The sequence below is a fragment of the Vanellus vanellus genome (assembly GCF_965231255.1).
Source record: "Vanellus vanellus genome assembly, contig: HAP1_SCAFFOLD_147, whole genome shotgun sequence".
NCBI classification, from domain to species: Eukaryota; Metazoa; Chordata; class Aves; order Charadriiformes; family Charadriidae; genus Vanellus; species Vanellus vanellus.
Genome location: NW_028126926.1, coordinates 317,864 through 388,135, shown reverse-complemented (window position 1 = coordinate 388,135; position 70,272 = coordinate 317,864). Strand labels below are relative to the sequence as shown.

The following is a 70,272-nucleotide window of genomic DNA, read 5'->3' as shown; positions in this document are numbered from 1 at the left end:
AAAGAAGCGTCACCAGCAGGTCGAGGGAGGGCATTCTGCCCCTCTGCTCTTCTTTGGTGAGATGCCACCTGGAGTGCTGCTCCAGCTCTGGAGCCCTCAGCACAGGAGAGACATGGACCTATTGGAGTGGGTCCAGAGGAGGCCACAAAGATGCTCCGAGGGCTGGAGCACCTCTGCTGTGAGGAAAGGTTGAGAGAGTTGGGGTTGTTCAGCCTGCAGAAGAGAAGGCTCTGGGGAGACCTTATTGTGGCCTTCCAGTACCTAAAGGGGGCCTACAGGAGAGCTGGGGACAGAGTTTTTAGCAGGGCCTGTTGCGATAGGACAGAGGGTGAGGGCTTTAAACTAAAAGGGGGGAAATTTACTCTCGATATAAAGAACCTTTTAACAGTGAGGATGGTGAGACATTGGCCCAGGTTGCCCAGAGAGACGGTAGATGCCCCATCCCTGGAAACATTCCAGGCCAGTTTGGCCGGGGCTTGGAGACATCTCATCCAGTTGAAGGTGTCCCTGCTCATGGCAGGGGGGTTGCACTAGATGGCCTTTAATGGTCCATTCCAACCCAGACCATTCCATGATTCTAAACAGAGCCCGTTTTTACTGGGAGGGGACCAAGTCTGTACTGGAAGGGTTTAATGAAATCCAGTTTGAAATGGCACAGTGCCCAGTTGTACTGGGAGGGGATGAGAGGATGCAGTTTATACTGGGTGCGTGCTCAGCCTGTACTTGGAGGGGTTAAAGAGGACTAGTTTGTAGTGGGAGGGGCCAAGTTTGTACTGGCAGGGGTTAAAGCAACCCACTTTGTACTGTGACAGAGCCCAGACTGTAGTGGGAAGGGGCCAGGGGCTCCAGTGTGGACTGGGAGGGTGGCCCAGTGTACCCTGGGAGGGTCTAAAGGCATAAAGTTTGTACTGGGACAGGGCCCAGTCTGTTTGTACTGAGACGAGGCCCAGACTCTGCTGGGATTGGCTCAGAGGATCCCGTTTCTACGTGGAGAGGGCCCAGACTGTACTGGGAGGAAACTGGGGGATCCAGTCTGTACTGAGATGAGGCCCAGTCTGTACAGGGCAGTGTTAAAGCAATCCATTTTGTACTGGTACACAGAGCAGTCTGCACTGGGAGCTGGGCTGGGATCCACTTTGGACTAGGAAGAGGCTCTTTCTCCGCTGGGAGGAATTAAAGGGATTCTCTTCATACTGGGACAAGGCCCCTTCTGTACTGGGAGGGAATCAGGGGATGCAGTTTGGACTGGGACAGGGCCCAGTCTGTCCTGGCATAAGTTAGAGGATCCAGATTGTATTGGAGGTGGCCAGTTGGTAGTGGGTGGGGACCGGGGAGTCCATTTTGAACTCGGCATTGACCCAGTCTGTACTGGGAGAGGTTAAAGGGATCCAGTTTCTATTTGGACGGAGCCCAGTCTTTACTGTCAGGTGTTTAAGGGATCCAGTTTATAAAGGGACAGAACCCAGTCTGTACTTGGAGGGGTTAAATGGAGTAATCTCTATTTGTTGACAGTCAGTTCTGTACTGGGAGGGGAGCACGGGATCCAGTTTGTACCAGGAGGGGACCCAGTCTGTACTGGGAGGGGGCCACAGCATCTAGTTTGTACTGCCACGGGGACCAGTCTGTAGTGGGAGGGGTTAAGGGATTTGGTGTGTACTGGGAAGGGCGCAGTGTATACCGGGAGGGTTTAAAGAGATAAAGTTTCTCATGGAATGGGGCCCAGGGGTTACAGGGAGGGGGCCATGGGATCCAGTTTGTACTGGCACCTGACCCAGTTTCTGTGTGGAGGGGATGAGGTGGTGGAGTTTGTACTGGGACAGGACCTAGTTTTTACTAAGAGGGGATCAAGTGATCCAGTTTGTACTAGGAGAGGGCCCCATCTGTACTGGCAGAGGTTGAGGGGATCCACTTCATAGTGGGTCAGGGCCCAGTCTCTGCTGGGAGGGGTTGAGGAGATCCACTTTCTAGTGGGACAGAGGCCATCCCTTTAGGGATGCAGTTTATACTGGGAGAAGGCTCAGTCTGTACTGGGAGGGGATTGGGGATCCAGTTTGTACAGGGATGGGGCCCAATATTCTTGGGATTGGTTCAAAGGGCCCCATTTTGGACTTGAAAGGGCCCAGTCTGTGCTGGGAGGTTGCCAGGAGATGCAGTTTGTACTTGGATGGTGCCCAGTCTGCATTCCGAGGGGATCAGGGGATCCAACTGCTACTGGGATGGGGCCCAGTCTATGCTGGGACACGTTAAAATAATCCACTTTGTACTGAGACAGGACCCAGTCTGTACTGGGAGGTGTTAAACACCAAGAAGGCAGATATCATGGTGGGAGTCTGTTATAGACCACCCAACCAGGATGAAGAGACAGATGAAATATTCTAGAAGCAGCTGGGACAAGTGTCACGATAGCCAGCCCTTGTCCTCGTGGGGGACTTCAACTTACTGGATGTCTGCTGGAAATGCAATAGAGTGGAGAGGAAACAACCCAGGAGGTTCCTGGAGTGTGTTGAGGGTAACTTCCTGACACAGGTGGGGAGGGAGCAGAGGAGGGAAGCACCCCGCTGGACCTGTTGTTTGCCAACAGAGAAGGGCTTGTGGGGGATGTGAGGATTGGAGCCCATCTTGGGCATAGTGATCATGAAATGACAGAATTTTCAATTCTTGGTGAAGTCATTAGGGGGGTCAACAGAACTGCCACCTGGGACTTCCGGAGGGTGGGCTTTAGCCTGTTTAGGGGTGTGGTTAACAGAGTCCCTTGGGAGGAAGTCCTGAAGGGCAAAGGAGTCCAGGAAGGCTGGACATTCATCAAGAAGGAACTTTTAAAGGCACGGGAGCAGGCTGTCACCATGTGCCGAAAGACGAGCCATCAGGGAAGAAGACCTGGCTGAACAGAGAGCTTTGGCTGGAACTGAGGGGAAAAAAGGGGTTTATGACAGTTGGAAGAAGTGGCAGGCAACTCAGTTGGACTGCAAGGATGTCATGAGGTTATGCAGGGAGAAAAGTAGAAGGGCTAAAACCCAACTAGAAATTAATCTGGCCATGCCATAAAAGACAATGAAAAATGTTTCATAAATACATCATCAACAAAAGGAGGGCTAAGAAGAATCTCCATCCTTTCCAAACATAGTGACCAGGGATGAGGAAAAGGCTGACGTACTTAATGCCTTCTTTGCCTCAGTCTTTAAGAGTAAGACCAGTTGCTCTCTGGGTACCCAGCCCCCTGAGCTGGAAGACAGGGTTGGGGAGCAGAACGAAGCCCCCACAATCCAAGGGGAAATGGTGAGGAACCTGCTACATCACTTAGAAATACACAAGTCTATGGCGCCGCATGAGATCCACCCAAGGGTACTGAGGGAACTGGCGGGAGTGCTCAGCAAGCCACTTTCCATCATCTATCAGCATTCCTGTCTAACTGGGGTGGTCCCAGTTGACTGGAAGATAACAAACGTGGTGCCCATCTACAAGAAGGACCAGAAGGAGGACCTGGGGAATTACAGGCCTATCAGTCCGACCTCGGTGCTGGGGCAGGTTATGGAGGAGATCATCCTGAGTTCCATCATGCAGTACATACAGGACAACCAGGCGATCAGACCCAGCCAGCATGAGTTTATGAAAGGCAAGACCTGCCTGAGAAACCTGACCTCCTTCTATGACAAGGTGACCATCTTAGTGGATGAGGAAAACGCTGTGGATGTTGTTTACCTGCACTTCATTAAAGCCTTTGACAAGTTTTCCCACGGCATTTTCCTGGAGAAACTGGCTGCTCATGGCTTGGACAGGTGTACACTCTGCTGGGTAAAACACTGGCTGGACGGCCGGGACCAAAGAGTGGTGCTGAATGGAGTTCAATGCATTTGGCGGCCGGTCACACGTGACGTTCCCCGGGGCTCAGTACTGGGACCGGTTCTCTTTAATATCTTTATCAACGATCTAGACAAGGGGGTGGAGTGCCCCCTCAGTAAGTTCGCAGATGACACCAATTAAGGTGGGAGTGTTGATCTGCCTGAGTGTCGGAAGGCTCTGCAGAGGGATCTGGACAAGCTGGATCCATGGGCTGAGGCAAATGGTATGGGGTTCAACAAGGCCAAGAGCCGGGTCCTGCCCTTGGGTCACAACAACCTCACGCAGCGCTACAGGCTTGGGGCAGAGTGGCTGGAAAGATGCCCAGCAGAAAAGGACCCGGGGATGTTGGTGGCTGAATATGAGCTGGCAGTGTGCCCAGGTGGCGAAGAAGGCCCACAGCATCCGGGCTTGTACCAGTAAAAGTGTGGTGAGCAGGACTAGGAAAGTGATCATCCCCCTGTACTCTGCACTGGTGAGGCCCCACCTCAAGTACTGTGTTCAGTTTTGGGCCCCTCATGACAAGAAGGACATTGAGGTGTTGGAGCGTGTCCAGAGAAAGGCAACGAAGCTGGTGAGAGGTCTGGAGGACAAGTCTTGTGGGGAGCAGCTGAGGGAACTGGGGTTGTTCAGACAGGAGAAGAGGAGGCTGAGGGGAGACTTTCTCGCTCTCTACAGTTCCCTGAAAGGACGTTGTAGCGAGGTGGGGGTTGGTCTCTTCTCCCAAGTAATGAGAGAGAGGACTTGAGGGAAATGGCCTCAAGTTTTTCCAGGGGAGATTTACATTGCGTATTAGGAAAAATTTCTTCAGCTAAAGGGCTTTCGAGCACTGGAACAGGCGGCCCAGGGAAGTGGTTGAGTCACTATCACTGGAGGTATTTAATGGATGTGCAGATGTGGCACATAGGGACATGGTTTAGTGGTGGACTCGGCAGTGTCAGGTTTACAGTTGGACTCTATGATCCTAAAGGTCTTTTGCAATTCTCAATGATTCTGTGATTCTTTTGGGACTCTGGATTTTGTTTTGTCCTTGCCCCTTTTTGGGAGGCCAGGAGGTGTCACAGAATTTTCTTACACTCAGCCTCGCTCACCCTCACACCCCACTGCCACCAGGAAGAGCCCTGAGTCACCAGTGAGGGGCAGGACCTGCCTTCCCAGGGCCTGGGGGTCAGGGGTTGGCCTTTCTGCTGCATCAAACCAAGCCAAGGGGTTCCTCAGCATTACAGCCACCTGCACAGTGCCTTTGCCTACCTGCAACCACAATCTCCAGTTATCTCCTCTAACGAGTCCCTGGGGAGGCTTTGGCAGTAAGGACCCTCAGTGGGGCCAATCAAGGCTTCAAGGTACTTTGCTTCTGACTTGGACTTCTGGAGCACTTTGTTCAATCTTCTCTCAGTGCCTGAGGCTCATGGACTCAGCACCAAATACACCGTGGGGCTCATTAAAAGACAGAAAGCCCTAACAAGGTGTTCATAGTTCTTGTAATTTTCTTCAAATCTTCAAGACTTGTACAGCCAATTAGAGAGGTTTCAGAGTGTAGTTAAGGAGGAGATTTCAAAGCGCACCTAAGAAAAATGTCTTTTTTATTTTAAAGGATATACTATATTACTCCTGATTATCACTTATGATTAGGATAGAAGCATTCCCTGATTGTTCTGGATACAGGGTGTCCCTTCAGGGGGTCTGGACAGGGAGGAGAAGCAGTCCCTGGAGGTCTGACACTGTAGGACAGCTTTGCTCCTCACCTCCCCACCCTCCCCATTTCTGACATTGGCCACCTGGGACTGGCACCCCTGGTCCTTGCATCAGACTTCTCCACTGAAGTCTGCAGCTGGATGTCACAGCCCCATTGCCCCATCTCCCACCTGCGCTCCTCAGAGCCCTGGCTGCACCCAGGCGCAGGAGAACTTTTCCTGTTTGTAAGAAAAGAAAAGTAAAGCATAATCAGATTTCCTAAACAATAACACACAGTCCGCAATCACACGCTCAGGACAAGCTACCTCTAATGAGGCTGCCTTTCTACAAGGGAGTTCTTATGAGAAAGAGTTTAGGAAGGTAGATAGACAAGACAGATATAAACACAATTAAGGAGTTGGCTGAGGAGACAATTAGATTGTTGAAAGACAGGCAAGCTTTGAACTCCTTGAAAGTCAAAGCAGCAGCACAGGTGAGAGGTATCTGAGTGAAGAAAGAGTAAGGGGAGGAGAAAACTGGCGAAGAATGGAAAGGGCCTTTGCCCAGAGAGTCTGCATCTGCAAAGATGACTTTAGAAATGAACATTGTCTCAGGAGAAGGGTAAGCATCCGAAAGATTAGAGAAAGTACACACAGTGTGTAACAGGGAGAAGAGTGGTAATGAGGTTACAGGGGAAGATCAATATTTCTTTGGAATATCCCTTTTGAAAGGTCATGGGATTGCAGAGGTCTCTGGTGAAAGAGGACAAGCAAGTGTAGCACCTGTCTTTGAAAGAGTCCAAATGTGCAACCCAGGGAGCCACTGGCTGTACAAGCTCACTTTGGTGAGGAGTGTTGTGCCATCAGAGTCCTCCGTGGTGACATTTCTGGGCACCAGCAGCAGAAGAATGTGTCCAAGAACCATCAGCATGGATTTCATAGAATAGAATCACAGAATCATAGAATTGTTGAGGTTGGAAGGGACCTTTAAGATCATCAAATCCAACCATTAACCTACCCTGGCAGAACCACTTCTAAACCATGTCCCCAAGTACCACATCTACCCTTTCTTTAAACACCTCCAGGCATGGCAAATCCACCACCTCCCTGGGCAGCCTATTCCAATGCTTGATAACCCTTTCAGTGAAAAAAAAAAAAAATCCTAATATCCAATCTAAACCTTGCTGGCATAACTTGAACCCATTTCCTCTTGTCCTATCACTTGTCACCAGGGAGAAGAGGTCAGCTCCCACCTCTCTACAAGCTCCTTTCAGGGAACTGTAGAGAGCAACAAGGTATCCCTTCAGCCTCCTCTTCTCCAGGCTAAACAACCCCAGGTCCCTCAGCCGCTCCTCATAAGGCTTGTCCTCCATACCCCTCACCAGCTTCATTGCCTTTCTCTTGACACGCTCCAACACCTCAATGTCCTTCTTGTAGTGAGGGGCCCAAAACTGAACACAGTACTCGAGGTGGGTCCTCACCAGTGCTGAGTACAGAGGGATGATCACTGCCCCAGTCCTGCTCACCACACTATTTCTGATACAAATCAGGATGTCATTGGCCTTCTTGGCCACCTGGGCACAATGCTGGCTCATATTCAGGCAGCTGTCAACTAACAGCCCCAGGTTCTTCTCCCCCAGGCAGCTTTCCAACCCCTCTGCCCCAAGCCTGTAGTGTCCATGGGGTTGTTGTGACCCAAGGGCAGGACCCGGCACTTGGCCTTGTTGAACCTGAAACCTTGTTGAACCTAAAGCCTTGTTGAACCTGTTCTTATGGAAATAAGCACAAATGAAGAGTTTCCTAAAACCAGAATTCAACAGACTACTGAAAGTCAAATTTTAACTGCCTGAAGCTCAAAGCAGCAGTGGGATTGTTGAGAGGTGTCTGAATGATGAAAGAGGAAGGGGAAGGGGAATGTAGAGAGAAATCGCAAGTGCTTCTGTGCACGTGCATTGCTGGAAAGGTGCCTTCAGACATGGCCACTTCGTTTAGGAGAGGTGGAAATACGTGAAAGATGAGGGAGATTAAATTCAGAGGCTGAGAGAGAGTCCTGACAATGCAAAGAGAGGGAAAGGTCAGTAGCTCTCGTCTTTCTGTCAATGGACATCCTGAAAACTCCTCATCTACATCTCATGGGAGAACACCAAATGTTTATTAAAATTATTCTCTTGTTTTAGCTTATGAGGTCGTGCTCATACACACGTCAAAATGTCTCAGGCTTCCAGGCAGCGCTCCGCTGTCTGACCATCAGTACCCAGTGGTACCTCCAGAGGACCCTGTGTCTCCGAAGCACATGCCTGGGCCTGGCCACTGTCCCAGAGGAGCTGCTGGAGACCAGACTCCCTGGGAAGCTGCAGCTGGAGCCTGGGCAGAGGGTCCCAGGCACCTACACTGGCACTGCGCTCCCGTGTCCCTGCCACTGCATCCCACCCCAATTTTATGATCACTTGCCTTTGCAAACAATGGCAGCACACAAAATTGCTGAGAAATCACTTATTAAAACAAGACAAAACAAAGCAAAGAGAATAACAACACCAAAAATGTTTGAAGTTTAGAGTTGCAAGAGGAAGTCAACCAAAGCACAAATACAGGCTGGGTGCAGAATGGATAGAGAGAAGCCCTGAGGAGAAGGACTTGGAGGTGTTGGTGGATGAGAAGCTCAACATGAGCCAGAAATGTGTGCCTGCAGCCCAGAAAGCCAAGCACATCCTGAGCTTCATTAAAAGCAGCATGGCCAGCAGGTCGAGGGAGGTGATTCTTCCCCTCTACTCTGCTCTTGTGAGACTCCACCTGGAGTACTGCATCCAGCTCTGGAGCCTCCAACAGAAAAAGGACATGGACCTGTTGGAGTGAGTCCAGAGGAGGCTCACAAAGATGATTAGAGGGCTGGAGCACCTCTCCTCTGAAGACAGGCTGAGAGAGTTGGGGTTGTTCAGCCTGTATAAGAAAAGGCTCCAAGGAGACCTTACTGTGGCCTTCCATTACCTAAAGGGGGCCTACAGGAGATCTGGGGAGGCACTGTTTTCAGGGAGTGTAGCGATAGGATGAGGGATAATGGTTTGAAACTGAAAGAGGGGAGACTGAGATTAGATATTAAGAACAAATTCATTACTCCAAGGGTGGTGAGACACTGGAACATGTTGCCCAGGGAAGTGGTGGATGCCCCATCCCTGGAGGTGTTCAAGGCCAGGCTGGATGGGGCTTTGAGCAAGCTGGTCTAGTGGGAGGTGTCCCTGCCTATGGCAGTAGGGTTGGAAGTAGATGGTTTTTAAATTCCCCTCCAACCTAAACCATTCTATGATTCCATGAAATATAGAGATGACATAAGCTCTCTGAGAGATCTCCTCCAGTGCTTGACTATCTTGATGGGGAGAAAGATTTTCTTCATGTTTTTCAGCTGATGCCCATTGGCCTTCCTCCTCCCATCATGCACAACAAGGAAGAGCCTGGCAGCCTTTTAATGCAAGAAGATACGGGGCAACTCATGAAAGAGGATGAAGAGATTTGTCAAGTGTTGGTGATGTTCCCCATTTGCAGGAGGGGAAACTGCATCAAGGATGTTTGATTGTCCCCCTTCCCTTTCTTGGCCAGAAAGCCAAGGAGGGATAACATAGCAGACAGAGGAATTGGTAATGAGCCTGTCCAAGGCAGGTGAGATGAACCTCACTGGGATAGTGGGGGTTGTTCCTGAAGTCAGTCACACAAATGTCAGGGCTGTGAGGTGTCCCCACCTCATTTGGCCTCATGCGCTCTTCGTACACACAGGGGTGTTTGGAGACACGAGTCCTTCCCTTCCACAGGCAGAGGCAGAGCACTGCAGCAGTCGTAGTGTCTCCCTGGCCTCCTGTTGCCAGTCCCAGAGGCTGGCCGGCACCTCAGCCCTGTGCTGTGTCCTCCTGCTCTTCACTCATCTGAGATGCCCCAAATCGTGAAGAATGAACAGGGGGACGTCAGTTCAAGGATGCACATTCCAGTGCTGCATTATGGGGGTTTCCCAGGGGACCTTACTCTCCAGGTGAAGTAACCTCAGGACACCGTCTGTCCCACAGTCCTTCATGGCACCCCTAAGAACAGCTGATGGCGTTTGTGCTCACTTGGGTTCATCTTACCACCCGCACGCAATGTGTATGCTTCTGTCTCCTCTGTACAACGCAAACATGGTCTTCACACCTCGTCTTTCAATGTCCCTCTGTGGAGGGAAGAACAACCTCTCTGAGCTGGGTGAGAGGGCAGTGCTGGAAACGGTGCTTGTTAGTGGCTGCCCTGTGACGATTGCCCCGGGGCAGCTTCCCTGGGGTGTCCCATCAACAAAGGCAGAGACATCACCCTGCTCTGCTGCTCCTGTGTGTCCCTCCCAGGAGCCCGGGCTGTGTGAGGACACTGCTGTGTGCCCCTACCCTGCATGCTCACACACTTTAGCTGTACATTGGTGTTTCTTCCTCCCCAGCGTTTCCAAGCCCAGCCGTCCCAGCCCCTTCCCAGCAATCCCCACTCCTCTACCTTCTCCCCAGCCGAGCAGAGCAGCCCGGTCTGGTTGGGCCTTGCAGCAAGGAGGAAACGGAGGTAAGTGGCAGTGTCTCTTCTGCTGTCATGTCCTGGAGATCCCATCCCAGGAAGCGTGCAGCCCCCGTTACCAGTGGCGCTCCCCAGGAAAGCACAGAGTCCTGGACCCGGTGCTCCTCCGGCAGCTTCTGCTGTCCCAGCCGCAGGGCAACCTGGCCCAAGCTGGCACTCACAGCCAAGTGTTTCTCTTTCCATGTCTCCCCTGCACACACACCGTTCCCTGCTCTTCTCCCAGGACATCCCACCTGCCCACAGAGCCTTTTCCCAAGGTCAGCACGTCTGTGCTGGCTCAGCCAGTCATTGCTGCGCCCTGTCCCCATGGTCCCCACAGCCCTCGAGCTGGTGATGCTGCTCTGCAGAGCAAGTGGGCTGTGGTGCCCAGGACAAATGGGCTGATTCTGCTGGGCTGTGCTGGTCAGGCTGGGAGGCAGACCCAGCTGATGGTGGTCACTGCCACTGAGCACCTCCCACACAAGCTCTTAGGTGGCCATGGAAGGTGCTCAGAGGTACCCTGCCTTACTCCAGTGCTGTGAGATGTGTTTGGGTTCTGCGCTGGATCCAGTCTGTGAAAGTTCACTGAGGGTAAAATGAATCACTTGCCAGACTCCTTTCCCTGGGCCAGCTGTCTCCCTCGCGGCTGCAGAGCTCTCATTTGCAGGCTCATACACAGATTTGGTGTGTTGTCTGTGGGTGACACCACAATGGACAGGCTCGTGCTCATTCGGCACCATTCGCTGCTGACTCCCTGGCACACGCTGTCCCTGCAGATCCCTTGTGCTCTTCTGGCAGCTCCCAAGTCCCTCCAGAAAAACGCTGCTCTGCCATCAGCCCTATGAACTGCTGCAGAGCCCCAGGCAGGTTCGTTGGAGACCATTCACTGTCTGCATGGGCCCTGGCCACCAACAAGCAACACATGAACCAGCCCTAAGTCCCTAGAAGGCCATCCTGGGACCACAATCTCATCGCACTGAGCCCAAAGAGAACAAACAAAGCAACAAGGCTCTTTAGAGTCTATTCCTTGGGCATGTTCTTGAGAGCAACTTTGGAAGAAGACCGAAGCTTTCAAGCACTGTGTTGAGGACATCCCCTGTCATAATGGAGATGCCGTTATAGAGGTCAGCTGTGTCACAGAAGTGCTCATGGCCTGTCCCTGCCTGCAGTCACAGGACTACCACACAGCAGGACTGTGACCCCTGAGGCTTACACCTACACAAGGGCTCCAAAGGAGAGCGTGGGAGTGGCAAGAGAGCAGCTCTGGCAAGACCGAGGCTGGTGCGCCCTGGCAGTGCTGCTGTGCTGGGACTCATTCCCCTCCACCTCTGCACACAGGCACTGCCCTGTGTCTTTACAGAGGTCTCAGAGGAAGGATCTAAGACAAACAAGTCGCTGCAGGGTCCTTTCTTTTGTTTGAATACACAGAGAGCACTGCACCTGATTTACACATTCTGTGGGTCAAATTCTACAGGTACACAATGAATTAGAAGTGGGAAGAATAATAAAATTTTGCTGAGCAAAACATTATAACAAGAAAAACAAAGAAACACACACACACAGCAAAAACCTGAGAAGACAGGCTGGGCCTGTAAAGAGTTACACTCTGAATGCTGTGCAGAAGAAAACAGGCACTCTGTTGCTTCTGAAAAACATCCAACCATCATTTTTCTCAGAGCATCCTTAAGGTCCTGGTTCCTCATGCTGTAGATGAGGTGTTCACTGCTGGAGGCACCACCGAGTACAGCACTGACACCACGAGGTCAAGGGATAGGGAGGTGAGATAGACAGGGGCTTCAGGTGGGTAAACGGTGATGTGCTGACAAACAGAGGCCATGAGGAGGTGAGGGAGGAACATGGGAAAGACTTTGTGCTGCCCCTGCTCCGCGGGGATCCTCAGCACAGCCCTGAAGACCTGCACATAGGACAGCAGAATAAAAAAAAACAAACACCAAATCCAAAAACAATACTAATCACAAGTACTGCATCTTCTCTGTGGTAGGTTTCTGAGCACAGGAGCTTGAGGATGTGGGGGATTGCACAGAAGAACTGGTGCAGGGCATTGCCCTGGCAGAGGGGCAGTGAAAATGTATTGGCCGTGTGCAGCACAGCATAGGGTAAAACACTGCCCCAGGCAGCTGCTGCCATGTGGACACAAGCTCTGCTGCCCAGGAGGGTCCCGTAGTGCAGGGGATGGCAGATGGCAATGTAGTGTTTGTAAGCCATGAAAGTGAGAAGAGAAAACTCTGCTGGAACACAGAAAATTAAAAAAAAAAACCCAAACAACCAAACACCTGAAGAGCACATCCTGAGTAAGAGATGGCCCTTGTGTCCCAGAGAGAATTGGCCATGGCTTTGGGGAGAGTGGAGATGCAGCCCAGGTCAAGAACAGAGAGGTTGAGGAGGAAGAAGTACATGGGGGCGTGGAGGAGGTGGTCGCAGGCAATGGCGGTGATCATGAGGCCATTTCCCAGGAGGGCAGCCAGGTAGATGCCCAGGAAGAGCCAGAAGGTCAAGAGCTGCAGCTCCCGAGTGTCTGCACATGCCAGGAGGAGGAACTGGGTATTGGAGCTGCTATTGAACAGCTACTCTGGGCATGGCACACTGCTGAAAGAGAAGACATTGACAAGATAAGGGAGACATCTTTGAGCCCATCCTGTGCTGTTTCCCAACAAATCCCCTGATAATGACTTCTTTTTCTTTGGCATACTTTCCTCCATTTCTGGGAGGACATGTGTTGAAGGACATGTGTCTGAACAACATGTGTTGGGCACAAGGACTGAAGGACAGCAGTAAAATGATGAGGCTTCTGGGTCAATACTTCCTTCAGTGAAAACCCTGACACAGTGTCCCAGCCTTCCTTTCCACAAAACCCTTCCAGAAGGGATGATGGCCACAGGGCCATGGTCTCATTGCAATTACAGAGACATGGTGGGATAGCTCGCAGGACTGGAATGCTGTCACGGACGGTTATGTACTGTTTCGGAAAGACAGGCCAGCGGGGTGAGGTGGTGGAGTTTCTTTCTACGGGACAGAGCAACTGGAATGTCTTGAGCTCTGCCTGCAGCTGGATGAAGAACATGTTGAGAGCTTATCGTTAAGAATTAAGGGACAGGGAAATGTGGGAGACACTGCTGTGGGTGTTTACTACAGACCACCAGATCAGGAAGAGGAAGTTGATGAGGCCTTCTACAGACAGCTGGAAATAGCCTCATGGTCACAGGCCCTGGTTCTCACGGGGGACCTCAGCCACCCCGATATTTGCTGGAGAAACAACACAGCCAGGCACACACAGTCCCGGAGGTTTCTGCAGAGCATTGATGAGAACTTTCTGACACAGTTGGTGGGGAAACCAACGAGGAGAGGTGCGCTGCTGGGCATTTTACTGACAAATAAAGGAGGACTAGTTGGGGATGTGAAGGCTGGGGGTAGCCTTGGCTGCAGTGACCATGAGATGGTGGAGTTCTGGATCCTGTGTGGAAGAAGCAGGGCAAAAAGTAGAATTCCAAGCCTGGATTTCAGGAGAGCTGACTTTGGCTTCTTCAAAGACATACTTGGAGGAATCCCATGGGCAAAGGCTTTGGCAGGAAGGGGGGTGCAGGAGAGCTGATTAATAGAAAAGCTCCACTTCCTCCAAGCTCAAGATCAGTGCATGCCTATGAGTAATAAATCAGGCAGAGGAGGCAGGAAATCTGCATGGACAAGCAAGGAACTTCTGGAAAAACTCAGGTGCGAGAGGGAAGTTTAGAGAATGTTGAAAAAGTGAGTGGCGACTTGGGAGGAGTATATAAACATTGCGAGAGTATGTAGGGATGCAACGAGGAAGGCTGAAGCGCACGTGGAAATAAACCTGGCAAGGGATGTCAAGGACAATAAGAAGGGCTTCTCCAAGTACATCAGTAGTAAAAGGCAGACCGGGGAAAATGTGGGCCTGCTACTGAATGAGGTGGGTGCCCTGGTGACGGAGGACGCAGAGAAGGTGCAGTTACTGAATGCCTTCTTTGCTTCAGGCTTTACTGCTAAGGCTGGCCCTCAGCAATCCCAGAGACTGGAGTGAAGAGAAAGAGTCTGGAAAAAGGAGGACATTCCCTTGGTTGAGGAGGATCAGGTTAGAGATCATTTAGGCAAACTTGACACCCACCGCCCTGATGGGATGAACCCAGGGGTGTTGAGGGACCTGGCAGATGTTATTGCAAAGGTGCTCTCCATCATCTTTGAATGGTCACGAGGGACAGGAGAGGTGCCTGAGGACTGGTGGAGAGCCAAAGTCATGCCTATCTTGAAAAAGGGCAGGAAGGAGGACCCAGGAAACAGCAGGCCGGTCAGCGAGACCTGGAAAGGCTGGAGAGCTGGGTGGAGAGGAACAAAATGAAATACAACAAGGGCAAATGTAGAGTCCTGCACCCTGGGAGGAAAAATGCCATGCACCAGTAAAGGTTGGGGGTTCACCTGCTGCAAAGCAGCTTTTCTAAGAGGGACCTGGGAGTCCTGGTGGACAATAAGTTGACCATAAGCCAGCAATGTGCCCTGTTGGCGAAGAAGGCCTATGGTCTCCTGGGGTGCATTACAAAAGAGTGTGGGCAGCAGGTGGAGGGAGGCCATCCTTCCCCTCTGCTATTCCCTGGTGAAGCCACATCTGGAGTACTGTGTCCAGTTCAAGAAACAGAGAGAACCACTGGAAAGAGTCCAGTAGAGCGCTACAAAGATGTTCAGGGGACTGGAGCACCTCTCTTATGAGAATCAGCTGAGACAGGTGGGTACGTATAGCCTGGAGAAGAGAAGGCTGAGAGGGGATCTCCTCAATGCTTATCAGTTTCTAAAGGACGGGTGTCAAGAAGATGGGGCCAGACTGTGCTGCCCAGTGACAGGACAAGGGGAAACGGGCACAAACTGGAACACAGGAAATTCCCTCTGAACACAAGGAAAACCGTCTTTACTTTGAGGGCACCAAAGATCTGGAAGAGGCTGTCCAGAGAGGCTGTGGAGTCTCCTTCTGTGGAGATATTCAAAAGCCGCCTGGCTGCATTGCTGTCCAGCCTGCTGTAGGGGACCCTGCTTTCGCAGGGGGGTTGCACTAGACAATCTCCAAGGGTTCCTTCCAACCCCTACCATTCTGTGATCCTGTGATCCTGTGATTCTGTGATCTTCTATGTTTTCTGTTGGCCAAAGGGATTCCCCACCAGTGCCCACCGATGCTGCCCTGTCTCTCAAAAGTGCTCCATTAGAGCTTGCAGTTCCCTGCACGTGTCCTGAACCACCTCTGGCACCTCAAATGCCACCAGGTGTTTGCATTGGAAAAGCTCCCTCCTGGCCTCTGTCTCCATTGCTCACAGGGCAGCTCAGAGAAGGAGCTCACACTGATTTAGGGCAGCTGAGCTGAGGCAAGAGGAATCCTCCCTCCGGTGGGTCTGTGGGGTGCACTGGAGAAGCTGAATGTCCCTCCGGCCTCAGGAACACTGCTGAGAGCAGAGATGCCTCATTGACTTGGCTCAATCCCTGCCCTGCACTGGTGGGAATGATCCCCGGCCCATCACTGCCTCCGTGCCCTGCCTGGCAATGGGGCAGGAATGGGGGTTTCCAGAGGGGAACATGGACACCTCCTGTAGATCCGCACACCCTGGCAAACAATTCCACCTGCAGGAATCAGTCCATTCAGGGTTCAGAAAGAGAAAGTTAGTGATGACTTCATTGTGCTTCAAACTCTGCTCCCCAGGAGAGACCCCGCTGCCTTGGAGGAGCTGTCAGCCCTGGAGGCGCAGGGACACCTCGAGGGATTGGGGCAGTGCGGGGAGGAGGCAGAGAAAGGCCCAGCGGGTCCTCTGCTGCTGAGCTGGGCCGGGCTGCTGGGACGGAGGGAGGTCCTGGCAAGCGGGCAGCGCTGCAGAGAGACAGCTCTGCCCAGGAGCAGCTCCTCTGCACAGCGCAGCAGGGCTGAGGGCACTGCCTGCAGGCAGCGAGGGCAGAGCAGGGAGGCAGAGAGAGGTTGAAGGCAGTCTGGAGAGGGAGGATGCTGAGGGCGAATGGGGGGAGAACTCTTCCCAAAGCAGAGCAGCTGCAGTAGCTGGAGAGATCTCCAACAGCTGGCACCTCCCACAGCCCGTGGGATCTTTCAGGAGGACGCTCACAGCTTCTCTGCTGTGGAAGAAGAGGACATTCTCTAGATTGGGGCTTCCCTGCTTCACCATCAGAGGCACAGGGCATGACGGCTGCCTTCTCCCAGGAATGGTTGAAGGGCTGTGAAGGTGGGTGTGCAGGCAGGGGTGTGCAGGGCTTTCCTTGCCAGCAGGGTCCCTGCACCCCGGGGGCTGTGTGCCAGAGCAGGGACTCTGCCGCCTGCCAGGGTCAGCTCTCCACCTGCCCGGGGAGCTCCCGACGGCGCTGTGGGGAGAAGCTGTGGGTGGGAGTAGCAACCCCTGGTGGGGAGGGGTCATTCTGTTTTTTAGAGGAACATGTGTGTGTCAGGACTGTTTACACCTCCAGATCACCTCTGGGCATTCCTGAGGGCACATTTCATGTTTGATTTCCCTGAACAGTAGAGGGTCTGTCTTTTGATGTTTTCCATCTTGGTTGGCTGGGTGGGCAGTGGCAGATGTACAATGGGACATTAAAACAAAGGTCAAAGGAGGGATCCCTGTAGAGATAAGGAGCTTTCCTGAGTCTGTGTCTTCGGTTCCAAGCTCTGGGGGCTACAGACAGCACCAGCATCCCCTTTCCAGTCCAACCAGGGTCTCTGGCACCTGCTCTTTAGCCCCTGCACACACGCAGAGGCTGCAGGGCAGAGCTGGGCACACGGGGGCTGCCATGGGGTCTGTGAGCACTGGCAGGGAAGAGACGTGGGGGCAGGGAAAGAGCTGCTGGCAGGGAGAGCTCCAGGCAGTGGAGATGGGCAGGGAAGGAGGGAGCTGCTCCTGGAAGCCCTGCTGCAGGGGAGATAGGGGCACCTCCAGCCACCCCTGCAGTGCAGATGTCTTCCCTGAGCCACCCAGCACAGCCCTCAGCCCTCACGGCCATGGGCTCTGGGGTGGGAGTCAGCTCTGTGCCCGGCAGAGCAGCAGGAGAGGCGAAGGGCATCCCTCCTGCCACGTGCCCCATTGCTGCTGCCCAGCGGTGGGGCTGAGGGCACCTGCCCTGCATGATCAGTGTCTGGGTGGTGGCGTGCCCAGCAGGGTGAGGGTAATGCTGCCCTGAGTGCCCGGCTGCCTCTCCCCGTGCCTCTCCCAGCCAGACCCTCACGGCATTTCTCCGGGTTTCTCCAGGTGTCTCCTTTAAAGTTATCTTTTTATTGCTGTCAGCCTCCCTGGGATGGGAATTTCAGCTGCAGAGTCCCACACTGATCTTGTTCATCCACTCCTGCCGGTGTGTCCATGGGAACCAGTGTCAAAGTTTTCTTCTGACTTGTGGGGCTGTGGGCAATGCAGGTTGTGCGGGTGGGGAAGGAGTCCATTTTCTCTCACTGAGATCCCATAAATTGGGTATGTCCTTTGGGTGTCCGGAAGCTGTGAGCTGCCCTCCAGGATGCCAACCTGTCCCATAGCACCTTTGTGTTATCGGAAAGCCCCACAGAGAAACAGAGACTCTGTGACTGAGGAAATGCTGTTGGGTGGGTGAAATGAGCCGTGGGTGTCCTTGGCTAGAGGTGGGCTGCTGAGACCTTGAGAAAGGGTGAGACATTTCATGGTCTGAGATGGATCCTTCTGCTCTCAGCACTGTCTGGTTTCATAATACAAGAGAGTAATCCCCCTCCATCTCATGACGGTGGAAGATGGAGGGACAAACCATCTCCCTTGACTCTGCTCTCTGCCCCAGGCAATCCTCATGTCTCACAGCACTCACTCTGTTCCCCTGGAGGGCAGCAGAAGTGCTGAGATGTTGAAAAGCCCATCTGCATTAGGTGTGGGTTCCTCAGCCAAAGCAGAACACCAGGACTGGCTCCTGCCACCACCCTCCCTATGAACTCCCTGCTGCAGAGCAGGGCTGACCCCTCGGCAGCCACTGGGCAGCGCCCTGCTCCTCACGGCCCAGACAGCCAACGCCAACCAGAGCTCCAGCCATGGACGTGAGGAAGGTCTCCAGGAAAATGAAAAGGGACTGTATGCAACAGAGACAGAGCCTACGGGAAATGGCTTTCATTTTTCTTACAGAAGTCTCCATTGACTTACTCTGTTTCCCTCCTTGGACAGGTCCCCCTGCCCAGAGGCAGCAAATGTCCAACAGCAGCTCCATCACCCATTTCCTCCTCATGGAGTTTGCAGACACACGTGAGCTGCAGCTCTTGACCTTCGGGCTCTTCCTGGGCATCTACCTGGCTGCCCTCCTGGGAAACGGCCTCATCGTCACCACCATCGCCTGCAACCACCGCCTCCACACCCCCATGTACTTCTTCCTCCTCAACCTCTCCCTCATAGACCTGGGCTGCATCTCCACCACTCTCCCCAAAGCCATGGCCAATTCCCTCTGGAACACCCAGGATATCTCTTACTCTGGCTGTGCTGTCCAGCTCTTTTTTGTACTCTTTTTTATGTCAACAGAGTGTTCTCTCCTCACAGTCATGGCCTATGACCGCTATGTTGCCATCTGCCATCCCCTGCACTACGGGACCCTCCTGGGCAGCAGAGCTTGTGTCCGCATGGCAGCAGCTGCCTGGGGCAGTGGGTTCCTCAATTCTCTCCTGCACACGGCCAATACATTTTCACTGCCCCTCTGCCAGGGCAATGCCCTGCACCAGTTCTTCTGTGAAGTCCCCCACATCCTCAAGCTCGCCTGCACACACTCCTACCTCAGGGAAGTTGGGCTTCTTGTAGTTAGTGCCTGTTTAGCCTTTGGGTGTTTTGTTTTCATTGTGGTGTCCTATGTGCAGATCTTGAGGGCGGTGCTGAGGATCCCCTCTGAGCAGGGACGGCACAAAGCCTTTTCCACGTGCCTCCCTCACCTGGCCGTGGTCTCCCTCTTTATCAGCACTGGAACGTTTGCCCACCTGAAGCCCCCCTCCATCTCCTCCCCATCTCTGGACCTGGTGGTGGCAGTGTTGTACTCAGTGGTGCCTCCAGCAGTGAACCCCCTCATCTACAGCATGAGGAACCAGGAGCTCAAGGATGCCCTATGGAAATTGGCCCAATGGACACTGTTTCACCGACAATAACCTGCCGCCCCTTCCATGCACATTGTCCAAGGCTTATCTTAGGCTGTGAGTCTGCTTTTTTCTCTCGTGATAATCCTGCTTATAGATAATTTTCTGAGTTTACGCTGCTTGTCTTGAGGCTTCATCCTACTGTGTCTGACCCTTGCACAACAGTGTGTCAGGTGTGGCCTGACAGATAACAGCTCTTCAATAAAAGGGCATCTCCCAAGTGCAGTGCCTGAAGGATGGACTGTTCCTCCAAAGTTCCTTCCAAGTACATGTTCAGTGATTTGGTCTTTTAATTAGTCTCCTCTCCGTACGTTCTCAACATTTTTGGAGCTAAGCTGATGGTACTATTGGGTTCCACTGCACCAAATATTCTGGATTTAAAAGCGCTCTTCTTGGTGCACAATGGAAGGGGAGACTCCCATTACCTCCTCAGTCTTCTTCATGTATGACAGGACTGATGGCATATACCAGACGTTCTGGAAATGTATTTTTGAGGGGGAGGAGAGGCAGGATTAGGGACTCGACACGTGCCCTTGCGCTGGAACAGATGGAGACTCTGAAGGTGAAACACCCTCAAAGGTCAAGTCCACTAATATAAAGCACTGAATCAATGTGTCCACGCACAAGGACGCTGCAGTGCCGAGGGAGTCAGCAGGGACTCATCAGGCACAGGATGGGGAGAGTGGGGAGACACAGGAGGTGCCTGAGGGAACCCCAGGGCCAGGACTGCTGTGCTGTCCTGGGGCGTGGGGCTGACTGGGGAGAGAAGGGGGCAAATTCAGTCAGGGCTGGGGATGAGGCACAATATGAATTCCAGAGAGGCAGAGAGTGACCAGCCTCTTTTTTCTCATTCCCTCGGCACCAGCATGAGCCCCGGGGCTGATGGGCAGGCTGACCTCCTTGTCTGCCTCCCTTGGGAGGAGCTGGGGCTGTGCGGTGAGTGCCCAGAGCTCTGCATCAGCCTGTGGCAGGCAGTGCTGTGGGGCCAGTCCAGACTGGGCTGCTGGGCTGTGTTGTCCTGGGGAGAGGGAAGGGGAGGTGGGCAGAGCTGGGGAGGGGCTGGGGAGGGCTGGGAAGTGCCTGGGAGAGGACAACGGCAGTGTTAGAGACCTTTCCAAGGAAGACTGAGGCAAAGAAGTCGTTGAGTACCTCAGCCTTCTCCATGTCCCGGGTGACCAGGTCTCCCAGTTCCTTCCCGAGTGGGCCCACATGTTCCCTAGTCTTCCTTTTGTCACCCACATACCTATAGAAGGCTTTCTTGTTGCCCCTCATGCCCCTGGCCAGATTCACCTCTACCTGGGCTTTAGCTTTTCTAACCTGATCCCTGGCTGCCCATACAATTCCTCCCAGGCTACCTGTCCTTGCTTCCACCCTCTGTAGGCTTCCTTTGTTTATTTGAGATTGACCAGGAGCTGCTTGGTCATCAACGCAGGCCTCCTGGCGTCTTTGTCTGACTTCCTCTTTGCTGGGATGTATCGCTCCTGAGCTTGGCAGAGGTAGCCCTTGGAGATTAGCCAACTCTCTTGGGCCTCTCTTCCTTCCAGGGATTTGTCCCAATGTAGTCCACCAAGCAGATCCCTGAAGAGGCCAAAGTCTGATCTCCTGAAATCCAGAGTTTACTGTGTGCCCTCCTGGCCATCTTAAAGATCTCAGAATCTGCCACCTCAAGGTCACTGCAGCCAAGGCTGCCCTGGACCATGACATTCCCCACCAGACCCTCTTTGTTGGTCAGGACAACGTCCAGCATGGCACCTCTTCTCATTGGCTCCTCTGTCACTTGGAGAAGGATGCGTTCCAGGAACCTCCTGGATTGCCTATGCGCTGCTGTGCTTTCCTTGCAACAGCTATCAGGGTGGCTGAAGTTCCCTCTGAGGACCAGGGCTTGTGAACATGAGCCTACTCCAATCTGTCTATAGAGGATCTTATCCACTCGGTCTTCCTCGTCAGGGGCCTGTAGCAGAACCCCCCTGTGACATCACCTCTCTGTGCTCTCCCTTAAATCTTGACCTATAAGCTCTCGGTCAGCTCCTTATCCATCCCCAGGCAGAGCTGCATGCACTCCAGCTGGTCCTTGACATAGAGGGTGACACCCCTTCCTCGTCTCCGCTGCCCTTCCTTCCTCAAGAGCCTGTGCCCATCCATTCCAACACTCCAGTCATAGGAGCCATCCCACAATGTCTCCGCAATGCCGATTAGATCATAGTCTTGCAGGCTAGGAAGCTCCATCTAAACATGAGGAGGAACTTGTTTACTTTGAGGGTGTCAGAGCACTGGCACAGGCTGCCCAGAGAGGTGGTGGAATCTCTGACTCTGGAGACATTCCAAACCCAGCTGGATGCCGTCCTGTCCAACTGCTGTAGGTGCCCTTGCTCGGGCAGGGGTTTGGACTAGATGATCTCCAGAGGTCCTTTCCAAACCTAATGCTCTGTGATTCTGTGACCTGTTGGAGCATGTGCATAGGAGGGCCACAAAGATGATCAAGGGCTGGAGAACCTCTCCTGTGAAGACAGACTGAGGGAGTTGGGGTTGTTCAGCCTGGAGAAGGAAGGCTCTGTGGGGACCTTATAGCAGTCTGTCAGTACCTAAACGGGGCCTAGAGGAAAGCTGGAGAGGGACTCTTTATCAGGGAGTGCAGCGATAGGACAAGGAGTAATCATTTTACACTGAAAGTGCGTAGATTTAGATGAGGTCTTAGGAAGAAATTCTTCACTCTGAGATGGTGAGACACTGGAAGAGGCTGCCCAGAGAGGTTGTTGAGGCCCCATCCCTGGAAGTGTTCAAGGCCAGGTTAGACAGGGCTTTGAGCAACCTGATCTAGAATGAGGTGCCCTTGCCCAGGACAGGGGCGGTGGAACTAGTTGATCTTCAAGTCCCTTCCTACTCTGACCATTCCATGAGTCTGTGATTCTCCCCTTAAAGGGATCCCTCCTTCCACTCACAGCTTCTCCCCACAGCAGCGTGGGGAGCTCTGTGGGCAGGCTGAGTGGGGATCCTGGCAGGGGGCAAAGTCCCTGCCCTGGCACACAGGGGGCTCCCTGGAGTGCGCGGACCCTGTTGTAAAGGACAGCCCAGGGCAGCCCTAGCTGCACCCGCAGCTTCCCACCCCTGAAGCCATCCCCAGGAGAAGGCAGCCATCATGACCTTTCCCTCTGACGGTGCAGCAGGGAAGCCCTGCTCTGCAGCACGTCCTCCTTCTCCACCCCAGAGAAGCCAAGACAGACACCGTGACAGCTCCTCTCAGCCATGGCATGTGCCAGCTCTGGAAGACCTGTCCAGGATACTCAGACTACTTTCTTGTCTTATTGGGCAGGACATGCAGACAATGGCAGGCAGGGACCTTCTTTACTCCTGGTGGGGGATAGAGCTCAGCTGAGTCAATGGAGGCATCTCATCCTGTGTTTCTATTGCTAGCACTGGAAGGGGACTCAGCTCCCTCCCATGCCTGTCACAAACCCACAAGCGGTGGCACTCCTCTTGCCTCACTTCAGGCGGGCGTTAAATAGGCACCTGCATGTGAGCTCCTTGTCTCAGCTGCCATGGTAATGAATGAAGATGTAGGGTAGGAGCTGGCTGTTCAGATGAAACACCTGGTGACATTTGAGGTGCCAGAGGTTGTCCAAGGACAATGGAAGAGAACTGCACCTGTCCCTATTTACTGTTTCCTTTGCAGCCTATGTGCCATCTACCCAAATGGTGTCCTGTACCACAGGGAGAGCTCACTTTGTCTCTTTTCCGTCAGCTGCGTTGACTAGATCTCCATTGACTACGATGATGGTTTTCATCCCCACGTTGACTAATGAGATTCCAGGCAGTTCCTCTCTTTGGTGTCCCAACAGAAGCCTGTAGTTTTGTGAGATGCCAAGGCTCTCACACATCGCTACATGTGGCCGGCAGGTACTGCACAGGAAAGCCATCCCCGTTCTGAGCGAGTGTGGGAGAGACACTCCAGACGGCCCTGCAGACAGGTTCGGTGCCTTTGTGCCAGCCACGGATTGCCCCCACCACAGCGTGGCAAGGTCTGTCCCTTCTCCATTCAGTAGACATAGGGCAGTGCAGGAACACGAGGCACATCACGAATGGGCCTACGCTCTCAGAATGGTGGGCTTTCTCTCTCCCCCACTTGACTCATCCCCTTGAAGACACAGTCAAGGAACAGACCAACAATTTTCACAGTGGGCTGCTCAGCAGCACCTTGTTGTTCATGGAGATGGCATTCACGTCCACTTGAAGGCCTTCTGGAGCAACAGAGACAGCATTGACAGCACCCCTGTATCTTGCCAGGGCTGCACTTCCCAGCCCTGTTTCTCTCTGTCCTTGGGGACGGCAGGCTTTGCTCACTCTCTTGACATCCAATCATTTCAACTTTGGGTTTCCATCCCCTTTGGCATGGCTCTTCTCTGAGGCAAAGCCTTTGCAAATAGGGGGTCTGGAACGCTTGGTCCAAGGTTTCTCTCAGTCAGAGCTTGGCCTGGTGCTAAACCTGAGGTGCTACAGCCCTTACAGGCACTGATGCCCTCAGCCAGGACGAGCTGGAGCCTCTGGTTTTTGACACCGATGGAGTAACTGCCAAGGTGTGGTAGAAGTCACAGAGTTTGGGGTGCTGCAATGGATGGGTTCATAGTTTTCAGTACAGACAGGCTGGAAGGATCGGGGGTGGGGTTTCCCTCAAAGTGAACAAGTTGCTTGGATGTATGGAGCTCCTTCATGGGGCAAGTGACAAATTGGGTGAGCCCTTGTGAGTGGAGGTCAGAGGAAGTGCCAGTAACAGTGCTTTTGTGGTGGGAGATAAGGAAGCCACAGTCAGGGTGGGGCAGTTGGCATAGTCTTTTCTAAGCACCCCAAAGAAGTCTCTGGGTGTAGAAGAAGCCTGGTCCTCCACGGGGACTTTAATGACCTGGCATTTTCTGGAAGGGCAACACCGCAGGATGCAAACAGTCCAGGCAGTTTTGGGACAGCTTCTGAGCACAGCTGCCAGATAGGCCAACAAGGGTCATCCAAACCCAGATCTGATACTTGCAAGCAAGAGCTGCTCAGGGATGTGAAGACGGTCTGTTGTGACCCAGAAATGGTGCGGCATGATCTCCTGAGGAGAGGGAGAAAAGGGAATAGAAGACTGTAGATGCCGGTCGTCAGTGGAGCAGATTTTGGCTTACTTTGGGGAGAGGTAGCCAGCATCCCATGGTCAGCAGCACTGGTGGGCAGGAAAGCTAAGTATACCTGGTCTTCAAGGACAGCATCCTCCAAACACAGCAAGCTTGTCTATCAAAATTTGCTTGAAACATGGAAGAGAATTCAAGAACTCAACATTATTTCAGGAACACTTGAAGAAGAAATAAAGATAATGTCTGGTCACAGCTTATCTCAGTAAGACTAGGTGGAGACAGATGTATACTTCACACCCTCTTTGCCTCATGTTTCAGAAACAAGTTCTTCTCAGCCACTGTGCCTCAAGGCAAGACTCCAGAGGTAAACAGTCAGAGGGAGACAAAGTGTCCTCAGCTGTCTGGTCTCTGTCCAGGACATATGCAAAAAAATATGACAATTTACAGAACAGTATCAAAGTTCTGAAAATGAAGACTTCTGACACACTTATTACACCGAGGTCTTTTCTGCATGTTTCAACTTCTGCCTCACTTCGTCATTCAGGGGCTGATGCCCACACAGAGGTGCCCACTGCCTCCCAGATTCCCAGGCATAGCTGAAGACCCAATGTGGGACTGGGAAGTGTGACCCCGGGCTGATCGAGCAGTTGTGGAGCTGCGGCTGGTGGACAGGCAGGGTAGGGCAAAGCATCTGAGTGGAGACAACTGATTTCTCTCCCTCCGGGAGAAAATGAAGCCTGGACAATTGCACCCAAGCTGTCCAGCACTGGAGGAGGATGGGCAAGGAGTGGGTGTGGATGCTTCAGTCTGCCTGAAGATGTAACCAAGACTCCTTGGGGTTAGTGCACCTTTGGCCATTCCAAAGAGAGCATGCCGTTCACTTTGTCTCTTTGCTTCCCTCTGTGAATGGAGGGAGCTCGTGACTTCAGCGTGTGCCTCGCTGTGAGCGCATATGAACCAAGAGACTCTGGGGCAGGGAGTGCTTTGGGGGTTCTCGGGATCCGTGCTTGGCACAGAAATGTGTTTGCCTTTGGTCTAAGGCTGTCCTCTGTGGAGAGTGGACTTCAGAGGAGGAAAGGTGGACTTAATGTACAACAGAGTATTTTATTTTCTATTGAACCATGCCTTCCTTTGGTCTCGTTTTTTTTGCTACAAAGAAAATTCTGTGTCTGGGTGCAGTTTATTCCCTAAGTGAAACAGGTGGAAACTGTTTCCAAAGGGCTGAAACCTGCAACTCCAGAGTGTAGCAGAGAAAGCTGAGATTTGAGGAAAGGTGCTGTAAGTCCCAGGTGGCTGATGAGAGAAAGGCGGGGTTGGAGGTGGGGACAAAGGCTGCCCATAGAGTGTCTGACATACAGGGTCTTGACTGCCCTACTCAGTCAGACTCCGTTTGGAGAGGTCCAGTTTCAGTGTCATTTGGAAATTGCTGATATCAATGAAGACAGACACATGAATGAAGCAGACAAATAAAGAAACAGAAAGAAAAATAAATCCTTTCTTCTTGTTATTTACTATTGAAACCTTTCCTCTTCTGAAATCCCTTTAATTAACTACAGCAGAATTGTATAATAAAATTATGCCCAGAGCCATTGCTCGTTATGTCATTTTGCATGTTAATGAGCCCTCTGGTGCCCAGTTCCTGAACTGCAGGTACTGAGAGTGGATTGAAGTGGTCTCTAGAGCAGTGCAAGTCAGCCTCCAAGGTTCTAAGGGCGTCAGCGGTCCCCACTGAGGGCCATCCCTGACTGTCCCTGAAGCAGAAAGCCAGAGGCACTGCTTCCAGTTGGAAATGAAATGTGAAAGTGTCTGTGAAAGCCCTTGATGTGTCTCAACAAGCAGGATATTCAAGTGCTGACCCCCACACTCTGGCAATGGGCATTTTTTCCTTCAAGGGATGCTCAGGGCTCTTCCTGGGAGCAGTGAGATGAGGGGGTGTGTGTAGGAAACCTCTGGGGCTGTCTGGAGGGTGGGGGAGGAGGCAGCGAAGCAGTGTGTCTGTGAGGAACTGGAGTGCTCTCAGGGGTTCCAGTGGAAGAGTCCGCAGCCATAGTGGAAAGGACAAGGATTTCAGTTCTGTTGGGGGAGGGGGGGCATCGTGACCACAGGCTGTCCTACACTTTCCTCTGCCTGTGCCCGTTTCTCTGCAGATTTCAACCACCACCCCTGCTTCCCCACCTCACTCCCACCCCGTGCTGGCCCAAGCTTTACTCCTGACTCTCTGTCTTCACTATTTCTTCAAACACAAAGCTGTGTTTTTCTGAGCTTTTGCCAATGAGTTCCCCATAACCTGTGCAGCTTCTTCCAAAGCCCTCCTAATGCTCCTCTCTCTCCAGAGATGCAGCCACAAGAGGGAACCCCACCCCTGAGCCTTCCAGCCTGTCTGTACTGAGAACTATGTGCCCATCCATTGCAGCACCACAAACTGTTTCATTTCTTCTACTGCACCTTTGCAGTGACTCCATCGCTGTCAATGGCAGAGGGCAGGGGCTGTGTGGCTGGGTAGCAGCTCCACAGGAAAGGCTCTGGTGGTCTTTGGGTTTCATTTGGTACAACAGGAGCCATCAGTAAAGACAGCCAACAGCATCCTTTGCTTCTTTTGTCATTCCCTGAAATCACAAGTGCTTCTCTTTTATTCTCCTTATACCCTCCCAAAAGAACAGCCCACCTGTGCTGGTTTGAGGTGAAACAGAACCCCTCTTCTGTTCAGCAACTTTACTTTGCAGCTGAGCCACTTTGAACTAACTGAACTCTCTGAAATTAACCTCATATTGTGGTGACACTGTTCAGAGCGATAAAACCTGATAAGTTGTAATGTATGCCGAGGAATGGTATGCAGAATTCTCTTTCTCATACTTATTGGTATAACCCCCAAGGCCAGCTGACTTGGTTCTTTGCCCCATTGGAGGGTCAGAAGCAGAAGAGCATAGAGGGGTGGCACCTGTGGGAAGGAGCGGACAGGACAGGTGACCCCAAACTGACCATCAGGGTAATTCATCCCATCAGTTTCATGCTCAGTATAAAAGCTGAGGGATCAAAGGGTCAGGTTTTTTCCTTCAATGGCTGTTGTCTTGGGAGGTTTCTGGCTGTTTGTTTGTCTTTGATTGCTATCTGTGTATTCCTGAATGCAGTTCTCATCCATCCCAGAGTTGAGCTGGGGACTTTCCCCAGGCCTGCTGGTGACGTGATTATCATCTTGGGAGTTTGATCCAGTTTAGTATGTATGTCATTATTTCTTTTTTATTTTGTTATTAATATTGTGTTAAAGTACCAGACTTTCTTCTAAGTTCATAAGTATTTTTCTCTTCTTCCTGTCCATGGAGAGAGAGGTAGGGGAGAGCGTCTATTGTTTGCTGCAATGGCCAGTGTGCTCCAAACCACAGTAAGAATAAGGGAACTGTACTGTTGGACTGAAGGCAGTCCTTGATCCTGCACATGGAATTCCGTCAACAAATAACTTGTGTTCATATAATATTTGGTTGGCTGCCTCAAGGAATTGTCCCTGACACACCCTTGGCTGGACTCAAACAGTGTTTTCTCTGGGAAGCTGTCTGGAGGAACTGCCTCATATCAACTTCATTCTGTGGTCTGTAAACTTAGGGCCACGCGCTGCAGTTGAAGTGGAAGGTTCGTGGGTGATGGTGGTGACTGCAATGACACATCATGCAGCTTTTGGTCTGGCTCTCTGGACACTCTGAACCAATGGAACACTGAAGTGCAGTAAATCTGGATTTGGAGCATACGGAAAACACCATGAAAACGTTTAATCTGGTTGAAGCAGCAAAATTCTGTGAGTGTTTGCCCCTGTAGAGGCAGTATGGGAAGTGCACAGCATCAAATAGATGGTGCAGCTTGAGACGTGTGAGTAGAATTGTAGAATCATAGACTCATAGAATAGTTTAGATTGGCAAGGAAATTAAAGATCACCAAGTCCCAGCCCCCCTGCCCTGGGCAGGGACACATCCCACTAGACCAGGTTTCTCCAAGCCCTGTCAAACCAGGCCTTGAACACCTCCAGGGATGGGGCAGCCACAGCTTCCCTGGGCAACCCGCGTCAGTGTCTCACCACCCTCACAGTGATATTTTTTTCCAAATATCTATTCTAAATCTCCCCTCTTCCAGTTTGAAAGCAATCCCCTTGTCCCGTCCCTACTTGCCCTTGTAAAAAGTACCTCCCCAGCTTTCCTGTTGCCCCCCTTCAGATACTGAAAGGCTGCTATAAGGTCTCCCAAAGAGCTTTCTCTTCTCCAGGCTGGATGCTGATGGTCCAGGGCCAGATGCCTGGCTGGACATCTGTGCCACCCACCACATGTGCTGTTTCATAGTCGGAATCCATGGGCTGGAGCCTGCAGGTCCCTCTGTCACTAGAAGCTCATGACTGTCCTGCTCAATGACTTGCTGTGGTTCAGGTTGAAGGTCAGCCATCTCCCCTCCCCACAAGGTGTTGCATGGACAGCAGGGCCAGGGAACCCTGTGGGGTGTGCGTACGCCTGCCTCTGTTTCTGCTTGAGCCCCACTGGTGAGATGGGCCAGCATCCTGGGTGCTGGCAAGGGTCTCAGGCTCCCATGTGGGGTTTGAGAAGCTGTGGAGTGGCCACAGGGGACAAGCAGGCACCCTCCAGTGAAGCCCATAAGTGTTGCCCAAGCTCCCTCTCAGAACCTCGGGCACCTTACCCACTGCTGTCCCATGTGCTGTTCACGGCCCAGCACAGGGCTGGCAGGACGAGGACAGGGAGCACATTCATCACTGCCAGCAGCGGCACGTGGCAGCTGCAAGAGCCGAGGGGTCGTCCCCACCAGTGCAGCAGCCAACGCAGTGCCCACAGTCCTCACGGTGCCTAAGGTGCCCTTGTTCCCAGGGCTGATGCCACAGAGTCGCTGGTTCTGGGCGCTGGGCATGGTGGCTTCTCAGGGGGAAGGAGGGGCAGACTGGGGGGTTCCAATCAGGAGGGGAGGCAGAAGCTGGGATTGGACACCCCTGAGAGACCCCACTGAATGCTCTGCCTGTGGGATGATGGTGTGAAGGCCCCGTGGCAGGCAGCAGCGCCTGGCTCCGAGCACTGCCTGCTGACAGCTCGCAGGAACAAACCAAGCATGGCATCATTGCCCTTTGGGCAGTGCCTGCTGCGACAGGGCAATGGGTAGAGGTTTTAAGGCAAAAGAGGGTCGATTAGACTACATAGACTACATCTTTGGCAGCAGGCTGGCCAGCTTGGTGAGGCGGGCTTGAATCCAAAAGGCTTGGGGCTGGGGTGAAGGGGACAATGCTCATGTCATCACAGCTTACTGGGGAATAAGCCCGGCCAACCAGAACAGTGACAAATATTCCTAGGTGGACTCCCAAGGTGATATCCAGAAAGCCAACCACCTCCACGGTGCGTACGACTGTGATGGATCCTCTCGCTCTCCTCCAGGGAAACCTGCATGCTTGATGACCTCTCTGAAATGCCTGAATTGATGAGGTCTTCTACAGACAGCTAGAAATAGCCTCATGGTCACAGGCCCTGGTTCTCATGGGGGACCTCAGCCATTCTGGTATTTGCTGGAGAAACAACACAGCCAGTCACACACAGTCCCAGAGGTTTCTGCAGAGCATTGATGAGAACTTTTTGACACAGTTGGTGGGGAAACCAACGAGGAGAGGTGCGCTGCAGGATGTCTTACTGACAAATAAAGGAGGACTAGTTGGGGATGTGAAGGCTGGGGGTAGCCTTGGCTGCAGTGACCATGAGATGGTGGAGTTCCGAATCCTGTGTGGAAGAAGCAGGGCAAAAAGTAGAACTGGACTTAAGGAGAGCTGCCTTTGGACACTTCAAAGACATACTTGGAGGAATCCCATGGGATTTTCCCATAGAAAGGGTCCACTTCCTCCAAGCTCAAGATCAGTGCATTCCTAGGAATAAGCAATCGGGAAGAGGAGGCAGGAAATCTGCAAGGACCTTCTGGAAAAAACTCAGGTGCAAGAGGGAAGTTTACAGAAAGTGGAAAAAGGGACTGGCCACTTGGGAGGAGTATATAAAAATTGCGAGAGTATGTAGGGATGGAGCGAGGAAGGCTGAAGCCGGCCCTCAGCAATCCAAGGCCCTGGGGGAAGAGAAAAAGCCTGGAAAAGGGAAGATTTTCCCTTGGTCAAGGTGGATAGGGTTAGAGATCATTTAGGCAAACTTGACACCCACAAATCCATGGACCCTGAAGGGATGCACCCAGGAATGTTGAGGGACCTGGCAGATATTATTGCAAAGGTGCTCTCCATCATCTTGGCTTTAAACTGGAAGAGGGCAAGTTCAGATTGAACATTAGGAAGAAGATTTTCACTTTAAGGGTGGTAAGGCACTTGAACATGTTGCCCAGAAAGGTTGTTGAGGCCCCATCCCTGGAGGTGTTGAAGGCTAGGCTGGACGTGGCCTTGGGCAACCTGTTCTAGTGAGAAATGTCCCTGCTATGGCAGGGGGGATGGAACTTGATAATCTTTAAGGTCCTTTCAAACCTAAACCATTCTATGATTCTATGATCTTTGAAAGGTCACAGGGGACAGGAGAAGTGCCTGAGGACTGGAGGAAAGCCAAAGTCACGCCAGTCTTCAAAAAGGGCAAGAAGGAGGACCCAGGAAACGGCAGGCTGGTCAGCGAGACCTGGAAAGGCTGGAGAGTTGGGTGGAGAGGAACATAATGAAATTCAACAAGGGCAAATGTAGAGTCCTGCACCCTGGGAGGAAAAATGCCATGCACCGGTAAAGGTTGGGGGTTCACCTGCTGCAAAGCAGCTTTGCTGAGAGGGACCTGGGAGTCCTGGTGGACAATAAGTTGACCATAAGCCAGCCCTGGTGGCCAAGAAGGCCTATGGTCTCCTGGGGTGCATTACAAAAGAGCGTGGGCAGCAGGTGGAGGGAGGTCATCCTCCCCCTCTGCTCTGCCCTGCTGAGGCCACATCTGAAGTATGGTGTCTAGTTCTAGGCGCCACAGTTCAAGAAAGACAGGGAACCACTGGAAAGAGTCCAGTAGTGGGCTACAAAGATGTTCAGGGTACTGGAGCACCTCTCATGAGAAACAGCTGAGAGAGCTGCGTCTGTTGAGCCTGGAGAAGAGAAGGCTGAGAGGGGATCTCCTCAATGCTTATCAATATCTAAAGGACGGGTGTCAAGAGGATGGGGCCAGACTCTTTTCTGTGCTGCCCAGTGACAGCACAAGGAGAAACGGGCACAAACTGGAACACAGGAAATTCCATCTGAACACAAGGAAAAATGTCTTTACTTTGAGGGCACCAAAGCACTGGAAGAGGCTGTCCAGAGAGGCTGTGGAGTCTCCTTCCGTGGAGATATTCAAAAGCCGCCTGGCTTCATTGCTGTCCAACCTGCTAAAGGTGACCCTACTTTGGCAGGTTGGTTGCACTAGACAATCTCCAAGGGTTCCTTCCAACAACTACCATTCTGTGATTCTGTGGTCCTGTGATTCTGTGATCTTCTATGTTTTCCGTTGGCCAAAGGGATTCCCCACCAGTGCCCCCAGATGCTGCCCTGTCTCTCACAATTGCTCCATTAGAGCTTGCAGTTCCCTGCACGTGTCCTGAACAACCTCTGGCACCTCAAATGTCACCCGGTGTTTGCATCGGAAAAGCTCCCTCCTGGCCTCTGTCTCCATTACTCACAGGGCAGCTCAGAGAAGGAGCTCACTCCGATTTTGGGCAGCTGAGCTGAGACAAGAGGAATCCTCCCTCTGGTGGGTCTGTGGGGTGCACTGGAGAAGCTGAATGTCCCTCCGGCCTCAGGAACATTGCTGAGGAAGACTGAACATTGATGCCTCCTGTAGGTCCACACACCCTGGCAGAGCAGAAATTCCTTCCCACTGCAGGAATCAGTCCATCCAGGGTTCAGAGAGGGACAGTCAGTGATGACTTCATTCTGCTTCAAACTCTGCTCCCCAGGAGAGACCCCGCTGCCTTGGAGGAGCTGTCAGCCCTGGAGGCACAGGGACACCTCGAGGGATTGGGGCAGTGCGGGGAGGAGGCAGAGAAAGGCCCAGCGGGTCCTCTGCTGCTGAACTGGGCCGGGCTGCTGGGCCAGAGGGAGGTCCTGGCAAGCGGGCAGCGCTGCAGAGAGACAGCTCTGCCCAGGAGCAGCTCCTCTGCACAGCGCAGCAGGGCTGAGGGCACGGCCTGCAGGCAGCGAGGGCAGAGCAGGGAGGCAGAGAGAGGTTGAAGGCAGTCTGGAGAGGGAGGATGCTGAGGGTGAGTGGGGGGAGAACTCTTCCCAAAGCAGAGCAGCTGCAGTAGCTGGAGAGATCTCCAAAAGCTGGCACCTCCCACAGCCCGTGGGATCTTTCAGAAGGACGCTCATAATTTCTCTGCTGTGGAAGAAGAGGACATTCTCTAGATTGGGGCTTCCCTGCTTCACCATCAGAGGATCAGGGCATGACAGCTGCCTTCTCCCAGGAATGGCCAAAGGGCTGTGAAGGTGGGTGTGCAGGCAGGGGTGTGCAGGGCTGTCCTTGCCAGCAGGGTCCCTGCAGCCCGGGGGCTGTGTGCCGGGCAGGGACTCTGCAATCTGCCAGGGTCAGCTCTCCGCCTGCCCAGAGAAGTCCCACGTAGCTTCTGTGGGGAGAAGCTGTGGGTGGAAGGAGTGACCCCTGGCTGGGCAATGTCCTTCGCCTTGAAGAGGGTGCTGTGTGGGTCAGGGCTCTTTACACCTCCAGATGACCTCTGGTCATTCCTGGAGGGACTTTTCAAGATGGAGTTCCCTTAATATGAAGGTAAATTTCTTTTGCTGTTTCTTCTCTTGGTTGGCTGGGTGGGCAGTGGCAGATGTACAATGGGACTTTAAAAGAAAGCTCAAAGGAGGGTTCCCTGTAGAGATAAGGAGCTTTCCTGAGTCTGTGTCTTCGGTTTCCAGCTCTGGGGGCTACAGACAGCACCAGCATCCCCTTTCCAGTCTCACAAGGGTCTGTGGGACCTGCTCTTTAGCCCCTGCACACACACAGAGACTGCAGGGCAGAGCTGGGCACACGGGGGCTGCCATGGGGTCTGTGAGCACTTGCAGAGAAGAGACGTGGGGGCAGGGAAAGAGCTGCTGGCAGGGAGAGCTCCAAGCAGTGGAGATGGGCAGGGAAGGAGGGAGCTGCTCCTGGAAGCCCTGCTGCAGGGGAGATAGGGGCACCTCCAGCCACCCCTGCAGTGCAGGTGCTTTCCTTGAGTCACCCATCACAGCCCTCAGCCCTCACGGCCATGAGCTCTGGGGTGGGAGTCAGCTCTGTGCCCGGCAGAGCAGCAGGAGAGGCGAAGGGCATCCCTCCTGCCACGTGCCCCATTGCTGCTGCCCAGCGGTGGGGCTGAGGGCACCTGCCCTGCATGATCAGTGTCTGGGTGGTGGCGTGCCCAGCAGGGTGAGGGTAATGCTGCCCTGAGTGCCCGGCTGCCTCTCCCCGTGACTCTCCCAGTCAGACCCTCATGGGATTTCTCCTGGTTTCTCCACGAGTCTCCTTTAAAGTTATCTTTTTATTGCTGTCAGCCTCCCTGGGGATGGGAATTTCAGCTGCAGAGTCCCACACTGATCTTGTTCATCCACTCCTGCCGATGTGTCCATGGGAATCACTGTCCCAGCTTTCCTTTGACCTGTGGGGCTGTGGGCAATGCAGGCTGTGGGGGTGGGGAAGGAGTCCATTTTCTCTCACTGAGATGCCATAAATTGGGTATGTCCTTTGGGTGTCCATGGAAGCTGTGAGCTGCCCTCCAGGATGCCAACCTGTCCCATAGCACCTTTGTGTTACCGGAAAGCCCCACAGAGAAACACAGAGACTCTGTGACTGAGGAAATGCTGTTGGGTGGGTGAAATGAGCCGTGGGTGTCCTTGGCTAGAGGTGGGCTGCTGAGACCTTGAGAAAGGGTGAGACATTTCATGGTCTGAGATCGACCCTTCTGCTCTCAGCACTGTTTGATTGCATAATAGAAGAGGGTAATCCCCCTCCATCTCATGACGGTGCAAGATGGAGGGACAAACCATCTCCCCTGACTCTGCTCTCTGCCCCAGGCAATCCTCATGTCTCACAGCACTCACTCTGTTCCCCTGGAGTGCAGCAGAAATGCTGAGGGTTTCTGACATCCCAGAACAGTGCTCAGGGGAGGTGGGGGAGCTTTAAAATACCCAAAGCCTCTCCAACTGCCTTCTGCCATCCTGGTTCCTTAGCAGTGCATGTGCAGATGCTGACAAGCCCTTCTGCATTGTAGGTGGTTCCATCAGAACAGGTAGAACATCGGCACGGACCCCAGTCCTCACTCTTCCCAGGAACTCTTCGCTCCTCACAGCACAATCAGCAAGAGTAAACCAGAGCTCGAGTCAGGAAGCTGAGGAATGTCTCCTGGAAAAGGAAAAGGGCGTATTACAGGAGGGGCAAAGTCTATGGGAAATGGCTTTCATTTTCCTTAGGGAAATCTCTGGTAACAGACCTCGACCACGTCCCCCTGCCTAGAAGCAGCAAATGTCTAACAGCAGCTCCATCAACCACTTCATCCTCCTGGCATTCGCAGACACACGGGAGCTGCAGCTCTTGACCTTCGGGCTCTTCCTGGCCATCTACCTGGCTGCCCTCTTGGGAAACGGCCTCATCATCACTGCCATCGCCTGCGACCACTGCCTCCACACTCCCATGTACTTCTTCCTTCTCAACCTCTCTGTTCCGGACCTGGGTTGCATCTCCACCACTCTCCCCAAAGCCATGGCCAATTCCCTCTTGGACAGCAGGGCCATCTCCTATGCAGGGTGTGCTGCTCAAGTCTTTCTGTTTGTCTTTTTCATTTCAGCAGAGTTTTCTCTTCTCACCATCATGGCCTATGACCGCTACGTTGCCATCTGCCAACCCCTGCACTACGGGACCCTCCTGGGCAGCAGAGCTTGTGTCCGCATGGCAGCAGCTGTCTGGGGCAGTGTTTTTCCCTATGCTGTGCTGCACACAGCCAATACATTTTCACTGCCCCTCTGCCAGGGCAATGCCGTGGACCAGTTCTTCTGTGAAATCCCCCACATCCTCAAGCTCGCCTGCACACACTCCTACCTCAGGGAAGTTGGGCTTCTTGTGGTTAGTGTCTGTTTAGCCTTTGGGTGTTTTGTTTTCATTGTGGTGTCTTATGTGCAGATCTTGAGGGCTGTGCTGAGGATCCCCTCTGAGCAGGGACGGCACAAAGCCTTTGCCACGTGCCTCCCTCACCTGGCCGTGGTCTCCCTCTTTCTCAGCACTGGAGTGTTTGCCCACCTGAAGCCCCCCTCCATCTCCTCCCCATCTCTGGACCTGGTGGTGTCATTACTGTACTCGGTGGTGCCTCCAGCAGTGAACCCCCTCATCTATAGCATGAGGAACCAGGAGCTCAAGGATGCCCTATGGAAACTGACCCAATGGACGCTGTTTCACCGACAATAACCTGCTGTCCCTTCTCCACACATTGCCCAGGTCTTATCTGAGATCATGAGCCTAATTTTTCTCTTGTCATAACCCTGCTGACTGATATTTTTCTGGGTTTATACTATTTGTGTTGGGGCTTGATTCTACTGGGTCTGACCCTTGCACAACATTGAGTCAGATGTGGCCGGTCAGGTAACAGCTCTTAAATGAAACGGGATGTCTCAGGTAGAATAGCGAGAAAAGGGAAAAACAGGGAAAAACAAAACACGGGCGGAGATAAATATTGTTTAATAGAACAGTAACAGAAAATAAAAGCAGTTGCAGTAGCAGTAACAACAACAATAATAATAAGTATAAGTATAAGTATATATAGAATAAAGTGATGTAAAAAATATTACTGTCACCACCCAATGATCATTTGCCCCGCCTGTCTGGAGAAGTGATCACCGATTCTTTCCCCCAAGCCAACTCCCATTTATATACTGAGCATGACGGCTATGGGATGGAACATTCCTTTGGCCAGCTTGTCTTGTCTGTGCCCCCCCACCTTCTACGGGAAGTTGAAAATGTCCGTGACTTAATATAAGCATCACTCAGCAACAACTAAACCAATATGTGTTAGCAATGTTATTCTCATAGTCAATCCAAAACACAGCAGCTACCAGGAAGGATATTAACTCTATCCCAGGCAAAACCAGGACAGCGTCCGCCCCTTATTCTATACCATCTACCTCATGCCCAGGTCTTACACTTTTCCATAAATCACCACCATTTTCCTGTCTTTCATATATGTATATATGCACACAGATATCATTCCCTTAGTCCATGGCCCGTCCCACTGAAATGTCCCTTGAGTTCATTTAGTCCATGACTTTGGGCTCCATCTGTTGTAATTGTCTTTCCCGGCAGGAGACGTGGTGTGTGGTGTTGAATTGTTGCGTGCTGCATCTGGAGCTCGCAGCTGGTGTAGCCGGCATGGCCCATGCCCATCATCTGTGGGTTGAAGATGTCGATCTCAAGACAATTCCCGGGTGCCAGTTGCTGCAGCCACTTCTGGTTCCATCACTTCTGCACTTTGCTCAGTTTCATCAAAGTTCATTCTTCATTAATTTAGGTCACTCTCACTGTAATACCGTAGGTAGAGCATATAGTGGTAATTTAGCAATAAATATCATATCATTTGATTCATTGGACATTCTCACCAAAATCAAATCCCCTTGAGGAACACATCGATCATCCCCATCCTCCCGCATCACCCACCAAGTGCACTCAGGGCCTTAAAAAAAAGCAATCCCACAGATAATTTTGCCTTTGCCTGTGTCAGGAATAACCCAGAGTGTCTTCCCGAACATATTCAGATCCTCAAATGTTACCTAACCAGGTGGCCTTTGCTAAATGTGTATCCCAACTTTTGAAGGTCCTACCACCCATGGCTCTCAGTGTAGTTTATAGCCGTCCGTTGTACTGTTTCATTTTCCCAGAGGCTCATGCATGGTAGGGGATGTGATACACCCGCCCAATGCCATGCTCTTTGGCCCAGGTGTCTATGAGGCTGTTTGGAAATGAGTCCCACTGTCTGACTCAATTCTCTCTGGGGTGCCATGTCGCCATCAGACTTGCTTTTCAAGGGCCAGGATAGTTTTTCAGGGCGGTGGTATGGGGCAGAGGGTGTGTTTCCAGCCGTCCGGTGCTTCCTTCCACCGTTGTGAGCACGTGGCGCTTGCCTTGGTGGGTTTGAGGGAGTGTGATAGAACCAATCTGCCAGGCCTCCCCATATTGATATTTCAGCCAACGTCCTCTATATCAAAGAAGCTTTAACCGCTTGGCTTGCTTAAATGCAGCACACGTTTCACATTCGTGGATAACCTGTGCAATAGTGAACGTAATCAGGTCCACCCCCTGGTCACGAGCCCATCTATATGTCGCATCTCTTCCTTGATGCCTTGAGGCGTCATGGGCCCACCAAGCTATGAATAGTTCACCCTTACGTTGCCAGTCCATGTCCACCTGAGCCACTTCAACCTTAGCAGCCTGATCCACCTGCTGGTTGTTTTGATGTTCCTCAGTGGCCTGACCCTTGGGTACGTGGTCATCTACATGATGTACTTTCACAACCAGATTCTCTATCCGGGCAGCAATGTCTTGCCACAGTTCAGCAGCCCAGATGGGTCTACCTCTGCACTGCCAGTTGCTCTGCTCCCACTGCTGTAACCACCCCCACAGAGCATTTGCCACCACCCATGAATCAATATGGAGGTAAAGCACCAGCTGCACGGGGGCTCACAGCCGGTCCCGGGTCACCCCTGCGCCTGTGATTTCACTTTGGGGCACATTCCAGAGCCACCAGACAGGCAGGGGTTGGGAGACGGTGTTGGAGGGAGGGCACAGACAAACTGCTATAGCACCTCCAGGAGAAGCACCTTCCACTGCCACAGGCTGTGACGTGGGCGATAGCTTGGCTCCCAGCGACACTCATCCTCACCCAGGGAGAGGAAGATGAGTGCTGTGCTTTCTACCATCTTCAGTGAGCTTTGCCTGGAGGAGAGACTCTGCGATGTGGTTCTCAGCGTGGGTGGCATTGAGTTCAGTGCTCACAAGAACATCCTCTGTAGCTGCAGTCAATAGTTCAGGTCAGTGCTTGGAACAAGAGGGGATGGGGACACACAGCATTTCCCAGGCTGTGTCACGCTGCCTTAGTGTCTCTCCAGCGCTTCCCTTGGCACTGAACCTCTTTTCCAGCACTTCCCCATAGTCCTGGTGCCTCCCTGGACACCGGAATTCATCCCCAACCCAAGATCTCACAGCAGCGCTGGAAGCGGTGTCTGACGAACCCCACGAAGCGGTGCAGGGCTGGAGCATGGCCACCCGGGCTTGTCTGCCGTGGGGCGGGAGGTGTTCCTTCCCCACACAGCGCCATTCTCTGGTGGTCTTGTTGAAGCAAGGGAAGCACTGGCCCTGTGGCTCTCTGTGCACAGCCGGCGGCGGTGACTCCTTGTTAAAACAACCGGCTCGTAACACATGAATTAATAAACCCCACGGCCTCCCAACTTGGCTACTGCGTGTGCCCAAATTGGTGCCCCAGGAAGGAGGCACAGGGCATAACAGGGTCCGGGTCTAACGCAGCAAAGATGCTTTTCCCCCAGCACTACTTTGCTTTTTTCAGGACTTTGTTTTCCACCCGCTGGAGCAATGCCGGGAACGATGTCTATAAAATCCCCGGCACTTCACCTGAAATGATGCAGCTCATTATCGAGCACGCCTACACCGGCACAGTACCGGTCACGGCCGACAACGTTGAACGTTTGCTGATAGCGGCCGACCAGTTCAACGTCATGGACATCGTCAGACTGTGCTGCGAGTTCTTACAGTCCCAGCTGTGCTTGGAGAACTGTGTCGGCCTCTGGAGATTCACCGAGTATTACTACTGCCTTTATTATTGACTTTATTATTGACCTGCGAGAAGACACCCATGCTTTCATCCTCCATCACTTCGAAGGGGTGACCAGGGTGTCGAGAGAGTTTCTGGAGCTCTCTGTCAATGACCTCCTGTGTGTCCTGCAGAAGGAGGAGCTCAGTGGGAAAGAAGAGGCCGTGTTCAAGGCCGTTCTGCAATGGATTGCTCAGGGCCTGCAGAACAGGAGGCAGCAGGTTGCAGTCTTGCTGGGCAAGGAAGAGTGGAAGGGGGGACAGAGGGCATTTATTTAAAACAAAGAAAGTCTAGGTTATTCTTAGCTTAGAAAAAATAAACTCAGCATTTTCGACAGTAAGGACTTTGCTTGAAACTTTTGAAATCCTGCCTTCACAAGGGTATAAATTTGCACTTCATATTCACTGTACATACACGCCACTCACCCAAATCCCATTGCTTGTTAGCACGTGCATGGTTTCCGAAGGCACACACACTGACACTGACACTATGGAAATGATCAGGTGTCTGTTGTCTATGAGTGCCCAGGCCACAGTTGTGTGAGGCATTGCACAAGCATCGGAAATCCTTGCCCAAAAGAGTTTGCAAACCACCTGTTCCTTTCGACTGGGCTCGTAAGGGGGACCATCTTGCATAGGGGAGGATGGCACATCGCTCTCATGTTCTTGAGGCAGTCGTATTCGAGTCATGGTTTCAGTCAGAGTCCTTCCTGAACGATCATTGCCTGGGAGGACAGCACCATAAAGGCAGTCAAATGCCTTCTGGGCCACCCCTGGGGACAATTCTCGGCCTTCGAGGATAACATCATGAAAATTTTCCAACTGCCCATGCTGACCCAGGAGAGAGACTGGGACACAAAGTATGGAATTACACGAGTGATTCTCTGTTCATGAGCACGAGTGGTCCCAGTCAAATTGGGACACCCCAAATGCAGTTTCACACATGGTTCTTATACCTTTAGAGCATCCAGGTACAACACAATTTGAGTGATCGCTACTTAACACGCACACGCAGGCTGCTGTTTGGCAAAGCAACTCTCATGCTGTGGCATCATCATCCACCTGCTGCTCTCCTAATGGAGACGTCCCTGGAGTCGGTCTTGCTGCAGTTCCTTATCTCTGATGCCAGATCAGGGGAGGGTTTCACAGGGGTGTCAGAGGGGCTGGGAGGCTGGCGTCATCCGCGCAGTGCTGGAGCATCCTTTCTTCTTCAGGCTGGGGGCTGTCTTCTCCTCCCGACAATGAGCTGGGTCCTGTAGTCATGCTGACTGAACCATGGCTATGCAGTACGCAATAGAAACGCTGTATATCTTAAGAAAGTTCATACAATTTCGTACTCTAAAGAGTAATTGTTACAATAGTTCGGGAATGAGATTTTCCTGACAGTCCCTCCTTTTCCTTTCACCGTCAGGGTCACACTATACTCTTCATTATTTAAGTCGTAAATCAAGTTCATAAGGTAATACACACCCATCTAATTAGAAAGCAAAACAAGAGAGTGAATACAACAACCCAAATCCTTTCAGTTCACAGTCCTGTTCCTAAGTCTGGGAGCCAAGAGGTTAGCCACCCAAAGAGATTTAGGGGAGATCCCTGCCCTATTTTGTGTAATATTTTTAAATGAGTCTTTCTCTTGTTTCTCTCAGTTTTGTTTTTCTGGTCTTGACTGACATAAAAACCCCAGCAGCTCTTATTCAAGAACGCACCTACTCTGTCCTGTACTTCTAAAGGGTGCTCTAGAGCTAAGACTTTCTATATTACCATTTTTGATAAAAATTTGATTTCTTCCTCTAAGGCTGTCATACTGCCTGCCCTCATTAATGGCTTTTTCTAATTCTCTTGACACATTCGCAGTAGCCCTTTCTAGTTTTGCAGACCCTCACTGTGGGATAAAATCTGATACAGACAGGTGGAACTCAGTGCCACATTATCAAAGGCATTTGTGAAAGGCAGGTCCTGCTTGACTAACCTGATCTCCTTCTACAACGTGGTCACGCGCTCAGTGGATGAGGGAAAGACTGTGGATGTTGTCTATCTGGACTTTAGTAAAGCCTTTGACACCATTTCCCACAGCATTCTCCTGGAAAAACTGGCTGCTCATGGCTTGGATGGGCACACGCTTTGCTGGGTAAAAAACTGTCTGGAAGGGCGTGCCCAGAGAGTGGTGGTGATCGGAGTTAATTGCAGTTGGCGGGCGGTCAGGAGTGGTGTCCCCCAGGGCTCAGTGCTGGGGCCAGTCCTGTTTAACATCTTCATCAATGATCGGGATGAGGGGATGGAGTGCTCCCTCAGTCAGTTTGCGGATGACACCAAGCTGGGTGGGAGTGTTGATCTGCCTGAGGGTAGGGAGGCTCTGCAGAGGGATTCCGACAGACTGGACCCATGGGCCAAGGCAGACTATAGGAGTTTCAATGAGGCCAAGTGCTGCGTCTCACACTTTGGCCACAACAACCCCTGCCAACGCTACAGGCTTGGGGAGGAGTGTCTGGAAAGCTGCTCACAGAGAGGGACCTCTGTTGTTTGATAGCAGCTGAACATGAGCCAGCAGTGTGCCCAGGTGGCCAAGAAGCCCACCGGCATCCTGGCGTGTATCAGGACTAGTGTAGCCAGTAGGACCAGGGAGGTGATTTTCCCCCTGTACTGGGCACTGGGGAGGCCGCATCTTGAGCGCTGTGTTCAGTTTTGGGGCCCTCACCACAAGAAGGACATTGAGGCACTGGAGCGTGTCCGGAGAAGGGCATCGAAACCGGTGAGGGGTCTGGAGCACATATCTTATGAGGAGCGGCTGAGGGAACTGGGGTTTTTTCGCCTGGAGAAAAGGAGGCAGAGGGGAGACCTTATCGTTCTCTAAACATATCTGAAAGGAGGTTGCAGAGAGGTGGGGGTCCACCTGTTCTGTCAGGTAACGGGTGTTAGAACAAGAGGAAATGGTTCAATTTGCACCAAGGGAAGTTTCAACTGGATATTAGGAATAATTTCTTCATTGAAAGGGTCATCAGGCATTGGAATGCGTTACTCAGGGCGGTGGTGGAGTCCTCATCCCTGGAGGTGTTTAAGGGTTGTGTAGTTATAGTGCTGAGGGACATGGTTTAGTGATGGGCTTGTCTGTGTTAGGGTAATCATAGAATCATAGAATCATAGAATTAGTGAGGTTGGAAGGGACCTTTAAGATCATCAAGTCCAACCGTTAACCTACCCTGATAAAAACACCACCACTTCTAAACCATGTCCCTAAGCACCTCATCTACCCTTTTCTTAAACACCTCCAGGGATGGTGAATCCACCACCTCTCTGGGCAGCCTATTCCAATGTTTAATAACCCTTTCAGTGAAAAAATGCTTCCTAATATCCAATCTAAACCTGCTCTGACATAACTTGAACCCATTTCCTCTTGTCCTATCACTTGTCACCAGGGAGAAGAGGTCAGCTCCCATCTCTCTAAAACCTCCTTTCAGGTAGTTGTAGAGGGTGATAAGGTCTCCCCTCAGCCTCCTCTTCTCCAGGCCAAACAACCCCAGATCCCTCTGTCGTTCCTCATAAGGTTTGTCCTCTAGACTCTTCACCAGCTTTGTAGCCCTTCTCTGGACACGCTCCAACACCTCAATGTCCTTCTTGTAGTGAGGGGTCCAAAACTGAACACAGTACTCGAGGTGAGGCCTCACCAGTGCCGAGTACAGGGGGATGATGACTTCCCTAGTCCGGCTCACCACACTATTCCTGATGCAGGCCAGGATGCTGTTGGCCTTCTTGGTTGCCTGGGCACACTGCTGGCTCATGCTCAGCCGGCTGTCCACCAACACCCCCAGGTCCTTTTCTGCCAGGCAGCTTTCGAGCCACTCCGCCCCCAGTCTGTAGCGCTGCACGGGGTTGTTGTGACCCAAGTGCAGGACCTGACACTTGGCCTTGTTGAACCTCATACCATTGGCCTCTGCCCATCTGTCCAGCCTGTCCAGATCCCTCTGCAGAGCCAATCTACCCTCAAGCAGATGAACACGCCCACCTATCTTAGTGTCGTCTGTGATCTTACTGAAGGTGCATTCGATCCTCTCATCCAGATCATTGATAAAGATATTAAAGAGAATGGGCCCCAGCACCGATCCCTGGGGGACACCACTTGTCACTGGACACCAACTGGATTTAATTCCATTTACCACCACTCTCTGGGTACGGCCATCCAGCCAGTTTTTTACCCAGCGAAGAGTACACCTATCCAGGCCATGAGCAACCAGTTTCTCCAGGAGAATGCTATGGGAAACGGTGTCAAAAGCCTTGCAAAAATCCAGGTAGATAACATGCACAGCTTTTCCCTCCACCACTAAGTGGGTCACCTTGTCATAGAAAGAGATCAGGTTTGACAGATTTTAATGATTGGACTATGTGATCTTACAGGTCTTCTCCAATATAGGAGTTTCTGTGATACTGTGATTCTGTGATGATGACCCTGGGGCAACCTCGCCGGGGTGTCCAGTGGGCACAGGAACAGCCCAGACCCTGCTCTGCTGGTCCATCATGTCTCTCGCAGGAGCCTGGCTGTGCCAGGACACTGCTGTGTGTCCCCACCCTGCACACTCCCACACTTCAGCTCTTCCCTGGGGTTTTCCTCTCTGGGGCACTTCCCATCCCCACCAGCCCAGACACTCCCTGAACCTGGCTATCTCCTGCCCTCTCCCCAGCACAGACCAGCAGAGCAGCCCCATTGGGACTGGTCCCACAGCAGGATGTGCAGGCCAGTGAGACTGTCCACCCAGCCGGCATGATGAGGAGATCTCCACCCCAGGCAGCTTGCAGCCCCCCCTGCCAAATGTCCTCCCAGGATGGCATGAGAGAATTGGCCCAGGGCACCCTCAGGAAGGTCCTTTGGCCCCAGGGACAGGCAGCCTGCCCCGAGCTGCCCCACCGCAGGTAAGGGTTCCTCTTGCCATGGCTGCCCTGCACACACTCGGTGCCCTGCTCTTCTCCCGCCACAGCCCATCTCCCCTCAGAGCCTTTTCCCGAGAGAGCTCATCCGTGCTGGCCTGGCCAGCCGTTCCTGCACCCCTCCCCAGGCGTCCCACAGCCCCTGAGCTGGTGGTGCGGCTCTGCAGAGCCGGGGGCTGTGGTGCCCAGGGCCATGCTGGTCAGGCTGGGAGGCAGACCCAGCTCAGATGGCTCCTGCCCCCTCCACCTCAGCACACAGATGAGGCCCCTGCAGCTATAGAGAACATCTTGGAGAATGGGTCTCAGACAAACAAGTCAGTGCAGGGCCCTTTATTTTGTTTAAACACACAGAGAGAGCAGCTCCTTATTTGCATAAGGTCTCTGGTTCACACAAGACAGGCAGATGCTGACATAGAAATAGGATAAAGGAAGACTCTGTTCTTTTGTTGACAGCATTCATACAACCATGAAAAGCCAAACACCAAGGAAACAAAAGGAAAAAACTTTCCAAAGAGAGTCTGGGCCTGTAATGTATTACATTATGAGTGAGATACAGAACAAGATGGGCAGTTCATTTCTGCTTCTGAAAAGAAACCAGTCATCCATTTCCTTAGGGCATCCTTGAGCTCCTGGTTCCTCATGCTGTAGATGAGAGGGTTCACTGCTGGAGGCACCACTGAGTACAGGAATGACACCAACAGATTCAGGGATTTGGAGGAGATGGAGGGGGGCTTCAGGTTAGCAAACATGGCAGTACTGATAACGAGGGAGACCACGGCCAGGTGAGGGAGGCACGTGGAAAAGGCTTTGTGCCGTCCCTGCTCCGAGGGGATCCTCAACACAGCCCTCAAGATCTGCACATAGGAGACCAAAATAAAAACAAAACACCCAAAGGCCAAACAGGCGCTAACAACAAGAAGCCCAACTTCCCTGAGGTAAGCATCTGTGCAGGTGAGCTTGAGGATGTGGGGGATTTCACAGAAGAACTGGTGCAGGACATTGCCCTGGCAGAGGGGCAGTGAAAATGTATTGGCTGTGTGCAGGAGAGAATTGAGAAACCCAATGCCCCAGGCAGCTGCTGCCATGCGGACACAAGCTCTGCTGCCCAGGAGGGTCCCGTAGTGTAGGGGATGACAGATGGCAACGTAGCGGTCATAGGCCATGACAGTGAGAAGAGAAAACTCTGCTGAAATGAAAAAGACAAACAGAAAGACTTGAGCAGCACACCCTGCATAGGAGATGGCCCTGATGTTCCAGAGGGAATTGGCCATGGCTTTGGGGAGAGTGGTGGAGATGGAGCCCATGTCAAAGAGGGAGAGGCTGAAGAGGAAGAAGTACATGGGGGTGTGGAGGCGGTGGTCGCAGGCAATGGCGGTGATGATGAGGCCGTTTCCCAGGAGGGCAGCCATGTAGATGCCCAGGAAGAGCCAGAAGGTCAAGACCTGGAGCTCCCGTGTGTCTGCGAACGCCAGGAGGAGGAAGTGGGTGATGGAGCTGCTGTTGGACATCTGATCCCTTTGTTCATGAGGGTCTGCCAAAGGAGGAAAGCACACTCAGAAGTTAGGGCTGCGCTGAGCAAGTCTCTTCACATTCCCTGTGTCCTTTTGATTAGGACCTTTTGATTTCCCCAAGTTTTGAGCTCTGCTTTGTTCTGGCCAAACACGGCATGAGGAGGAGGCTTCTGCCCATGGGCTCCGGAGCAGTCACCCCTGCTTGACAGCAGTGGGCATCTGGGAAAGGTGGGGCAGCTTCTGAAAGTCACCGTTTGCCTCATCGGTAATCCCTGTGTCATGAAGACAAGCTGGTCAGCATTTTCCAGCAGGAGAATGCCAGGGAAACTCCCACAAGTGCTCAAAGTGCAGTGATCTCAGCAGAGCCAGCTCACCCCCCAGCTCCACACTGCATTTTCCACAGCCCCACAGGTTTGGGTGGTTTGAAGGACTTTGGTCCCACGGACACAGCTGCGTGGCAATGTTGGCGTGTGAGCCACACCTGAACCCCCTCTTACTAGAGAGTATGGATGTAAGAACAAGAGCAGCATGGACAGGAGGGGAAGGTGGAGAAATGCTCCTGCTGAGAGAAGACAGAGACCCATAGAACTAAGGAGTTTCTCCTCCTTGGTGTGTGGCTGCTGAGGAGGCACCTCAGCCAGAAACCTCACAGCCTTGATGTCAGAAGCTTTGCTGAGCGTAAGAGGAGACCATGGGATTTTCAGTAGAAGGTGCCCTCATTACAGGAGATGGCAGGAAGGTGCCCGAATCACCCTCCCAAGGCACATGGGAGCTGCTCCCTCTCTTTCCCTGCCCAGGGCTCTGCTGCCTGGAGCTGTCCCTGCTGGGAGCTCTTTCTCTGGCAGCGCGTCTCCTCGCCGGCAGTGCACACAGAACCCATCACAGATGCTGTGTGCTCAGCTCTGTCCCGCAGACACCTCCTGGCAGCAGAACACTGCCCAGGAGCATTTCTGTGGGTGCAGGCTCTGACAGGAACATCTGACCGACTCTGATAAGGCTGGAAAGGTGATGCTGGGTGCTCTCTGTAAGCTGTAGCATATGGATTTTTCTTACTCCCTGATTTATTCACCTCGAAGTGAAAAAGATTTGGAGGCTCTGTGCCTTCTGAAGAACGGGGAGACAAATCTCCACGTCTCACCCCCCCCCCCCCAAAAAAAAAAAAACAAAACAAAAAAAGGCAGAAGACTGAAAGCACAAACTCCTTCGCTTTCAGGTAGCTTCTGCCTTGACGTTCTTCTTGAAAAGTTTCCTCTGCCACTGCCCTTCAGCTGTGACCTGACCCACGCAGTTCTCTCTCGGCAACACCAGGACCCCGCCATGCAAGGAGTTGCTCCTTCCACACACACCTTCTCCCCACAGCACCTCCGTGGGAGGGGGAGAGCTGACCCTGGCAGGCGGCAGAGTCCCTGCCCCGGCACAAAGCCCCTGGGGTGCAGGGACCCTGCTGGCAAGGACAGCCCTGCCCACTCCTGCCTGCACACCCACCTTCACACATGGCAGTGGTCCTAAGGAGAAGGCAGCCATCGTGCCCTCTCCCTCTGGAGGCACAGCAGGGCATCCCTGCTCTGGAGCACATTCTTCACCTCTACACTAGAGGAAGTGTCGGAGTCCTCCTGAAAGATCCCATAGACCATGGGAGGAGCAGCTTTTGGACATCTTTCCAGGAACTGCAGCTGCAATTGCCCTAACCCAGAGACTTACCATGTCAAGGGCTATGAAGATTTCTCCCCCACAGTGAGCCCTCAGCATCCTCCCTCTCCAGACTGCCCTTAGCCTCTCTCTGCCTCCCTGCTCTGCCCTCGCTGCCTGCAGGCAGTGCTCTCAGCCCTGCTGTGCCGTGCAGAGGAGCTGCTCCTGGGCAGAGCTGTCTCTCTGCAGCGCTGCCCGCTTGCCAGGAGCTCCCTCTGGCCCAGCAGCCCGACCCAGCTCAGCAGCAGAGGACCAGCCCACGGTGGCACTCTCTCTGTCCCCTCTGGGCTCCCTGGAGGTGTCCCTGGGGCTCCAGGGGAACCGCCTGTGAAAAAAAACTGATGCAATCTCTCATGTTCCCTCCCTCAGCTGCGCAGAGACACTGCACAGAAGAAGAGCTGGCCATGAGTACCCCCTCTTCTTGTCCCATCAGTAGCACACATGGGGTCTTGGACTCTTGGTACCAGGATTCCTTATGGCAAGTCACCGCTTGCCTGGTGCCACAGCTGGGGGGCTTCAGCCCAAACGTGCAGCAATGATCTCAGCCAGGGGCACAGACAGGACGAGCTGGAGCCGTTCCTGTGGCAGACAGAGCTGTGACATGGTGGCAGAGCTCAGTCCACCTGATCTTCAAGGACAGCCTCCTCCAAGCTCTGCTATAGTCCAGATCATAATTCAATCTAACCCTGAAAGGCAATTCAAGGGCACCAGAATGAGTGTTTACTCCTTCAGGAAGAGTTCAAGGAGAAACAAAGCCACTGTGTGGCCACTGCTGAGTTTAAGAGAGCGGGTGGAGCTATATGGGAGATTCTCTACATCCTCTTTGCCTCAGTCTGCCCCAGCAAGGTCTCCCAGGGCTGTGAGACTCGGGGCAGGAATCTGGAGGAACGCCACCAGCAGTGGATTGTTCCCAAGTCACCTTAACTAAGACAATCCTTACCAGTCTATGGGACAGGAGGGGTGGCAGCTGAGGGAGATGACAGGGTAAGCCAATGTCCCAGCATGTCCAATGACACTCCGTAATCATTGAAAGGCCATGGAGGTTGAGGGAGGGAACTCCCTGATGACTGGCAGCATCCAAATATTGCATGCTCTTTTAAAAAAATCGCCAATGGATAAGCAGGGAAAGTCAAGGCTGTGCCCCAGAGTGTGTCCGCTCAGAACACATTTGTGGGTGTCTGAAACCCTGGATTTACCCAGGGCTGCTTGTGTCCCACTGTTCTCTGCTTCCTGTGATGGAGGAACACAATTGCTCAGCGCAGGGAGAGAAGCGCTCGTCTTTTAAGTTGGAAGTCAGCAAAGTTTTCAGCATCTTCCCCCACAATATGTTTGTGCCCGAATTAGGATGTCATGGCTTGCATGGGTGCATAAGGAGATGGGTAACTAACCAGACAGCTGATTGGGCTCAGAGGTCTGTGGTCAATACGTGGTACTCTGCCTTGAGGCATCTAGCTTGAAAGCTCCTGCAAGGGTCTGTCCTGCCACCTTCCCTGTTTAACATGTTTTTAAGGACCTGGAGGAGATGCAAGTGTTCTTTTTCATAGGATTTGCAGACACTACCCTGGTAGGAAAGGCTGGCATGGCAAAGGACATAGACATGTAACATAGACTATGTAACCTGTTTATAGAAGGGTATCAAATTTTGTCAGACATGACTTGCCCTTTTTGAAGCCATACTGGATGCTACCTATAACCTCCTTATTTTCTATGTGCCTCAGCAGAGTTTCCAGGAGGATCTGCTCCATGATCGGGCCAGGCACAGGGGTGAGACTGACTGGCCTGTCGTCCCCCAGGTCTTCCTTATTTCCCTTTTTGAAAACAGGGCTTATGTTTCCCCTTGGCCAGTCAGCAGGAAGCTCACCAGACTGCCACGACTTCTCAAATATGAGGGACAGTGGCTTAGCAACTTCTTCTGCCAGTTCCCTCAGGACCCGCGGATGTGTCTCATCAGGTCCCATGGACTTGTGCACCTTCAGGTTCCTCAGGTGGTTTATACATGATCTTCACCTACAGTTGGCAGTTCTTCATTTTCCAGCTCCTTGCCTTTGCCCTCTGCATCATGGGCAGTGCGGCTGCTGTCTTTGCCAGTGAAGACTGAGGCAAAATAGTCATTGAGGACCTCAGCTTTGTCTCTGTCCCGGGTGACCAGTTCTTGCATTTCCTTCCGGAGAGGGCCCACATCTTCCCTAGTCTTTCTTTTCTCGCTGACATACTTAAAGAAGGATTTTTGTTTGTCTTGATGCCCCTGGCCAGATTTAGTTCAATCTGGGCTTTAGCTTGCCTCACCTGATCCGGGGATGCTTGAACAATTTCTCTGTATTCTTCCCAGGCTTCCCGCCCCTGTTTCCACCCCCTATAGGCCTCCTTTTCTCTTGCGAGCATGTCCAGGAGCTCCTTGTTCATCCATGTTCATCCTCCTGGCTTTTCTGCCTGCCTTCTTCTTTGTAGGGATGCATGACTCCTGAGCTTGGAGAAGGTGAGCCTTGAATATTAACTGGCTTACTTGGGCCCTTCTTCCCTCCAGCGCTTCATCCCATGGCACTATACTGAGCAGTTGCATCAAGGAGCCACAGTCAGCTCTGCTAAAGCCCAGGGTGGTCAGCTTGCTGCGCACCTTCCTCGCTGTCTTGACAATCTCAGACTTGATCATTTCATGGTCACGGCAGCCCAGGCTGCCCTTGAGCTTGACACTGCCTACCTGCCCTTCTTGTTGGTAAGGACAAGGTCCAGCAGAGCTCCTCTCCTCGTTGGCTCCTCTACCACTGAGAGAAAGACGTCGTCAATACAATCCAAGAACCTCCTGGACTGCCTATGCCCTGCTGTGTTACCCTTCCAACAGATGTCAGCAAACTTGCTGAGGGTACACTCTGTCCCCTCATGCAGGACGTTGATTAACATGTTGAACAAGACTGGCCAGTACTGACCCCTGGGGAGCACTGCTACTTACAGGCCTCCAACTAGACTCTGCGCCGAACACTATGCTATCAGCCTCATTCCGCACAGTATTCTTGTGTCCAGTTAGGACATTATGGTCTGATTGGGTGGATAAGTAGACGGGTAATAAATGAGATCAGTAGTCGGGCTTGGAAGAACGTGGTGAATGCATAGTGTTCTGCCCAGAGGGATGTATCTAGTCGGTACCACCATGTTTCAAGGGCTTTTAATTACCCAAAGGAGATGAGAAAATGCTTTTTTTTTATACCATTTGTAGATGACACCTCACTGGGAAGAGCAGACACTATATTAATGGGCAGGGTTGCCATCCCAAGGGACCTAGACAGGCTTGAAGGACAGGCCACTAGTAACATCATGTTATCCAACAAGGACAGATCTAAAGTTCTTTCGCTGAGGTTGACTAAGGGCCTGAAGTGTCAGAGGGCAGGGACTGCCTAGGTTGGTATCAGCACTGCAGGAAAGGCTCTGGTGGTCCTTCGGTTTCATTAGGCAAAACAAGGAGCCATCAGCAAAGGCCAAAAGCATCCTGGGTGGTATGAGCAGGAGCACAGCCAGTGGGAGTGATTACCGCCCTGGGCTCAGCACATTTGAGAACAGATCCAGAATACTCCCCCAGGTTCTGACCCCCTGCAATGCGTGAGAGACACTGGTAAACTGGGTCCCATACAGTGGAGGGCCACCAAGGTGGTCAGGGTTGGAGCACTTCTGCTGTGAGAAGAAGCTGAAAAAGCTGGGCTTGTCCAGCTGGAAGGAAAGAAGATTTTGGGGGAACATGCAGCAGCATGTCCCAGTGGACAACAGGATGCCCAGGAGCCAGCAATGTGTCTTGGTTGCTGAGAAGGCCAATGGCATCCTGGGGTGCATCAAGCAGAGTGTGGCCAGCAGGTCGAGGGAGGTCATCCTCCCCCTCTACTCTGCCCTGGTGAGGCCTCATCTGGAGTACTGTGTCCAGTTCTGGGCTCCCCAGTTCAAGAAAGACAGGGAACTGCTGGAGAGGGTCCAGCAAAGGGCTACAAAGATGATGAGGGGATTGGAACATCTGTCTTATGAGGAAAGGCTGAGGGACTTGGGGCTTTTTAGTCTGGAGAAAAGGAGACTGAGGGGGGATCCTATTTATGCTTATATATACTTAAAGGGAGGGTGCCAGGGGGATGGGAACAGTCTTTTGTCAGTGGTGCCCAGTGATAGGACTATAGGGAACAGGCACAAACTTGAATGTAGGAAGTTCCATCTTAACATGAGGAGAAACTTCTTTCCTTTGAGGGTGGCAGAGCACTGGAACAGGCTGCCCAGAGAGGTGGGGGAATCTCCCACTCTGGAGACATTCCAAACCCGCCTGGGCGTGTCCTGTGCAACCTGCTGTAGGTGACCCTGCTCTGGGAGGGGGCTTGGACTAGATGATCTCCAGAAGTCCCTTCCAACCCTGACCACTCTGTGATTCTGTGAAACTGGAGAGATGTGGATTTGAAGGGTGGACTGTTCGGTGGATGAGGAACTGCTTGGATGGTCCCATCCAGTAGTGGTCAACGGCCTCATGTCCAGATGGAGACTGGTGACAAGCGGTGAACCTCAGCTATCCGTACTGGGACCAGTACTGTTCAATATCTTCATCAATGACATAGGCAGTGGGATCGAGTGCACCCTCAGCAAGTATGCTGATGACACCACGCTGAGTGGTGCGATTGAAACTCCCAGGGGACAGGATGTCATCCAGAGGGACCTGGAAAGGCTCAAGAAGTGGGCCCGTATAAACAGCATGAGGTTCCACAGGGCCAAGTGAAGGGTCCTGCACGTGGGTTGGGGCAATCCCTGATATCAATACAGCCTGGGGGATGAAGGGATGGAGAGCAGCCCTGCCGAGAAGGACTTGGGTATACTGGGGGGTGAAAAGCTGGACATGAGCTGGCAATGTGCGCTCGCAGATCACAAAGCCAACGGTATCCTGGGCTGCATCAAAAGAAGCATCACCAGCAGATCGAGGGAGGGCATTCTGCCCCTCTGCTCTGCTTTGGTGAGACCCCACCTGGAGTGCTGCTCCAGCTCTGGAGCCCTCAGCACAGGAGAGACATGGACCTGTTGGAGTGGGTCCAGAGGAGGCCACAAAGATGCTCCGAGGGCTGGAGCACCTCTGCTGTGAGGAAAGGCTGAGAGAGTTGGGGTTGTTCAGCCTGGAGAAGAGAATGCTCTGGGGAGACTTTATTTGGGCCTTCCAGTACCTAAAGGGGGCCTACAGGAGAGCTGGGGACAGAGTTTTTAGCAGGGCCTGTTGCGATAGGACAAAGGGTGAGGGCTTTAAACTAAAAGGGGGGAAATTTACACCCGATATAAAGAACCTTTTAACAATGAGGATGATGAGACACTGGCCCAGGTTGCCCAGAGAGACAGGAGATGCCCCATCCCTGGAAACATTCCAGGCCAGGTTGGCTGGGGCTTGGAGACAGCTCATCCAGTTGAAGGTGTCCCTGCTCATGGCAGGGGGGTTGCACTAGATGGCCTTTAATGGTGCCTTCCAATCCAAACCATTCCATGATTCTAAACAGAGCCCGTTTTTACTGGGAGGGGACCAAGTCTGTACTGGAAGGGTTTAATGAAATCCAGTTTCAAATGGCACAATGCCCAGTCGTACTGGGAGGGGATGAGAGCATCCAGTTTATACTGGAAGCATGCTCAGCCTGTACTTGGAGGGGTGAAAGAGGACTAGTTTGTAGTGGGAGGGGCCAAGTTTGTACTGGCAGGGGTTAAAGCAACCCAGTTTGTACTGTGACAGAGCCCGGACTGTAGCGGGAAGGGGCCAGGGGCTCCAGTTTGGACTGGGAGGGTGGCCCAGTGTACCCTGGGAGGGTCTAAAGGGATAAAGTTTGTACTGGGACAGGGCCCAGTCTGTTTGTACTGAGACGAGGCCCAGACTCTGCTGGGATTGGCTCAGAGGATCCCGTTTCTACGTGGAGAGGGCCCAGTCTGTACTGGGAGGAAAGTGGGGGATCCAGTCTGTACTGAGATGAGGCCCAGTCTGTACAGGGCAGTGTTAAAGCGATTCATTTTGTACTGGTACACAGAGTAGTCTGCACTGGGAGCTGGGCTGGGATCCACTTTGGACTAGGAAGAGGCTCTTTCTCCGCTGGGAGGAATTAAAGGGATTGTCTTCATACTGGGACAAGGCCCCTTCTGTACTGGGAGGGAATCAGGGGATGCAGTTTGGACTGGGACAGGGCCCAGTCTGTCCTGGCATAAGTTAGAGGATCCAGATTGTATTGGAGGTGGCCAGTTGGTAGTGGGTGGGGACCGGGGAGTCCATTTTGGACTTGGCATTGGCCCAGTCTGTACTGGGAGGGGTTAAAGGGATCCAGTTTCTATTTGGACGGAGCCCAGTCTTTACTGTCAGGTGTTTAAGGGATCCAGTTTATAAAGGGACAGAACCCAGTCTGTACTTGGAGGGGTAAAATGGAGTAATCTCTATTTGTTGACAGTCAGTTCTGTACTGGGAGGGGAGCACGGGATCCAGTTTGTACCAGGAGGGGACCCAGTCTGTACTGGGAGGGGGCCACAGCATCTAGTTTGTACTGCCACGGGGACCAGTCTGTAGTGGGAGGGGTTAAGGGATTTGGTGTGTACTGAGAAGGGCGCAGTGTATACCAGGAGGGTTTAAAGAGGTAAAGTTTCTCATGGAATGGGGCCCAGGGGTTACAGGGAGGGGGCCATGGGATCCAGTTTGTCGTGGCACCTGACCCAGTTTCTGTGTGGAGGGGATGAGGTGGTGGAGTTTGTACTGGGACAGGAACTAGTTTTTACTAAGAGGGGATGAGTGATCCAGTTTGTACTAGGAGAGGGCCCCATCTGTACTGGCAGAGGTTGAAGAGATCCACTTCGTACTGGGTCAGGGCCCAGTCTCTACTGGGAGGGGTTGAGGAGATCCACTTTCTAGTGGGACAGGGACCAGTCTGTCATGGGAAGGGTTAAAGGGATGCAGTTTATACTGGGAGAAGGCTCAGTCTGTACTGGGAGGGGATTGGGGATCCAGTTTGTACAGGGACGAGGCCCAGTCTTCTTGGGCTTGGTTCAAAGGGCCCCATTTTGGACTTGAAAGGGCCCAGTCTGTGCTGGGAGGTTGCCAGGAGATGCAGTTTTTACTTGGATGGTGCCCATTCTGCATTCCAAGGGTATCAGGGGATCCCACTGCTACTGGGATTCGGCCTATCTGTCTATACTGGGACACGTTAAAATAACCCACTTTGTACTGGGACAGGACCCTGTCTGTACTGGGAGATGTTAAACACCAAGAAGGCAGATGTCATGGTGGGAGTCTGTTATAGACCACCCAACCAGGATGAAGAGACAGATGAAATATTCTAGAAGCGGCTGGGACAAGTGTCACGATAGCCAGCCCTTGTCCTCGTGGGGGACTTCAACTTACTGGATGTCTTCTGGAAATGCAATACAGTGGAGAGGAAGCAGCCCAGGAGGTTCCTGGAGTGTGTTGAGGATAACTTCCTGACACAGGTGGGGAGGGAGCAGAGGAGGGAAACACCCCGCTGGACCTGTTGTTTGCCAACAGAGAAGGGCTTGTGGGGGATGTGAGGATTGGAGGCCATCTTGGGCATAGTGATCATGAAATGACAGAATTTTCAATTCTTGGAGAAGTCAGGAGTGGGGTCAACAGAACTGCCACCTGGGACTTCCGCAGGGCGGGCTTTGGCCTCTGTAGGGGTCTGGTTAACAGAGTCCCTTGGGAGGAAGTCCTGAAGGGCAAAGGAGTCCAGGAAGGCTGGACATTCATCAAGAAGGAACTTTTAAAGGCACGGGAGCAGGCTGTCACCATGTGCCGAATGACGAGCCATCAGGGAAGAAGACCTGGCTGAACAGAGAGCTTTGGCTGGAACTGAGGGGAAAAAAGGGGTTTATGACAGTTGGAAGAAGTGGCAGGCAACTCAGTTGGACTGCAAGGATGTCATGAGGTTATGCAGGGAGAAAAGTAGAAGGGCTAAAACCCAACTAGAAATTAATGTGGCCATGCCATAAAAGACAATGAAAAATGTTTCATAAATACATCATCAACAAAAGGAGGGCCAAGAAGAATCTCCATCCTTTATTGGATGTGGAGGGAAACACAGTGACCAGGGATGAGGAAAAGGCTTACATACTTAATGCCTTCTTTGCCTCAGTCTTTAAGAGTAAGACCAGTTGCTCTCTGGGTACCCAGCCCCCTGAGCTGGAAGACAGGGTTGGGGAGCAGAATGAAGCCCCCACAATCCAAGGGGAAATGGTGAGGAACCTGCTACATCACTTAGAAATACACAAGTCTATGGTGCCGCTTGAGATCCACCCAAGGGTACTGAGGGAACTGGCGGGATTGCTCACCAAGCCACTTTCCATCATTTATCAGCATTCCTGGCTAACTGGGGTGGTCCCAGTTGACTGGAAGATAACAAACGTGGCGCCCATCTACAAGAAGGACCAGAAGGAGGACCTGGGGAATTACAGGCCTATCAGTCCGACCTCGGTGCTGGGAAAGGTTACGGAGGAGATCATCCTGAGTTCCATCATGCAGCACATACAGGAGAACCAGGCGATTAGACCCAGCCAGCATGAGTTTATGAAAGGCAAGTCCTGCCTGAGAAACCTGACCTCCTTCTATGACAAGGTGATCGGCTTAGTGGATGAGGAAAAGGCTGTGGGTGTTGTTTACCTGCGCTTCATTAAAGCCTTTGACAGTTTTTCCCACAGCATCCTCCTGGAGAAACTGGCTGCTCATGGCTTGGACAGGTGTACACTCTGCTGGGTAAAACACTGGCTGGACGGCCAGGACCAAAGAGTGGTGCGGAATGGAGTTCAGTCCATTTGGTGGCCGGTCACAAGTGATGTTCCCCGGGGCTCAGTACTGGGCCCGGTTGTCTTCAATATCTTTATCAACGATCTAGACAAGGGGGTGGAGTGCCCCCTCAGTAAGTTCGCAGATGACACCAATTAAGGTGGGAGTGTTGATCTGCCTGAGTGTCGGAAGGCTCTGCAGAGGGATCTGGACAAGCTGGATCCATGGGCCGAGGCAAATGGTGTGGGGTTCAACAAGGCCAAGTGCCAGGTCCTGCCCTTGGGTCACAACAACCTCACGCAGCGCTACATGCTTGGGGCAGAGTGGCTGGAAAGCTGTGCAGAAGAAAAGGACCTGGGGGTGTTGGTGGCTGAATATGAGCTGGCAGTGTGCCCAGGTGGCCATGAAGGCCCACAGCATCCGGGCTTGTACCAGTAATAGTGTGGTGAGCAGGACTAGGAAAGTGATTGTCCCCCTGTACTCGGCACTGGTGAGGCCCCACCTCGAGTATTGTGTTCAGTTTTGGACCCCTCATGACAATAAGGACATTGAGGTGTTGGAGCGTGTCCAGAGAAAGGCAACGAAGCTGGTGAGGGGTCTGGAGGACAAGTCTTGTGGGGAGCGGCTGAGGGAACTGGGGTCGTTCAGACAGGAGAAGAGGAGGCTGAGGGGAGACTTTCTCGCTCTCTCCTGTTCCCTGAAAGGACGTTGTAGCAAGGTGGGGGTTGGTCTCTTCTCCCAAGTAATGAAAGAGAGGACTTGAGGGAAATGACCTCAAGTTTCTCCAGGGGAGATTTACATTGCGTATTAGGAAAAATTTATTCAGCTAAAGGGCTTTCGAGCACTGGAACAGGCGGCCCAGAGAAGTGGTTGAGTCACTATCACTGGAGGTATTTAACGGATGTGTAGACGTGGCACATAGGGACATGGTTTAGTGGTGGACTCGGCAGTGTTAGATTTACAGCTGGACTCTATGATCCTAAAGGTCTTTTGCAATTCTCAATGATTCTGTGATTCTTTTGGGACTCTGGATTTTGTTTTGTCCTTGCCCCTTTTTGGGAGGGCAGGAGGTGTCACAGAATTTTCCTACACTCAGCCTCGCTCGCCCTCACACCCCACTGCCCCCAGAAGAGCACTGAGCCACCAGTGAGGGGCAGGACCTGCCTTCCCAGGGCCTGGGGGTCAGGGTCTGGCCTTTCTGCTGCATCAACCAAACCAAGGGGTTCCTCAGCGTTACAGCCACCTGCACAGTGCCTTTGCCTACCTGCAGCCACAGCCTCCAGTTATCTCCTCTAACGAGTCCCTGGGGAGACTTTGGCAGTAAGGACCCTCAGTGGGGCCAATCAAGGCTTCAAGGTACTTTGCTTCTGACTTGGACTTCTGGAGCACTTTGTTCAATCTCCTCTCAGTGCCTGAGGCTCATGGACTCAGCACCAAATACACCGTGGGGCTCATTAAAAGACAGAAAGCTCTAACAAGGTGTTCATCGTTCTTGTAATTTTCTTCAAATCTTCAAGACTTGTACAGCCAATTAGAGAGGTTTCAGAGTGTAGTTAAGGAGGAGATTTCAAAGTGCACCTAAGAAAAATGTCTTTTTTATTTTAAAGGATATAATGTATTACTCCCGATTATCACTTATGATTAGGATAGAAGCATTCTCTGATTGTTCTGGATACAGGGTGTCCCTTCAGGGGGTCTGGATAGGGAGGAAAAGCAGTCCATGGAGGTCTGACACTGTAGGACAGCTTTGCTCCTCACCTCCCCACCCTCCCCATTTCTGACATTGGCCACCTGGGACTGACACCCCTGGTCCTTGCATCAGACTTCTCCACTGAAGTCTGCAGCTGGATGTCACAGCTCCATTGCCCCATCTCCCACCTGCGCTCCTCAGAGCCCTGGCTGCACCCAGGCGCAGGAGAACTTTTCCTGTTTGTAAGAAAAGGAAAGTAAAGCATTACAGAAAAAGTAAATGCCTGCGGGGCATTTGAACGGGTTCCAGGATGCAGTGAGGACCAGCATCACTTTTCCCCGCTGGCACCTTTGCTGTGGCAGCAAAAGCTGGACGTTTGTCTTTTTTGCTCCAAACACCGCCAAGAGTTAAAAAAGGTGCTTTTGAGGATAGAGTGCGCAGGAAAGCAGAGAGGGCCAAATTGTCTGGGGCATTTGAAGGGGTTCCAGGAGGCAGTGAGGACCAGCATTACTTTTCACCGCTGGAAACTTTGCAGTGGGAGCAGGAGCTGGACGTTTGTCTTTTTTACTCCAAACACCGCCGACAGTGAAAAAAGGTGCTTCTGAGGGTGGAGTGCACAGGAAAGCAGAGAGGGCCAAATTGTCTGGGTCATTGGAAGGGGTTCCAGGAGGCAGTGAGGACCAGCATCACTTTTCCCCGCTAGCACCTTTGCTGTGGCAGCAAAAGCTGGACGTTTGTCTTTTTTGCTCCAAACACCTCCAAGAGTGAAAAAAGGTGCTTTTGAGGATAGAGTGCGCAGGAAAGCAGAGAGGGCCAAATTGTCTGGGGTATTTGAAAGGGTTCCAGGAGGCAGTGAGGACCAGCATCACTTTTCCCCTCTGGCACATTTGCTGTGGCAGCAAAAGCTGGACGTTTGTCTTTTTTGCTCCAAACACCGCTGAAAGTGAAAACAGGTGCTTTTGAGGATAGAGTGCGCAGGTAAGCAGAGAGGGCCAAATTGTATGGGGCATTTGAAGGGGTTCCAGGAAGTTCCATCTTAACATGAGGAGGAAGTTCTTTCCTTTGAGGGTGGCAGAGTACTGGCACAGGCTGCCCAGAGAGGTGGGGGAATCTCCCACTCTGGAGACATTCCAAACCCGCCTGGGTGTGTCCTGTGCAACCTGCTGTAGGTGACCCTGCTCTGGGAGGGGGCTTGGACTAGATGATCTCCAGAAGTCCCTTCCAACCCTGACCACTCTGTTATTCTGTGAAACTGGAGAGACATGGATATGAAGGGTGGATTGTTCGGTGGATGAGGAACTGGTTGGGTAGTCCCATCCAGTAGTGGTCAATGGCCTCACATCCAGATGGAGACTGGTGACAAGGGGTGATCCTGAGGGGTCCATACTGGGACCAGTACTGTTCAATATCTTCATCAGTGACATAGGCAGTGGGATTGAGTGCACCCTCAGCAAGTATGCTGATGACACCACGCTGAGTAGTGCGGTTGACACTCCCAGGGGACAGGATGTCATCCAGAGGGACCTGGAAAGGCTCAAAAAGTGGGCCCGTATGAACAGCATGAGGTTCAACAGGGCCAAACGAAGGGTCCTGCACCTGGGTTGGGGCAATCCCTGATATCAATACAGCCTGGGGGATGAAGGGATGGAGAGCAGCCCTGCCGAGAAGGACTTGGGTATACTGGGGGGTGAAAAGCTGGACATGAGATTGCAATGTGTGCTCGCAGTCCAGAAAGCCAACGGTATCCTGGGCTGCATCAAAAGAAGCATCAGCAGCAGGATGAGGGAGGGCATTGTGCCCTTCTGCTCTGCTTTGGTGAGACCCCACCTGGAGTGCTGCTCCAGCTCTGGAGCCCTCAGCACAGGAGAGACATGGACCTGTTGGAGTGGGTCCAGAGGAGGCCACAAAGATGCTCCGAGGGCTGGAGCACCTCTGCTGTGAGGAAAGGCTGAGAGAGTTGGGGTTGTTCAGCCTGGAGAAGAGAAGGCTCTGGGGAGACCGGAGCGGGGATTCCTCTTGCCTCAGCTCAGCTGCCCTAAATCAGTGTGAGCTCCTTCTCTGAGCTGCCCTGTGAGCAATGGAGACAGAGGCCAGGAGGGAGCTTTTCCAATGCAAACACCTGGTGGCATTTGAGGTGCCAGAGGTGGTTCAGGACACGTGCAGGGAGCTGCAAGCTCTAATGGAGCACTTTTGAGAGACAGGGCAGCATCCGTGTGCACTGGTGGGGAATCCCTTTGGCCAACGGAAAACATAGAAGATCACAGAACCACGGGATCACAGAATCACAGAATTGTAGGGGTTGGAAGGAACCCTCGGAGATCATCTAGTGCAACCCCCCTGCCAAAGTAGGGTCACCTACAGCACGTTGGACAGGAATACAGCCAGGCGACTTTTGAATATCTCCACAGAAGGAGACTCCACAGCCTCTCTGGACAGCCTCTTCCAGTGTTTTGGTGCCCTCAAAGTAAAGACATTTATCCTTGTGTTAAGATGGAATTTCCTGTGTTCCAGTTTGTGCCCATTTCCCCTTGTCCTGTCGCTGGGCAGCACAGAAAATATTCTGGCCCCATCTTCTTGACACCCGTCCTTTAGATATTGATAAGCATTGAGGAGATCCCCTCTCAGCCTTCTCTTCTCCAGGCTCAACAGACGCAACTCTCTTAGCTGTTTCTCATAAAAGAGCTGCTCCAGTCCTACATTTTGCCCTGCTTCTTCCACTCAAGATCCGGAACTCCACCATCTCATGGTCACTGCAGCCAAGGCTACCCCAGCCTTCACATCCCCAACTAGTCCTTCTTTATTTGTCAGTAAAATGCCCAGCAGTGCACCTCTCCTCGTTGGTTTCCCCACCAACTGTGTCAGAAAGTTCTCATCAATGCTCTGCAGAAACCTCCGGGACTGTGTGTGCCTGGCTGTGTTGTTTCTCCAGCAAATACCAGGGTGGCTGAGGTCCCCCCAGACAACCAGGGCCTGTGACCATGAGGCTATTTCCAGCTGTCTGTAGAAGGCCTCATCAACTTCCTCTTCCTGATCTGGTGGTCTGTAGTAAACACCCACAACAGTGACTCCCACAGTAGCCTGTCCCTTAATTCTTAACGATAAGCTTTCAACACATTCTTCATCCAGCTGCAGGCAGAGCTCAATGAGTTCCAGTTGCTCTGTCCCATAGAGAGCAACTCCACCACCTCACCCTGCTGGCCTCTCTTTCCAAAAAAGTACATAGCCATCTGTGACAGCATTCCAGTCCTGCGAGCTATCCCACCATGTCTCTGTAATTGCAATGAAACCATGGCCCTGTGACCGCACACAGATCTGTACTTCTTCCTGTCCGTTAACCACGCTGCGTGTGTACAGGCGTTTCAGAGAGGTCATCGAGCATGCAGGTTTCCCTGGAGGAGAGCGAGAGGATCCATCACAGTCGTACACGCCCTGGAGGTGGTTGGCTTTCTGGATATCACCTTGGGAGTCCGCTAAGGAATATTTGTCACTGCTCTGGTTGGCTGTGGTTATTGCCCAGCTGGATGTGACAGTTTCAAGCCTGCCTCACCAAGATGGCCAGCCTGCTGCCAAAGACTCCCTTGCCTCTTCTAGACAGGTGGATCCCATCCCTCTCTAAAAGGCCATGTTCATATTTTATTGTCATAAAAGCAAAAACCCTCATGATAGCACCAGCCACGTAGCCAGGAGTTGACATGCATTATGCGTCCGTTTCTGGCTGCTCCCTTCTCTACCTGGTAAAACAGAGGAAAAGACTTCTATGTAGTCTAAATCGACCCTCTTCTACCTTAGAACTATTACCCATTGCCCTGTTGCAGCAGGCACTGCCCAAAGGGCAATGATGCCATTCTTGGTTTGTTCCTGCGAGCTGTCAGCAGGCAGTGCTCGGAGCCAGGCGCTGTTGCCTGCCACGGGGCCTGCACACCCTCATCCCACAGGCAGAGCATTCAGCGGGCCAAAGAGCATGGCATTGGGTGGGTGTATCACATCCCCTACCATGCACGAGCCTCTGGGAAGATCAAACGATACAACGGACTGCTATAAACTACACTGAGAGCCATGGGTGGTGGGACCTTCAAATGCTGGGATGCCCATTTAGGAAAGGCCACCTGGTTAGGTAACATTTGAGCATCTAATATGGAGCTGTCCCTGCCCAGTGAGAACTTTTCCATACTGTGGAAGGAGATAAAGACCCTGCAGGGAACATGAAGAATATGTTCGGGAAGAAAGTCTGGGTTATTCCTGACACAGGCAAAGGCAATCCTATCCATGGGATTTCTTTTGTTTAGGGCCCTTGGTGCACTTGGTGGGTGATGCGGGAGGATGGGGATGACCGACGTGTTCCTCAAGAGGATTTGATTTTGGTGAGAATGGCCAATGAATCAAACTATATATTTATTGCTAAATTACCACTATATGTCATCACTACTACAGTTGTCGTATGCTCTAGCCATGATATGACAGTGAGAGTGACCTAAATTAATGAAGAATGAACTTTGATGAAACTGAGCAAAGTGCAGAAGTGATGGAACCAGAAGTGGCTGCAGCAACTGGCACTCAGGAATTGTCTTGAGATCAACATCTTCAACCCACAGATGATGGGCATGGGCCCTGCCGGCTACACCAGCTGCGAGCTCCAGATGCAGCACGCAACAATTCAACACCACACACCACGTCTCCTGCCGGGAAAGACAGTTACAACAGATGGAGCCCAAAGTCATGGACTAAATGAACTCAAGGGACATTTCAGTGGGATGGGCCATGGACTAAGGGAATGATATCTGTGTGCATATATACATATATGAAAGACAGGAAAATGGTGGTGATTTATGGAAAAGTGTAAGACCTGGGCATGAGGTAGATGGTATAGAATAAGGGGCGGACGCTGTCCTGGTTTTGCCTGGGATAGAGTTAATAAGAGGTAGCTGCTGTGTTTTGGATTGACTATGAGAATAATATTGCTAACTCATATTGTTTTAGTTGTTGCTGAGTGATGCTTATATTAAGTCACGGACTTTTTCAACTTCCCGTAGAAGGTGGGGGTGGCACAGACAAGACAAGCTGGCCAAAAGAATGTTCCATCTCAGAGACGTCATGCTCAGTATATAAATGGGAGTTGGCTTGGGGGAAGGAATCGGTGATCACTTCTCCGGACAGGCGGGGCAAATGATCATTGGGTGGTGACAGTAATATATTTTGCATCACTTTATTCTATATATACTTATTATTATTATTATTGATGTTGTTACTGCTAATGCTTTTATTTTCTGTTACTGTTCTATTAAACAGTATTTATCTCAGCCCATCGTTGGTTTTTTTTTTCCCTGCTTTTCCCTTTTCTCGCTATTCTACCTGAGTAAGAGCTGTTACCTGACCGGCCACATCTGACTCAGTGTTGTGCAAGGGTCAGACCCAGTAGGATCAAGCCCCAACACAAGTAGTATAAACCCAGAAAAATATCAATCAGCAGGGTTATGACAAGAGAAAAATTAGAGTCATGGTCTAAGATAAGCCCTGGGCAATGTGCTGAGAAGGGGTGGCAGGTTATTGTTGGTGAAACAGCGTCCATTGGGTCAGTTTCCATAGGGCATCCTTGAGCTCCTGGTTCCTCATGCTGTAGATGAGGGGGTTCACTGCTGGAGGCACCACTGAGTACAGAAATGATACCACCAGGTCCAGAGATGGGGAGGAGATGGAGGGGGGCTTCAGGTGGGCAAACACTCCAGTGCTGATAAAGAGGGAGACCATGGCCAGGTGAGGGAGGCATGTGGAAAAGGCTTTGTGCCGTCCCTGCTCAGAGGGGATCCTCAGCACCACCCTCAGGATCTGCACATAGGACACCACAATGAAAACAAAACATGCAAAGAAGAGACAGGCACTAACCACAATTAGCCCAACTTCCCTGAGGTAGGAGTGTGAGCAGGAGAGCTTGAGGATGTGGGGGATTTCACAGAAGAACTGGTGCAGGGCATTGCCCTGGCAGAGGGGCAGTGAAAATGTATTGGCCGTGTGCAGGAGAGAATTGAGAAACCCACTGCCCCAGACAGCTGCTGCCATGCGGACACAAGCTCTGCTGCCCAGGAGGCTCCCGTAGTGCAGGGGATGGCAGATGGCAACGTAGCGGTCATAGGCCATTACGGTGAGGAGAAAATACTCAGCTGAAATAAAAAAGAGAAAGAAAAAGATCTGTGCAGCACATCCTGCATAGGAGATGGCCCTGGTGTTCCAGAGGGAATTGGCCATGGCTTTGGGGAGAGTGGTGGAGATGGAGCCCAGGTCAAGAACAGAGAGGTTGAAGAGGAAGAAGTACATGGAGGTGTGGAGGCGGTGGTCGCAGGCGATGGCGGTGATGATGAGGCCGTTTCCCAGGAGGGCAGCCAGGTAGATGCCCAGGAAGAGCCCTAAGGTCAAGAGATGCAGCTCTCGTGTTTCTGCAGACTCCATGAGGAGGAACTGTGTGATGGAACTGCCATTGGACATTTGCTGCTTCTGGGCAGGGGGACCTGTCCAAGGAGGAAAAGGCAGTGACAAACTCGGTGACATCTCTGAGGAAATCCCCATGCCATTCCTCACAGAAATCCCCCTCCCACAGCTGAATGAGGAATGACCCAGCTCATTCCCAACCCCACAAACTCAAAGACACCCTCCCTTATCAGGCAAAATACTGCTTCGACACCTACTTTCCATGAGGACACCTCTGGGGCAGGACTCCCAGAGTCAGAGGCAGAAGAGAAGCTGACCCACACCCCCTCCCCAACTCCTGAGATGCAGAGTTCAACAGAGGGGTGGGGAAACGAGGAGAAATGCGCCTGTGCTCTGAAAAAAGGAAGTGAGGAGAGGGAGTCAGGCAGGCGTGCAGTGAAGCCTTCTCCTCAGTGACAGTGTCTCCAGACAGAGACACTGCAGGGCACTTGCTTTTATGTTGTGCATCACTTATAGGACACACTCACTTCTCCTGGACTGGAGGTGCAGCTGCTGAGAAGGCATCTCGAGCTCTGGACCCTGTGGCTGTGGGGCGGGCGGTAGAGTAGAGCAGAGGCTTGCTGCCGAGAAGTTGTCTGAAGGTCAGGGGATGGCGGGAGGTGCCGGGATCCCCCCTGCCTGGGCATGTCTGGCAGGAGCTCCCTCTGTCCCTGCCTGTGTCTGGGCTGCCAGGAACTGCCCCTGCCTGGAGCTGCTTCTCTGCCCCCCGGGTCTCCTCCCTGCCAGTGCCCCAGAGCCCATCCCACCCGCTGTGTGCTCAGCTCTGCCCTGCAGACCCCTCCTGGCAGCACAGCGCTGCCCGGGGGCATCTCTGGGTGTGCGGGGGCTCAGGAGGGGTTCAGGGAAGTGCTATTGAGAATGAGGGTCTCTGTGCCTTCTCCATAAAGGAGAAATCCTTTCCCACCTCCCACTGCCCACCCAGCACCCGAGAGGAGAAATCCCACAGCACAGACTTGTTCTCTTTCAGGGGAAAAGTCCTCGATGTCCTTTTTCAAAAGGACTCTGTGCAAATGTCCTGGGGGTGATGGGGATCCGGGAGCAGCCCTGACCCACACAGGTCCATCTCAGCAACAGAAGGCATCTGCCTTGCTGGCAGTCACTCCTTCCACCCACCGCTTCTCCCCACAGAAGCTCCGTGGGAGCTCCCCGGGCAGGCGCAGAGCTGACCCTGGCAGAGTCCCTGCCCCGGCACACAGCCCCGGGGTGCAGGGACCCTGATGGCAAGGACAGCCCAGGCCACCACTGCCTGCACACCCCTACGCACACCTCCACAACCATCCCCGGCAGAAGGCAGCCCTCGGGCCCTGTCCCTCTCACCGGGCAGCAGGGAAGCCCTGCTCTGGAGCACATCCTCCTCCTCTACAGCACTGAAACTGAGAGTGTCCTCCTGACAGAGCCCAGCAGCTCTCAGATGGACCAGCTTGAGGAGATCCCTCCAGGAACTGGAGCTGCATTGCCCGGCACCCTGAGACTTACCACACAGAGGCTGGTGAAGATTTCTGCCCCACTGAGCTCTCAGCACCCCCCACTCCCTACTGCCTTTAAGCTCTCTCTGCCTCGCAGGTCTCCCCTCTCTGCCTGCAGGCAGTGCCCCCAGCCCTGCTCCTGGGCAGAGCTGTCTCTCTGCAGCGCTGCCCGCTTGCCAGGAGCTCCCTCCATCCCAGCACCCCGGCCCAGCTCAGCAGCAGAGGACCAGCCCACGCTGGCACTGCCTCCGTCCCCTCTGGGCTCCTTGGAGGTGTCCCTGGGGCTCCAGGGGAACCGCCTGTGAAAAAGGCTGATGCAATCTCTCATGTTCCCTCCCTCATCTGCGCGGAGACACTTACTTCCAGCAGTGTTATTTCTCTCAGCAGAAGAAGAGCTGGCCATGAGTACCCCCTCTTCTTGTCCCATCAGTAGCACACACGGGGTCTTGGACTCTTGGTACCAGGATTCCTTATGGCAAGTCACGGCTTGCCTGGTGCCACAGCTGGGGGGCTTCAGCCCAAACATGCAGCAATGATCTCAGCCAGGGGCACAGACAGGACGAGCTGGAGCCGTTCCTGTAGCAGACAGAGCTGTGACATGGTGGCAGAGCTCAGTCCAGCTGGTCTTCAAGGACAGCCTCCTCCAAGGTCTGCTATAGTCCAGATCGCAATTCAATCTAAGCCTGAAAGGCAATTCAAGGGCACCAGAATGAGTGTTTACTCCTTCAGGAAGAGTTCAAGGAGAAACAAAGCCACTGTGTGGCCACTGCTGAGTTTAAGAGAGCGGGTGGAGCTATATCTGAGATTCTCTACATCCTCTTTGCCTCAGTCTGCCCCAGCAAGGTCTCCCAGGGCTCTGCGACTCGGGGCAGGAATCTGGAGGAACACCACCAGCAGTGGATTGTTCCCAAGTCACCTTAACTAAGACAATCCTTACCAGTCTATGGGACAGGAGGGGTGGCAGCTGAGGGAGATGACAGGGTAAGCCAATGTCCCAACGTGTCCAATAATACTCCGTAATCATTGAAAGGCCATGGAGGTTGAGGGAGGGAACATAGAGGTACATAGACAGGCCAGAGGGATGGGCCAAAAGGAATATCATGATGTCCGATAAAGAGAACTCTGAAGTCCTGCCCTTGAGGTGCACTAACCCCGTGCAATGACAGAGGGCAGGGGCGGTGTGGCTGGGTGGCAGCTTTGCGGGAAAGGCTCTGGTGGTCCTTCAGTTTCATTAGGCAAAACAGGAGCCGGGGGCAAAGAAGGCCAACAGCATCCTTTGCTTCTCTTTCCATTCCCTGAAATCCCGAGTGCTTCTCTTTTATTCTCCTAATACCCTCCCAAAAGAACAGCCCACCTGTGCTGGTTTGAGGTGAAACAGAACCCTTTTTCTGTTCAGTAATTTGACTTTGCAGCCAAGCCTCCTCGAACTAACTGAACTCTCTGAAATTTAATGCATATCATCCATAAGCTGTTGGCTCTCAGAGTGACAAAACCTGATTATCTATAATTTATGCCAAGGCATGGTATGCAGAGAGGCTCTTGCTTAGACTTTTTGCTATAACAACCAAGGGCAGCTCACTTTGTTATATGCCCCGTTGGAGGGTCGGAAGCAGTAAATTGTAGAGGGGTCACACCTTTGGATAGGAGCGGAGATGAGAAGTGACCCCAAACTGACTAACTTATCTAAACTGACAAGTCCTTTCTCTCTCTCCCTCCTCTCCTTGGAAAGAGAGGTGAGGGAGAGCATCTGTCGTTTGTCGCAGTGGCCAGGCCGGCCCAAACCGCAAGAAGGGTGAAGGAACTGCACTGTTGGACTAAAGGCAGTCCTTGCTCCTGCACACAGAATTCCAGCCACAAATAGCTCTGTGCTCATTTAATATTTGGTTCGCTGTCTCGAGAAATTGTCCCTGACACACCCTTGGCTGGGCTCAAGTAGCATCTTGTCTGGGAAGCTCTCCTAATGAACAGCCTCATCCCAACTTCATTGCGTGGTCTGTAAACGGAGAGGCAAGCCCTGCAGTCAAAGTGGAAGGTTTGTGGGTGATGGTGGTGACTGAAATGACCCACAATGCATCTTTGGTGTGGCTTTCTGGATGCTCAGAACCAATGGACCTCTGAAGGAAAGTCAATCTGGAATTGGAGCTTACGGAAAACACATTTAAAACTCTTTTCTACTGAGTCGCTTGGAGCAGCAAAATTCCTGTTAGTGTTTGCCTGTGTAAAGGCTGTATGGGAAGTGCACAGCATAAAACAGACCATGCAGCTTGAGCTAAAATATACGTTAAGGAGGAAAAGGATGTTACAAACTCAATAAGCAGGTGATTGAACCAGGGCAATGCCCTAGGAGATCCCACTGTCTTAAAGTAGCAGATCCCACTTCTCCAGCCTGTGAAGTTTACGTTAGTCATTGCAAAGTGAAAAAGGAAGCCGGTGCCATTGGAACCCTGTGGTGTGCCATGTATGATTCACAGGATCTCCTGAGAGAAATGGATGAGAAGGTAAAGAATGTGCAAAAAAAGCCATCTGTAAATTGAAGGAGGAGGAATTTCCCAAAATAAAGACAATCATCTTAATCAAAATTTGAGAGGAAGATCTCAAGGTAAACAGACATAGACCCTGGTTACAAATCAAACAGCTGGACTTAGAAGTTGGACAAGCACAAGATTTAGAAACAGAACTAAAGGTTTTAGAAAATGAGCTACAGAAAGCTGGAACAGCAGCTCAGCTTCCAGCAGAGTAACATATCATCACGAACAGAAGTCACAACCAATCTAGACCCAAGGTGGGAAAATGTCAGCTTCCAACCAAGGCAATGAAAAGGATTAATGTGAAAAGACCCATCAGGTCAGCCTGCATAGTAAGGGAAAGCAATATTTATTATGCTGTAGATGCAGAAGGCAATAAGCATTGGATTTTGCCTCAGAATATTCAAGGAGAGTTTATCGAAGTTCATGCGTGAGCTCGGACAAAGACTCTGAGCAGCGGGTGGGGGCCTAACTTGAAGAAGGATGTATATCTCTGGTGTAGGAACTGCCTTTCTTGTGCCATGACCCATGCAGGCAACCCTGGATCAAAAGCCCAACTCCAGCACCAACATATTGGAAGCCCACGGGCACAACTGCAGATCAATTTTGTGGGACCTCTGTAAGTGACAGCTTGAAACACCAAACACATCTTGGTAGTAGGAGATCCTTTTAGTATATAGACAGAAGCCCCCCCTTGCAAAACCAACATGATGGCCACCACTGTCAATCTGCTCTTTTAACTGCTCCACACCATAGAGTCTGATCTCAGCACTCACTTTATCACAAGAATTATGCATGAGCACTGCAAAGCCTAAACGTAAGATGTGCTACCCTGTCTCTGGCAACCCGTGGGGCAGAGGAGAGGCAAAAGCCAGTAACGGGGTTTGGATGTTGAAGGTGGGGTCCAGCAGAGATGAGGCGTCAAGGGAGTGGATGGGGAGAGATAGGCAAAGGTGAGACAAGTTCTGATCTTGATTGTGGGGCCACTACTGTTGTAGGAGCACGACTGGCCCGCAGCTGGCCCCAGCAGTTTGGGGACAAGAGGTTTATCACAAAACCGCTCTTCCCAGCAGAGCCAAGATAGGGTCAGAGGGAAAGAGGAGCGGCAGGCCAAGGGGAGATGGCTGGCATGGTGATGATTCTGAGGGCACTTCCACAGCAGCAGCCTGGTTGGCCCTCAGGAGACATGCTGGCCAGCAGGCATGCTGAGATCATTCAGCACATCAGAGACCCCACCCAAGAGGAACTCCATCCTTGGGGAGGGGAGGGGGTGAGGCAGGTGGAAGAGGCCCACCTGGGTTCTGATCCTGGGGGCACCTCTGTTACATCAGCCTGACAAACCATGGCAGACAGAAGGGCAGGCAGGGCTCATGGACACCCGGCTCAGGACAAGCCCTGACACTGGCGGAAAATCTTCTCCTTATCTCCAGGTTGAACATCCCCTCTTTCACCCAACACTTGTCTTTCATCCTCTTAATATGCACCAGAGGTGGAGAGCCTATCTCTGTATTTTTATGACCTCCTCCTAGGTTCTGACAGGCTGCAAGGAGGTCCCCCGAAGCCTTCTTTCTGCTCTTGACCTTCCTTGCAACCACTGGCTCAAGGGGAGCTTTGCCTTCCTAAAAAAAATGATGTCAACAGAGATAAATTTCTTCCTTGTCATGTCCTTGCTGTCACCTCCGGGCAGCTGCTTCATGGCCCCTGTCAGAGCCAGCCTCGTCCCTCTACTCACCCAGCCTCCCTGCCCCACAAATGCATTATCATCACGGGAAGACCCATGGTGCACGAAGAGGTTTCTAGGGCAATCAAAACCACAGTCAGTGGAGAAAGGGAAACAAGGGTGGGCTCTTTGTGTGCTGTATTATGTTAGTGTAAGATATCTACCCATATAGACACACAGCAAAAACGGATCCTTCCAAGAGCTGGTCTGACACCTTCCATGTATCCAGAACCTGGCCCCGGGATCCCCTCGTCCCCCTGATCCCCCCCAGGCACAGACAAGCACACGCTCACGCAAATGGCTCTCTCCAGCACAGAGTCAAAGAATCATTGAGGCCGGGAGCCAGTCAGCGTCCACCTTCTCTGGGCTGCCCCTTCATGCTTCATTTTAGTCAGGACCTCCTTTCTCACCCA

The 70,272-nt window shown here is 52.3% G+C and overlaps 4 protein-coding genes across 4 annotated transcripts in view; 2 read left to right on the top strand and 2 right to left on the bottom strand.

Moving 5' to 3' along the window:
* Positions 1 to 18,267: 18,267 nt before the first annotated feature.
* On the top strand, positions 18,268 to 19,203 carry LOC309685631 (olfactory receptor 14I1-like; the record flags this gene model as incomplete). Its single annotated transcript, XM_082501369.1, has 1 exon — positions 18,268 to 19,203. One exon carries the CDS (start codon positions 18,268 to 18,270, stop codon positions 19,201 to 19,203), a length of 936 nt encoding a protein of 311 aa, XP_082357495.1.
* A 15,553-nt stretch (positions 19,204 to 34,756) lies between these two features.
* LOC309685630 (olfactory receptor 14I1-like) lies at positions 34,757 to 35,692 on the top strand (the record flags this gene model as incomplete). Its single annotated transcript, XM_082501368.1, has 1 exon — positions 34,757 to 35,692. The coding sequence occupies one exon, from the start codon at positions 34,757 to 34,759 to the stop codon at positions 35,690 to 35,692; it is 936 nt and encodes a 311-aa protein (XP_082357494.1).
* An 8,864-nt stretch (positions 35,693 to 44,556) lies between these two features.
* Positions 44,557 to 45,525, bottom strand: LOC309685629 (olfactory receptor 14C36-like; the record flags this gene model as incomplete). The annotated part of the gene is made up of 1 exon (XM_082501367.1): positions 44,557 to 45,525. One exon carries the CDS (start codon positions 45,523 to 45,525, stop codon positions 44,557 to 44,559), a length of 969 nt encoding a protein of 322 aa, XP_082357493.1.
* Positions 45,526 to 63,209: 17,684 nt separating this feature from the next.
* The window catches only part of LOC309685628 (olfactory receptor 14C36-like), a gene marked incomplete at both ends in the record, with an annotated part of 12,808 nt that continues 5,745 nt past the window's right edge, over positions 63,210 to 70,272 (bottom strand). Inside the window, one exon of the mRNA XM_082501366.1 lies at positions 63,210 to 64,145. Coding sequence (XP_082357492.1) covers positions 63,210 to 64,145 — 936 coding nt within the window. The remainder of the gene's footprint in view (positions 64,146 to 70,272) is intronic.